Source organism: Acomys russatus, chromosome 28, assembly GCF_903995435.1.
Source record: "Acomys russatus chromosome 28, mAcoRus1.1, whole genome shotgun sequence".
Taxonomy (NCBI): domain Eukaryota; kingdom Metazoa; phylum Chordata; class Mammalia; order Rodentia; family Muridae; genus Acomys; species Acomys russatus.
In genome coordinates this window covers 16,352,263-16,413,210 of record NC_067164.1, presented here as the reverse complement: position 1 = coordinate 16,413,210, position 60,948 = coordinate 16,352,263, and the positions used below count along the sequence as shown (strand labels likewise).

Sequence of the window (60,948 nt, the reverse complement as noted above, 5' to 3'; positions counted from 1 at the left end):
CTCCGTCATACCCTCCATGAAGCCATCCACTGGGGCTGACACTCACAGGCTCCAGGGGCACAGCACATCAGGCTGCTGCCCGTGCCACAGCCTCAGGGGTCAGAGGAGCAGGGACAGGTCCTCCCTCCCCCTTGTTCCCTTACCTTCATCTCCCTCTTGCGCTGTCAACCCGAGTGACCTTGGGACGATCCAGAAAGATGAAACAGGCACCTGAGCCCCCCCACCCCCCCACCCCCATTTCTAGTACCTTTCCTGCCCTTCGCCCTTCTCAGCTGACTGTGATTTCCTTGGCAAGTCACCTTGACCCCATTTCACTATGATGACAAGAGACTCCAAGTCAAGGAGTCGGGAGGGATGGTGTAATATGCCAGCATAGTTACTATTACCATTCTTACTTACAGCTGCTTGCCACAGCCTTATCTAATGGGAACAGCAAAAGTCATAAAGGCAACGCAGCTGCTTTAGAAAAGCCCAGCGCAGCTGAGTCGAATGATGCAACCGCCATTGTGCCATCCTTCGTTTTCGGTCTTGCTCTTCACGTGTTGTTTGCTTGGTTGAGGGGGTGGGTGGGGGTGGGGGGGGCTTTTGATATTTGTACAACTTGGGAATATTGGATACATAGATGGGAAATTTCTTAGGAATCATTTATGCCTTCTCCAGGAGTGCTACTTTTAATCCTTCCCAGGAAAGTCCCTAGCATACTACCCCTCCCACTTTTAGGGAGATATCCTTATCCGGAATTCTTGAAGGTCTTTCTTACACCCTGGAGGTTGTGAGTCACAAAAAGATGCCAGAGACAACCTCCTCATGAGGCTCCCGCTCTAAGATACTCTTGCAACACCTGCCCCTGCCCTTATTCAGGAACAAGGTAATCAGACCGAAGTAAACTTAAAAAGGTAAATGCACGCCTTTAATCCTAGCACACAGGTGGCAGAGGCAGCTGGATCTCCCTGAGTTCGAGGCCAGCCCTGTCTACAAAGTAAGTCTAGGACAGCAAGGGCTACACAGAGAAACCCTGTCTGGAAAAACAAAACAAACAACAACAACAACAACAACAAAAATCCCCTTTTCTTAGAAAAGTTAGCTCATGCAGGACCACTGTGGTGTCATGTGACCAAGAAACAAAAGAATACTAAGATGAGGCATATAAATAAATTCTACAGATATATAAAATAGAAACGTTGAATGGTGCCAGCAACTGAGTAATAACTGCAGCAGCTCTGGCCTGAAGACTTTTCCTGGGCCTAATGACAACTTGCCCTCTGGCCATTAGAAGCTGATAATACACTGCTCAGGACATGGCGATCTGCCCAGACTGGCTTGGAGATTTTCTTCCTGTCTAGTGCCCTTGAAACCGCAAGATTAGAAGTTTGCTTGTGGGGTTGATGGGGGGGGAAAGACTATAAAAGATAACTCTGTGCTGTCACTGTTTATCAACGATGATTAACTTATGACCAGGAGGAAGTTGAAAACACGTGCTGGGAACAAAATGGTGTTTTGGAACATGTATCCCTGCCTCCTGAGTTCTGTAGAAAGAAGTACTCTGACTGGGTTGCAAAATTACCCCACCCGCAGTGCTTGACTCACTCCTCCCTTGCTGACTTGTAGCTCCACTGCGGGACCTGGCTATTGTCCGGGCTGCCGACCCCTTGCCTCCAACCCTTGCAAATGATGAATGTAACTTTGTTTAAGTTACACAGAAAAAAAAAAAAAAAACCAGCAAAGTTTGGAGCAAAGTTTGCTTGACAGTTTTTCTTAGGGCAGAAAGCTTCTAGAATTGACATCTAAAGTTTAGCTTGGTGGTAATTGCGCTCTTAAGCGCAGGACTCTTGGACATGCGCAGAAAAGGGAGGATCCCATAGGGAATTCTATCTTGCTAATCTTTCCAGAAACACCTATAGACTCTCAGGGGGAAAGCAATAAATAACCACCTCTGGATGGAAACAGGCTTCTGGCTCCCGCACTTCACCACACTTCTCCCCAGCTGCAGTGAACTTGGTGAGCAAACACAGATGCTCCTCAGCCGTGCTCCCCGGCATCTGCTTCACTAAGTTGACCATAAACCTGTGTTCAACGACACCCAACCAAATCGGTGAGTGATTCCCCTCTGTAGCTCCTCTTCTTCCAACTGGTTGCTACCGAAATACATGCCCTAGACTTCAAGTTCAGTGAGTGTAAAAAAAAAAAAAATGTTTAAACTTTCCATTTCTGCAAGGGTCTTATAAAACACGCACACACACACACACACACACACACACACACACACACACACACACACACACACACAATGTAATAGCATTTTAAAATATCCATATCATTCTCTCTCTCTCTCTCTCTCTCTCTCTCTCTCTCTCTCTCTCTCTCTCTCTCTCTCTCTCTCTCTCTCTCAAAAAAAAAAAAAAAAAAAAAAAGCCAGCTCATTTGCTCCTGCCCTCTGGCTAATGCTTGACCCATCTTTCAAAATCACAGCTTGGTCGATAGATTTCCAACAAGGGACCCGATCATCAAGTTGTTCACCTTTAAATAATAGAAATAAAGACACAATGTTGTTTGGGGACTAGAAGAGTAAACAATTTGTTGAACAAAACAAATTGTATCAGCCAAAGTACCTAGCCATCATGGTAAATTTTCTGAGACATAAGTGCCTTTGGGCTGTGGAAGGGAGGGGCGGGAGAGAGCTCCTACCTATGTTTCTTACGCTGAAGGTCCTCTTGGTGAGCCTGGCACCAGTCTGCACGCAAAGCAGACACAAGTGCAGAGACCGATGGGAGCACATAGGTCATGTCAGCTTTCAGATTCTCAAAGCAGTGTCTTCTGAAGGCAAAGTCTGTTTTGCAGCAGTGATCCACAGCAGGATTGATGGTTCGGTTTTCATTTATTCCACATAATTCTCCAAGAACTAAATCTGCCTATACCAATGAGAAGTAGAACACAGTTATGATTTCCAAGGACAATATATGTGTGTGTGTGCGTGTGTGTGTGTGTGTGTGTGTGTGTGTACATATATATGATTAGGTGAATAGCTAGTTCTAAGACCAACAACAAACTTGCTTAGGAAAGCACAGGTACCCATGAGACTGTACTGTGTAGCAAGAATCTAAAGGCTAAAAAGCAGTAGCCCCAAAATTCAACCTACAGAAATTAAATGCCTACAGACTAATTTCTTCGTGTTGCATATACAAAGTACAGAGACTTGTGAAGAGCCATTTTAACATGACGATCAAACATGGGTTTCTGTGTGTATCCAAGCCCCTGTATTCTCCACCTGATTCTTAAAAGACTGGGAGGAGTGTATCCTTTCTCTTCTCAGCTCTCCCTTTGGGAGCAAAAGGCAAATTTTGTAACACTACTAAAACTGGCAGGGTTGGCAATCTGGGATGTGGCGTAGAAGGAGCCCACCTGGCATGTGTAAGAACTACAAAATAAGTGAAAAAGGCTAACTGTGCCATTCGGGTGCAATACTGTGATTCTTCAATCATTTGCCCTGGCCAGTGATCTCTGATGATTTCAAAAGAAAGATAATTTGAAAAATCCTTGAAAATAACCTAGCACATTCTCTCCCAATTGCCAGGAACTCATATGATAAGCCAAAAGGAAAATAACATGTCTTGCTTGGACAATGTCAAAACAACAGATAAAAGCAGATAATTCCTATAAATCAACAATGGAAGGGATGGAATAAAAAAAAGTCAAGTACCAGGGCTATAATCACAGCACTAGAGAGATAGAGACAAGAGGATCACCATGATTTGGGACCAGTCTGATTTGACATAGTGAATTCTTTTTTTTTACCATAGATATTTATATGATTACATATATGTATATTATATATGCAACACACACACATATATATGCAATAAACTACCTATAGCAAGAAGAACCATGACACAATCAGGAATTATATAAATGTTGTATTCTTAGTGCTTTGGCTATTTGTATTTGGCAGCCTTGAAGTAAACATCTTTCTCATCTTGGTGTGTCTAAAATTCTGAATGTAAATCAATCTCCATCACATCTTGTCATTATCAACTTAAAACATCTATCTAGACCTGAAAACATTTCAACCCCTAAACAACTAAGCTTCATCGTAAAACTAAGCTACCTGGTCTTCAACTCCATCAGAGACTTGAGAAGGAATAAACTTGATTACCTGAGTATGCCAGGAATGCAGGTTATAGCTTTCCAATTCTAAGCCAGCTAGCACTGTATAAAGAAATTGTCTCAAAAAATAGGAACAAGAGGTAATAGACAGAGTACCAACAGACATGCAAATAGGGAAAGAGGAGATAATCTCCTTGACTCATCTCTAGAGCCACAGGCAATTAACAACTGCTGAGAATGGAAGTGCTGGTCTTCCCCAGGGATGAACCCCCCCCCCAATTAGTTACCCAGCACCAAATGGCCAGGCCTAAAAGCATTGTATATAAATAACACTGAATGGCCTCAGGAAGTTTTAGTTGAGTGTGTGTGTGTGTGTGTGTGTGTGTGTGTGTGTGTGTGTAAAACAATAAGTAGAGAAAAAGAGCGAAGGGGCAATGATGTAATTATATTTTAATTTTAAGAATTGCAAATTTAAAAAACAAAGCATTCAGGATGTAATCTGAATAAACCATAATAATGTTTCTAAATTTTTAAAAAGAAAAAATAAACAAAAGAATAGCCAGGTACACGGGCTGTACTCACCAAGTTATCGACACAAGCGAATTCTTCGGTAAGCGTGCAGCATGTTGCCAAAGCTGTTGTCATTTCCTTACTAAGGGAGATCAGTTCTTCCGCGGAGAGCTGGGGGGCTGCCTTGGTGAACTTGGCAATGTAACTGAAAGAACACACTTCTGTTTGGCTCTGGATGAAGGCAGATACCCATGAACAGCTACTACCAAGCCCACGAGAGACAGGAAAAGTCAGTGCCAGAACAGTGTGACCCTCATGCCACAATGGAATATCCGTGGCAGAGATGGCCTTGGCCAGGAAGTAAAGTTGTTGAAATATTTTGTGTTGAGACTAAATAGTCTTAAAGGACAGACATGCTAGGAATAAGACAAAGAGAACTAAGATTCTTACGTGGACTGAGGTCAGCATAACAGCGAATAGCAACATTGCAGGAATGATGAAGTCGCATTTCAAACTGTATTTTGTTTGAACTGAAGATGTTGAACTTTAACAAACCCAGCACTAGCATGACTATTATTTTTAAATCTAAATTAGTTGCATATTATTCTTGAATTCTCATAAAAGCACCAAAAGGATAAACGCTATTCTGTTAAGCAAATCCACTGTAATTATGACTTGCTGAACCCCTGAGGTAACCTCGCTTTCCCAGAAAACAGTAGACACCTGAAGTTTTCTCCCTTCCCCTCTCTCACAGGACAGAATCCAAGAACGCTGATTTGGAGGTGAGAAACCCAAGTTCAGAGACACGAAAGCATTACAGAATCGCTACCCAGAATCCCATATTTCTTTCCATTTGTGGCCTCGCTTCTGGTTAAAGATTCCTGTCAGTGTAAATTCTTGACTTTTATGTCTTTGTTCCTTCCCAGGGTCGATGAAACTGCCGTAGCTGAAAGACTGACTGATATTCTATATTTGAGAGATTATTTGGTCTCAGGCACAGGCGTTAGCCCAGCTATGCGGACAACCTACTGGAGGAGGAGAGCATCCTTCCCCATCTCCTGGAAGCGTTGGCATTCGTGTTGAACCATTGCAAGGCTTTTCTCAGTGGTCTCATTGAATTTATCCTCCTAAAAATTAAAGCAATCATAATTACAAGCATTTTATCTACAATTGGATGAAGCCTCGTGTCAGCTTGTTGTCTTTCTGTGTTTGCAGATTATGTCCAAACTCTAATTACTATATATTTTTCACCAAATTGAACATAGCTTTATGTGTACGTGCAAGAATTTGGATTATTCAATTATAGATAATCAATTCAAATAGCTCATTTTTTTTTTTTTAGAGCTTTAGGACTTACAAGGTATAATTTAAACTTTATCTTGACGATATGTGTGATCCTTATCCAGAAGTGCCCAGAGAAGTTATTCTCTTCATCACTAGTAAAGGAACTTTTGTTTGTTGTTCGTTTGTTTTTGTTTCTCTGTGTAACAGCCCTGGCTGTCCTGGACTCTCTTTGTAGACCAGGCTGGCCTTGAACTCACAGAGATCTGCCTGCCTCTGCCTCCTGAGGTGTGTGCCATTGCGTCTGGCAGCTTTGTGAACATAAGGAACTCTCTAGGGTGACTCAGCTAATAAACATTGCTGTAGAATGGTGTAGGTGCATTTATCTTTATTTGTATATTTTCCCTCCATTTAGGTTTGGAACTTAAAACATCTTATAGTTGTCTTCAATTATTTGATTGACTTTTTTCAGTCACCGCATAAATTGGATATTTTTCTAGGTGTTATGAGAGAGAACCATACTGCATCACATGAACATGATGGACAGATGTGGCCACATGAAAAAAGAGAATTTTCTAGTACCATGACTCATCCAAAGATGAGGAACACAGTAGCTTGATAAGGACAATAACAGAACATAAATGAAAAAAAAGTTTTCATATTGCATTGCCTAAATTTGAATGATTATAAACTGACTTTCATAATATGTGGAAGAAAAATATAAAATAAAGCAAAAGTAGTATATAACAAAGATATTGTAAAAATTTATCAAATACTTCTATAAAATATGAAGTTATATTTTATAAGTATATGAAAAGATAGGAAAAGCTATTCATTTCAATATGAAAACAAAAACTAAACATGAAAACATTTTATAGAAATTTAAAAATTTTAAATAATATATCAAAACTTGCATCATAGGAAATTTTTAATGTAAATTTAGAAATCAAGCCACTTAAAACATAGCCACTTTTTACCCATAAATCTATCAAGCCTAATTTGCATGTGAAATATTGGTAAAGGCAATATTGAAACAAGCATTGTCAAGCAGTGCTCTGGGACTCAACTCTGGCCAGGAAAAAAAAAAACTTTCAGAAGTTAACTTAACAGTTTTGTCAAATGTTTCTAAAAATCTGTGTAGTTTGACCCCATATCCCCCTTACCCAATGATCTATCCTGAGAAGAAGACTACAATTATTAAATAAAATGTGTAGAATGACATTCTCACCTATGAACATCTTACACAGTTCTAAACACATAACTAACATGCTGAATGTCCACACATAGTAGGACAGCAAGTAAGTAAATTACTTCATGTCATTATGTGAGAATCCCAAGCTCATGAAGGGAAAGGTTTTCTGTGCTAAAAGCTGCAAGCCACACACTCCCTGGAGCCTGTGGAGGGAATCACTTTGAGCTGAGCCCTGTAAGGCTCATTTCATACACTGATACCCTGAGGAGGCTAGATTTCTGTTCTTTAAAGTCACTTACTTTGTGACTGTAATAGGAAACAAACATAGCACCACTGAATGAATACAAAGCAAAATGTTTCCTGTTATACTAAATAATAGAAACTCCAGATATTTCTTAAGAAATGTACTTTTTTTATCTCAGTTTTTAAAACATGTCCAAATATGAGAAAAGAATATGAAAGAAAATATTCAATCTAATATTATAATTTTTGTGACAGGGTTTCTCTGTGTAGCCTTGGCTGTCCTGGACTGGCTTTCTAGACCAGGCTGGCCTTGAACTCACAGAGATCTGCCTGCCTCTGCCTCCTGAGTGCTGGGATTACAGGCATGTGCCACCACGCCTGGCCAAATAATTATATATCACATGTAATATTATATGCAATTGTATATTATTATAGCATAGCATTATAATCAGAAAGCTTTAATAAAAACTGATTGTTTTTTTTCAGTTTTCTGCATCCACGTTGATGGGACCTACCGCATGGCGGTAACAATCTGCTGGGCTCTCTCTCTTGCAGCAATCTTCTAAGAGATCCTTATACACTTTAGTAATTCTTAGAAGCTCTGGTGTCGACAGCTCAGCATGTCTCCTGGAGTATTCGTAGGTAAACCTGAGGTGTGCAAAACATTTATGATGCTAGAACTTATAGAAAGAACAGAATACCCAATTCCACTTTCATTAAAGCTGGTAAGATCTAATAATGTGTCTGTTGCCAGAGCTAAATCTGGAATTTAGTCTGTTTAGAGAACATTTTACAGCCATTTTTTTTTTCTGTGTTATATTTCAGACTTTCTTTCTTCATCAAAGAGGATAGAGTTGTTGGGATTACACAGAAACAACTACTAGAAAAAAATTAACACATGAAGCGTCACAGGCACTGCACAATGCCAACCGTGCTTGCAAAACTCCACCCAGCCTTCCCAGCCCTCTCTCCTGAGAGACGCACTTGGAGTCGCGAGCTCTGACTAGGAGGAGGTGGTGCAGGCCCCTGTTCCTAGCATATGCCTGGTGAGGCACAGCGTGGCTCTGTACACTGCTCCCTCCTGTCTCTTGCCAAATATGGGCATTATTCTTTCCTTAACTCAAAACCACAGGTCATGGTTTCCATGAGCTCAGAGAAAGAATCCAAAGGCATAAGAGCATATGACATGAGGAGCAGAGGGACAAGGGAGAGGAAGGAAGGTGGCATTGTGAAGCCACCGTTGGTGCTGTACGTTGGATCAGACTTCAGTCGTAAAGACCTGCTGGCCATACAGACACATTCTCACTCTATTTCACTTGGTTTTTTTTTAGGATAAACACTACCTTGTATCTGAAGACACTAAGCCCTGGGCTGGTTATGCACACTGCTATAGGTTACATTTCCTTATTCCTGGAATCAGAAGTCCAAAATGCCTCAGAATCCCAAACTGTTTGAGTGCCAATATGATATTATAAGTGATAATTTCTACATCTAAACTCATGTGACGTGCTATGGCCAAAATGTAGGTGTATTAAAAATCTGGTATACAGCTGGATGGTGGTGGTGCAAACCTTTAATCCCAGTACTTGGGAGGCAGAGGCAGATGGATCTCTGTGAGTTTGAGGCCAGCCTGGTCTACAAAGTAAGTCCAGGACAGCCAAGGCTGCACAGAGAAAACCTGTCTTGAAAACAAAACAAAATCTGGTATACGTTTCATTTAATTTAGTTTATGCACATAAGATATATATGGAACATAAGTAAATTTGTTGTTTAAGCTAGGGTCCCATCCCCAACATAGCTCATTATGTAAATGTAAATATCCCAGATTCTGTTTAAATCTGAAACAAACAAAAAACACTCTAGAGACTTTGGAGTAAGATGGTGGGCTAGAAACTGTCTTTACAAAGCTTCTAGAGGAGGCAAAATGATAAAGAATACACTGTGTTCCAAAGACAGAGATGAAGGAGAGCTTCAGAAACCTACAAAGACAATGAGAAGGAGCCTAGACCAGGGAAAATGATGGAGGGTACACTAATCAGAAGTAAGCAACAGGCCTGCGAAGAGGACTCAGTAGTTAAGAGCATGCTCTTCCCTTGCAGAGGCCTGAGTTAAAGTCCCAGCACCCATGCTGGAGGGCTGGCTACAGCCATCAAGGACGCTGGCCTCCATGGACACCTGAACTCACATGCGTGTGGCACATTCCTCCACACAGATACATACAGATACACATAATTAAAAAGCAAACCTATGTACAGCATCAGCCAAACAGCTGTCTGATGGGTGGTAGCCAGGAGAAGCAGAAGTCACTATCAAAAGCAGTTTACTTCTCTTTGCTGAGTGGTACTGGGGATTGAGACTATCAAAACCAACAGATGTTCAGATTGCAACCCAGAAACAGAAGAAGATAAAAAGTGGGGCAATGTGAACCCTCGAAAAAAAAATCATAACCTTTCAATTGGTGAACCCAAAGATATCTAACCGGATTAGATAAAATGCCAGTTACAGGTTTCAAAAGTTTTCTGGTAGGATCAATCAATGCCTCCGGGGGAGGAGGGGGGCAGGTAAGACAGGAACAAACAGATAAATTTTTCCCAGGACCTGGAGAGGAAAGTTAAAAGAAAAAGAAAAAAAGATATAGAAGAGTCAGCAAAATAGATAAGAAAATTAGCAACATGAATAGGAAGATAGCAAAGTGGAAGATACATTCAGCAGGGAAACAAAAGAGCAAAGAGTGTTGAAAATGAAAACAGTCCATCAGTCAAATTAAAAAAAAAAAAATTAACCACTGTGGAAAGCAACAGCAATAGAGTTAATAAAGCAGATGAAAGGATGATATTTGAGATGGAGACAAGGTTGACCAAATATAACACTCAAACATCTGTAAACACAAAAACAACAACAACAAACCCACAGTTTCCAAGATCTTGGGCAAACAATCAAGAAACCACGGGGCAGAAGAAGAAGCTGAGATAATCTTCCAATTCCCAAGTGTAGGGAAAGAAACAGACATTCCAGCACAGGAAGCATTGAGAACCCCAGATAGACATGATGGGGGCAGAACCTGTCAAGAAGTCCAAAATACAAAGCAAAAGACCTATGCGTGAAGACAAACTCATTGTAATGTCAGATCTCTCATCAGAAACCTTAAAAGGAGGAGAGTACGGCTGACATACTCCAAGTCCTGAAAGAAAAAAAAAAAAACTGGCAAACAAGATCGCTGTATTTGGGAAAGCCTTCTTTTAAAGCTGATGGGGGAGAACATTTCAGGGCTAGCACAAACTCAGTTCATATCTAAAGGAATATTACATACATGGGAAGAGGGAAGCACCCCAAGGCACTAAATCCAAGAAAGAAAGAAATTCATGAGACTAGTTGAACACAGGAGAGCTAGGGGAACTAAATCCATCATGGCCAACATGGTAGAGCAGCAAATCCCTAAAACTAATAGGAGCAAAAGGTAAGGAGAAACTATAACCCAACCAACTAGCAAAACAGCCTTGAAAATGACAAGAACTGGAAAATGTTCTCAGCTAGAATCCTGACTCTAAGTGGTCTCAGCTTACCTATGAAGAGATACAGACTGGCAGACCAGATTAAAAAATCTAGATCCAGCTGTCTTTTGGCCGCATGAAATACACTTCGCTGATAAAAAATGCTCACATTGAAGGTCAAAGGGTGGACAAAAGCCTAGCAAGCAAACAGAAGCCAAAACACAAGCTGTCAGGGCTATTCTGAAATCTGTCTAGACTTCAGATCAGAACTAGCCACAGTTTTAGGAAAGTCACTACATATCAATAGTGGTAATAATTTATCAAGAAGATACAATTACAAATGCATATATATATCTAACATTGAGGTTCCCAGTTTAATGAAAGAAACACTAATAGAAATTAAAGATTATAAGTCCTGGTAAATTAATAGTGAATAACTTTAGTACTCCATTTAAATCATCCAAGCTAAAAATAAACAAAAGCCCTCAATTAAAGTGGTCCATAGATCCAAATGGACTGGACAAACTAGTATAGAGCATTCTAGTCCACAGAAACAGAATACATGTTCTTCCCGGTGCCCATAGACTATTCTATAATATAGACCATAATCTAGGCAACAAGTCAAGTTTATCAAATACAAGGGATTGAGGTAATTTCTTGTATTTTTGAAATCATAATATATAGCTAGAAATCAATAGCATAGACTACAAAATATAGGAAGACAACAACACACTCTGGAATGACCAGACGTATCATTGAAGAAGTCAGAACAGAAATGAAAAAAAACTGTAGAAGTCAGTGTGCAGATTGCTCAAAATTCTAAAAGTACTACTGTGAAACAAAACCATGTCATGTCTGCTGGACTCTAAGTCAACATACCACAGAGAAGCATGCACATCTGGGTTTAGTTGCTGTGCTGCCCACAATAGCTAAGAAATGAGACCACCAGCAGATGAAGAAAGAAAATGTGATACGTGGCATCTTTTCATCCATAAAGAAAAATAAAATAACATGATGGCATTTGCAGGAAAATATATGGAACTGGAGATCATTATATTAAGAGAAATAAGCCTGCCTGACTCAGAAAGACAACAGATACTGCTTGCTTCTGTCAAACACAGAATCTAGATTTGATTTTTTTGTATGAGCATGCATACGTGTGTGTGTGTGTGTGTGTGTGTGTGTGTGTGTGCGTGTGCGTGTGCATGTTAAGACCTAAAGGAGGTCTTAAGAGAAGGAGAGACTGAAGAAGGGACAATGAGATACACATGACTTAAAAGCACATGGAGGAGAATTGTTGGGGAAGAAAGTGAGCAGAAAATAGAGGGCAGAGGGGATGGAAGAACGAAATGGAACAACGGGGTGGTGAATAAAACCAAATATAATGCAACTAAGATTCATATTTAGTCTTGTGGCTTCCAGTCCATTAATCTTCTCCTTGGGAACAGTGGAGTGACATATCTGGACAGTCAAGCCAGTGACTTCTTACGACCAGAACCCCTGTAATCACTTCCTTACTTTGCCATTTTCACTTGTCAATATTGCACAAGTCACTCAACTCCTTTATTTCTCGCTTTGCTCATTCAAAATATTGGGGGAGATGGCACTTATACTACATCCGGTCTTAGAATTAAAATGGATAATCTGAATAATATTTTAGCCTATTTCTTGGCATATATAAAGTATTCAGTAAATGATAGCCATCATTATAATAGCATCATTGTTTTTGCTTAAAAGTGTACGAAATAACGCATGCATGAGCCATGATCTCTATAAACTGTGTGATGCCCGTGAGCTGCGATGCCTTATCCTCCACCCAAATCAGCCCGCATAGAATGCCTTATATTTTGCTTGCCCTCTTAACTTTCAATAAAGAGTTATATAGTACTCAGCAAAGAACTTGTCCGGGTTAGAATCTCGTTCTTGACACACATTTTCACTGTCGGTAAATTTGGGTTCTCTGGGGGACAAGTCTTCCGGTCTGTCGTCTTTATTTGTGTTGATTATACAGTCTTCACGCTCTGGTGTTTTCTTTCCACAGCAATCTTTGATTTTACTTGAGATGGTATCTTGTTTTGAACAAATTTGGCTTATAACCTGGCTCTGTATCAAAGAGAACAAGAAAAGTTTGGACTTCTAGATTTCCGTCAGGGCTGCTTTTTCCTTCATAAAAGAATGGCTGCTCACAAAGCCAATCTTGAATTAGCACCCACCCATCAACTGACTACATAGATAATATTCATTCAAATTTCACACTAACTTAATACTCATGAAGTTTTGCATTAGTCCAGCTGTTTTCTCCCTTTAGGACTTTAGGTTGAATAACCAAGAAAAGCAATAGGCGCTATCATAAACTTACATTACATGTTATATACTGGTCTTTTAAGTACTTTGCCCCAACTTCTCTGATACATTGACAGCTTCACTATTTTTAAATTACTGTGTTGATTTAGTTCTGTGGGAGAGGACACACATGCTGCCATGGCATATATGTAGAGGTCAGAGGAAAGCTTGTGGGAGCTGTTTGTTTCCACCATAAGTGTCCAGGACTAATTTTAAAAGCAGATTGGTCCTCACTCCCCTCTCTAGATTCTCCTGCTCCATGCTCTCTGGGTACTTCCGGTCTCCCTAATATAGTCAATATATTCCCACTATCTGAAATCTTCTGGTACAATCTGAGGGTGAGGGACCAGATGAGTTCCAAGGCTAAGGTAAGGAGAAGTGGGATAGGAACTGGTACCCCATTTCCAGCATTCATGTCTCATCTGAAGCCAGCATTGTTCCTAGCCCAGCACTTTCTGATTTCCGGATAATTCAGTCCTATTTTCAGTTCATGACAATTGAATTTCTTGCATTTATCCATAAAGACATTAAAGAGGAAGAAATTTGAAATACAATATGATCTCTTAGTTTCAGCTTCAAGCCATAGAAAATTTAAATTATTATACTAATTTAGTAAATTCAATTTAATATTATTAAACCCACATTTCCATAAACAAGCAAATACTACAAAAATAAATTGTGAGTGGCATCCCTTTAACTGGGCTACCCTTGAGAATAAAATCATTTGGGAGGACATGTTCTGTCCACTGCTTAATTTAAAGCAGACATTCCCCAATACCCTAAAATTCAAGTCATTTAAGTAATATGCTGTCTTTGCTGTAAGTAAAACAAATTTAAAGCCATCACAGCAAAACTTAATTTTAACTAAGAAGAAATCCATGTATTTTTAATGAAATGGTATTGAGTTGAAAGTGCATGAACAATTTCAGCTCAACAATATGTTTACTGGCATATTCCTTTACAAAAACCACTTTAAGGATTATCACATACTGGGATAGGAGGAAGAATTGGGAAGATGTTGGTCAAAAACAAAATTTCAGGTCTATAGGAGCAATAATGTCAAGCATTCTACTGTTGATCGTGGTGACGATAGTTAGCAACAGACTGTCATATAATTTGAAAATTGTCAGGGAAGGAAATTGAAAGTAAGTACTCTTACCACAAAAACATAAGTATGTGAGAACAATATAGAAATCTATATTAAGTAATTTGATTTAGCCATACCACAATGGCCATATACATGAAAATATTATTATTCATGCCATAAATATATGTATGTGTGTATATATAGAATGTTTGTATACACACACAATATTTATTGGTCAACTAGAAAGAAAGAAGAAAGGAAGGGAGAGAGAGGGGAAGGATGGAAGGGAGGAAGGAAGAAAGATCATTTGAATTTATTTCAAAAATCTTAATAAATCAAAGAAAGCAACTTTCTAAAAACTTAATAATAAGGTCATTTCCTGAGGCTTACTGGGGGCTTCTGGCATATAAGAAATGAGTTATTAATGGATCGAAAAGGATAAGGATGATAGTGGAAGTTGTAGTCTAGTGAGATCCCTGGTCACAGTCACCTACTATGAGGAACTAGAAGAGAGGAGCCTTGAAATCTCTCAATGTAAAGAAATGACAGACTGATAACACCTAAGTAATCGGTGTATATTATACACAAATGTATCGCAGTAATGCACTGAATCTCATAAGTATGAGCAACTTTATGTGACAATTAGAAAAAAACAAATATTAAAAATCATTGGGTTTTGCTCTATTTTGAAGAAAATTTACCTGGCTCTGGGTGCAATACACAACATCCCCTTCACAGCATCCTTCATACATGGAAGAAACATCTTCTAAGAGGGAAGTAAGGTCCTTAAATCCGATCTTGGGGAATTTTTTACTGAATACAGCAATGTTTCTGGAGAGACCATTAATAGACTACTAAAATAATTTGAATAGACAATAGACAGAAGGTCTTTATTTATATAACACACAAATTGCATACGTATCAAAGACAGTTGATACCATGAGTTTTTCCAGATGTTCTCATCAAATAGCTGATAGTACTGTCACACGGTCTATATCAGAGGCTCTCGGCCTTCCTAATGCTGCAATCCTTTAGTACAATTCCTCATGTGGTTGTGATCCCACCCATAAAGTTATTTCCATCGCTACTTCGTAACTGTACTTTCTTTGCTTCTATGAATAATAATATAAATACAGATATTTACTATGGTCTTAGGCAGCCCTTTTGAAAAGGTAGCTTAACCCCCAGAGGGGTTGCAACCCACAGGCTGAGAACTGCTGAGCTATATGATCACTTGGCCGGTATTTTCCTACCCCCACCCCCACCTCATCCCCAAATTCTGAACTCCAACTAAGAATGGCCCAAGAAGGGCTCTGTCTCCCATAATTACTACAGCTAAACAAACAATATGAGCTGCCTGCAGTATATATAGAAAAGCCATCACACACACTTTCCAAAGGAATCTCAGATTAACCATTCCCTTGGCATCATCCTCTCAGCTTATGTCTTTTCTCGTCTTGACCTAATGACCTTGTTTTGAGCCATCCATGTAGACTGACTCACCTTCCCCCAAACCCTTAACCAGGAAGACTACAAGTAAAGTCAGCACCTATTTAACAGAAAGAGCAACAACCAAAAAAAAAAAAAGCAAGAAAACACAAGAGACACTACAGAACTCACATAGAGTTTACGATGCTGGGTCCAAATTTCATAAGGGCTCCACAAACAGTTTTTTGATAAGAAGATAATGCTTTTAAATATTGTGTGATGGGAGCTGCCTGAAAGATAAAGAAACTAATGTTGAAATGAGACCAAAATCTCACTTTTTTTCTTAGTTTTCGAGTATAGGTAAAGAAACTACTTCAGAAGATTTCCAGCTACAGAAAATACATGTAATTTCTATCTAAGTAAATTTTCATGTTGAGAGAAATGTGTATCTGTGGCACATGAAAAAGGAAGGGCCAGTATTCCTGATGACAGCATTGCACTTGGTAGAAGAAAGGCTTGTTGCAGTGTGTCCCCTGAACATGGCTGTCCCCACTGGCACCATCCCACCATATTATTAATGCCAAAAGACAGGACGTCATAGGCAAAAGCCATCACACCAGCATTTACCGTAGAGACTTGCACACTGGAGCTTTCTTCCAGTTTATAAGGGAGACAAAACCAAAAGTGAGACCCTGGCAAGCAGTGAATCGCTAGAGTTCAAGGGTTTCCGGTAAACAGTCCATTTCTCACGTCAGTGAGGGTGGTAAAATAATATTTCATATGGCAAACACGCTTTCTGAGGTGTTTAGTTTTAAGTGAAGATCTGGAGCCGTGCCACTGGGCGATTCTTCATTCTCTTGATGAACCAAGCGAAGGACCCACCTTGGCTTGAAAGCAGGTCGCTTTCTGCAGCTGTTCACAGCATGTGGTCGCTGCCTCCTCAAACCAAGCGGCCACTCTGAGAAGAACAGGCGCAAAGACAAAGGGATTCCTCCTGGCAACCTCGTACATGTAGCTGGAAAACAGTAAGGTTTTTAAGAGAGAAAAGATGGAGAAAAGGAGACAAGCAGGATGATTGACAAGACAAAGGAAGGGAGGGTCCGAAGGTGGCTAGAGAAGCAACTTGTAAAAAAAAGGGGGGGGGGGAGGGTGAGAAAGGATTTCCGCTTTGCAGAAAAGTTCATTGAAAAGCCCTTCACATCTTAGCTGGAGCCTCTGCTAACTGCAGATGAGGCTGGCAGTTCTCATGCTGAATGCTGTGCTGTGTGTGTTCCTCCCTCCCTTCCTGTGACAACGGTCACCTAAACATATCGTATCTGACATTCAAGAACCTCCACAAGTTTAAAAAAAACTTGTGATTGTTTTCAAAGCACAATAGCTCTCCAGGGGGAAAAAAGAAGTTCCTTCTGTGTTCTCTACACTATTGCAAAGAAATTTGAGGCTAAATGTTTAATAATTTCTGTTTTCCCAAGGGAAAGGCTGCAGCTTCCCTTGGGAAGATAACATTTCCATCCCTACGTTTCTTAGCTTTTCAATGCTGTGCATGCATCATGTGAGAAGATAGAAAACGCTAATGGGAGAGTCTTAAAATCAGGGTCCACAGCCACAGCCTCACAAAGCACAGCTCCTGACACAAGAAACAGTGAATGAATTTATGAAGCAGCCTACTCACCAATAAACCCAGACATGCAAAAATAAAGAAAAGCAGAAGTTGATTGGAAAATAAAATTATAAAGCTCAAAAAAAAAAAGTGGATTTTAGCCTAATAAGAACAATACCTCTAATCCTTTTTGATACTAAAATTAAACTTACAGGTTTAGAAAAGATCCGCTGTTATTTTTATAAGCTTGGCATTTCTCTTCTGGGTCCAGAGTAGGGAAGCGGGGCAGAAATCCCACATTAGCTTTCTTGTTGTGGAAGAAACAGAGTCGTCTTGGAATAGCGGCTTTGTTGCAGCAGTGAGAAAAATTAAGCTTCTGCGGCAGCCCCTCCAAAGTGCAGATTGCGTCCTGTATAGCCTCGTTCTGGATAACAGAGAGGAAAGCAATGTTTTGTCACGGTGAAGCTCTCAGTGAGTAAAAGGATCGCGTCCCTTTGGGACGCATCTATCTACAGGCTGTCTTTGCCTAAAGCCTTTTGAGACCACGCCACACTTTGTGAAAGTTCATCCAAGACAGGCCTCCCTCACCTGTCACTCTTTCTGTAACGTCGACATTACGGCTCTGCACTAGACATTGCATCGGTAACTTGTCACGCGCTCCTTAAGCTTGTTGAGAGGGGATTCTGGAAGTGAAAGATGCCCCCACCCCCTTGTCTCAGACTCAAGCAGGTTTAGGCCAAGTGTCCTATAAACCTCCCTGTCTGGGGGCAGGCTGGCCACCAAATCCCGTGACAGGGAGAAAGGAGACCAGCAGGGATCTAAGAGCACTAACAACATGGTGCTCCTTCTAATAGAAGTTATCATACGTCCGGTGGTAGGGAAACGTCCGCCGTGACATAAGAAGCCAGACGCTCAAACACTGAGAGAGCAGGCTGATGGCCTGAAGAACTCCAGTTTGGGAACTCCAGCAAGCCATTTTCAGAAAGATTTCCCTTAGTCATTTCTATTGTTGCGTATTTTAAGTGTCCAATTTGGTAATGTTCCTTTGGTTTTTTTGTTTTGTTTTGTTTTGTTTTTTGTTTTTTGTTTTTTCTCTTCAACTGAGCCGGTACAGTCGCTTCTATGGATGTTGTCAGAGCCTGGTTTGATGCTGTTTTGCTATTTAGATGCTGCTTTTACTCGCTGCCTGCTATTTGTTGTTTTTGTTTTGTGTTTTACTTTTGTTTGCCACATGCTCAGTAAATGCTCTTCTTTGAAATTGAAAATTGCTATTATAGATCATCCTCGGTACCAAACAAAGTCCTCTGTGGATTTTCTTTATCTCCCAGAGTCACAGCATCAGTGTGGTCATGGTGGTCAGCCATTTCCTGAGATTCCATTTGGAGTCAGCCCACAAGAGGGAATGTGACGGTAGAGCACACAGCAGGAGAGGCAGCCAAGAGAACCTCTGACCCCTGGCATGTATCTCAGACTGTTACCCCTTCCTTTGCCTGCGTAGGTGTTACAGAGTGTCAGCAGGTCTTAGGCCTAGAGATTGAAAGTGCACAGCTCAGCATTTCGCCTTAGGATTGTGCCTTATTCTAAACACTGAGGCTAGGCAAAGTAAAAAGTGTGTGTCAGGGATGGAGAGACTGTCCCCCCATTTGGGGTGCATTGTATCCTTGTATGGAACCCTCATGTGCTTCCTATACTGTGAGCTCACAACTGCCTGTAATTCAGCCTTCAGGGAATTTGACAGCCTTTTTTAGCATGTGCATAATTGTGCACACACAATTAAATATGAAATTCTATGTGTCTAGAGCACCATTCTTAGATCTTGTTTAGATAATAGTCGGGAGATTGAAAGATGGCTCAGTGGTTAAGAGCACTGACTGTTCTTCCAGAAGACCTGGGTTCAAATCCCAGCACCCACAAGGCAGCTCACAACTGTCTGTAACTCCAAGATCTGACACTGTCACATAGACATACATGCAGGCAAAACACCAATGCACATAATAATCAAAAGGTAAATAAAATGTTTAAAAACCACGAGCAGTTTACTCACAGCTGTTTTTGAACACTCGGGAAGTGTACTATCAGCCAAGCACCTCTCCTTGTAATCTATCATGACCTTCACCAGCGTCTCCACCTCCTCAAAGGATGCTTCCTGGACATACTGTGCAAATGCAATGACGGTCCTGCAATGGTTCATGGAGGGTACACAGTGATCTTCTGCAGAGTCCTAGTTATGTCTAAAAATAACTCATAGAAATGGCTAATGCAGTTACTCTTTATACAGCTGCTGTGTAACTAAGTTATATTTGAGCAACCTTTTGCCTTCCTAGAACATATCAGATAAGGATACAAAAAAACATCATCATCAAAGGGAATCCGGAAAAACTCACAGGTATGGAATGTTCTCGGCTGTGAATTTCTGGGTACCATTGAGGTGCTCTGAAAAGCAAGGGTGCTGAGGTCATTACATATCCTTACATTTTAGCATTGTTTTCAATAAATAACTTTACATGACATTCCAGTGTGAAACTATAAAAGGCTTATGGTGGAAATGTTTTAACACATTTAATAAGGAATGTAAAAGTCATACACACACACACACACACACACACACACACACACACACACACAAATTTAAGACCTATTCAGAGCTGAGTGTGTATTCAGGAATTATAAATTGAATTTATTTGAATTCATCTGAAACTGTCCAGATTTTAGATTTTGCAGTGATGGGTTGCCATTTGCATGTTACACGTCTATCATTTAGGACAAGAAAAGCTACGCAAATATTAACTGATAGGTAATGTCATCAATGCAAGGCCTGATGATAAGTATCCTGCAGGCAGTGAAGTCATGTGATCTCTAGGTTCCCCCAAAGTCACAGGTCCTTTCTCAGATCACAGAGGATTTATGTTTGTCCACACAGGCTAAATTTTTGCAGTGCTTATTGGTTATCAAGTATTGCTCTGGGCACCATGAAACAATCAACAATGAGCAATCAGGCCACCCTCCTTGAACCTCGGCTTCCTGAGCACTCACACAGTGGAACTGCCTCATGCACATGACTATAATCCAATTTAGAGTATAGCTAAATATTCATCGTGCATGCCTTGTAATCCCTAAGCAAAGAGCTGGAGAGGATTTAGGGGAAGTGTCCTATTAAGACTGAAAAAAAAATTCAAAATTAGTAGGAGAGTAAGGTGCACTGTCTTATATGTAGAGAAAACATGTAAATAAAAGCACAACAAGAAACCTTGAGACATATTTGGGAAAGTAAAATTTATTTCATCAGAGGAATGAGGACTCTTTTAGAGTTTGAGTTATGAGGATTTTGCATGTAAATCCAAGAAGTGTGGGCTTCAATTGGAAACCATTGAGATTTTCATATGGGATACACACACACACACACACACACACACACACACACACAATCAGGAACACCAGGCAATGAAGCATCTTGTGTGCTGGGCCCTCCCTCAGTGCCTAACAACTGGAAAGTGGCAGGAACCACTTGTCTTTCTATTTGTCAAGTAGAAAGAAGGAAGAATAATTGGATGTGATACAGTTGGAAAACCACGAGGGGACTGTAGCAATTGTTCTACTGAGAAAAAAAAAAAAAAAAACCAACAGGACCTGAATTTTTCTGGGAGTAATAAAAAGAAGAAAAAGCACAGTCACAAAACACAGTAAATAGACAAAAATGTCAGGGTCTAAAATGGGTTGTTATGTGGGGAAAGCAGAGAAAGACCTCAAGAACTGGCATCTCTTCAACCCTGTGATGCCCTTACTGAGGGGTACCTCGTGGACTGCCTGGTAGAATATGACACAGGCCAGGACCACTGCGATATGCTGGATGCTTTTGTGCAAATTATATTCATTTTTAATTTATTTTTAAAGATTATAATATTATATGTCATTACATCATCCCCACTCTGCATCCTCCCATTTATCCTCCTTACTTTCTTTCAAATTTGTGGCCTCTTTTTTCATTGATTGTTGTTATACACATTATACGTGTATATACATACACATATATTCTTAAATACATAGACACAACCTGCTCAGTCTGTATGATATCACCTGAATGTACATTTCCTAGGCTGATATAAAGCAAATTATATTCATGTATAGAAGATGTGATTTTCTGGCCAGAAGGATTTAAAAAGACCTTCCTCTGAATAGGAAAATGTTAAAGTTTCCTCATTTGGACATTAAAAAATGTAAATATTGTCCTTTCCTCCAGGCTAACACCTCCTTCATAGTCTATTGGTGTGTGTGTGTGTGTGTGTGTGTGTGTGTGAGAGAGAGAGAGAGAGAGAGAGAGAGAGAGAGAGCTGAAAGGAGAAACAGGGTATCATATAGCCTGAGGGTATTTACCATCTAATTAAAAGACATATTGGACAACCAAGAATACTTTTTAAAGATTATCTATACTCTTTTATACATATGTTTAGATGTATGTGTCTGTGTATGTATGTGGTAAGCATGTATATATTCTATATATTTTTCTTCTCTTAGAATAAATTTATCTACCACAAGAAATATTTATATATTGATATATAAATTATATCTCAAGACAACACTTTCTATCCTCTATCGATTGTTGGCCATATCTGAGCACATACACCTTGTAAAATAGATAATATGACAACAAAAATGAAAGTCCATAGTGGGTTGGTTGAAATTACTGACCAGAATATATAAGCTAAGAAAAGAGAGAAAATAAATAAATAAAACCACTGGAGTAATTAGAGTGTTTAAGAGGCTAAGGAAAAGTAATTCCCCTAATTTAGTCATCCCTCGTCATAAACAAGTAAATTCCTTACCTACATCTTGAGACTTTGTGGGTAGGGCTAAGGGTTCAGTCAAAGAAAACAGGAAAAAAATAAAGCCTGGACCATTTAAGTATTTCATGTTTAAATAAAACAAAGGCCACATTCAGGAGAGTAATGTGACAGGGTCAAAACCAACTTTTTATAGTATTCTTTGACCTTACATTTGTTAAAAAGTAACCTCGTTAATCTCTTTCTGAAATGCACAGGCTTTTTTTTTTTTTTTTTTTTTTTTTTTTTTTTTTTTGTCATGGTGCAAATTTTTTGCTAATTATTAACTAGGGAAAATTGAATTCACTGGGAGAAAAAAATCTCTTGATTTGAAAAAAAAGCCTGTAGATTGAGTGTACACTACACAATTAAATAACCCTGCCTCCAAAAGCCGTGAGTGACTTCAAACATTAAAGGGAAAAGACTAGCTAACACATTTATAAGGAAATGCACTATAAAAACCATTAAATTTCTGGAGCCCAGGAGGTAACTCAGTTCATAAAATGCTTGCCTGGAAGGTATGAAAAACTGAGTTTAGTCTCCAGAACTTGTGTAAAACCCAGGTTTGCCAGTGCACACTTCTTGAACAAGTTCTGGGGAGTATAGCTGGGCAGGTCCCTGTAACTCTCCACACACACACACACACACGTGCATGCACACAAACAGGTGCTCCTGCACAAACTCAGAAACACAAATCACATCAAGTTTGACCTGTCATCAAGGAAAATTAAAATAGTAAGTTCTCTAAATCTATAGGAACAGAAAAAAAAAAAAAAAAAAAAAAAAAAAAAAGACAACACTGAAAACATCAAAATCTGGAAATACTAGAGAAACAAGTGATCATGTAATGAAATCTTTTAGAAGACAAGGTTCTAGTAAGAATTGATCACCTTAAAATGTTCATCCCGTTTGAGCCAATCACTTGAATCCTGGGACTATATTGAGATTGTGATTCTGCGCATACAAATCTTTTTTCAGTATGTAGTGTTATCTGCCGTCTTGTCATATATGCTTTCAGTGTGTTGCAGTGCATCCTTTTCACAGATAATCTGAGAATTTGGGTCCTGAATAGATGTTTAAACTTACCAAGCCATTTCCTGTATTTCTTGAGATGGTCACATGGGTTTTTTTTCCCTATTTTGTAATGCAGCACGCCATCATTGTTAATTGTGCGTGCGTTCAAGCATTCTTTGTCTCAGAAGCAAGCCCCACTCCATCGCAATGACTGATCCTTTTGAGATGCTGTTGCAATCCACTTCCTCAGGAAAATGCTGAGATTTTTTTTTCTCACAAGAATATCAGACTGTAATTTTCATTTCTTTCCACATCCTTCAGTGGCTTTGGTACCAGGTTAATGTGGGACTTATAAAAAAAAATAAATAGCCACACATGGTGCCACACACTTTTTACAGCACTCAGGAGGCAGAGCTAGGCAGATCTCTGTGAGTTCAAGGCCAGCCTGACCTACAAAGTGACTTCTAGGCCAGCCAGGGCCTATGTAAGATCTCACTATGTATAGTGAGATCCTATCTCAGGAAAACAAAATAAAATGAGTTTTCAAGTATTCATACACACTCACACTAAATGAATGAATGAATAAATAAACAAATAAGTAAATAGGAAGATAGATAGATAGATAGATAGATAGATAGATAGATAGATAGATAGATAGATAATAAAATATCTCACATCTCAAAGGAAATCAGACATAGTTGATTCCGGAACCTAAATATGAGTGAGAATGGCCTGGGGACATAGATTTGTGTTACCTCAAACACCGCATTCCAATGTGGCCATGGCTTTGTGTAATTTTCATAGTAACAGAACAAAAAAAGCCATAATCAAAGCACTTTTGAAATGTATGATGGGCACATCAAGCAGTCATGTTGCAGTAAGATAGGGAAGTCTCCGTGATGGGCCTCAGACGCCGTCTGGTGAGATTCCTCACTTTTGAGCTGGTAGAGGTGAGGGGTCTGTTTGCCAATCCCACAGGCATTTTTACCTGACAATCCCAGTGATGTTAGGTGGAAAAAAGAGGTGAATAATAACTGCCTAGTAGGACAACTGAAGACAGCCCAGGGGGTTTTGCTGTGAAGATCTAACTACCCTCCCCCGCCCCCAGCTCTCCACACTCTCGACTCTGATCAGCCAATCACAAGCTCAGTTCTGACCAGCCAATCACAAGCTCAGTTCTGATCAGCCAATCAGCCTTGTAGCATCCTTAACTCTGGTAATCCCCCCCCCCCAACCCGGGACCATCCCTTTACAAATGTTTTCATTTTGTTTTGATTTTTGTAGAAGTTTGAGGATGATTTGCACTAGTTTGTGGTAGACTCCAGCTGTGTAAACACCCAACAGATTGTGTGTCCTGTTGCTGTTAATTAGAATGTTCTGTGTATGTCTCTTAAGTTTGCTTAGTCTAAAGTATAATTCAAATCTACCATTTCCATGATTCTTTTCTGTCTAGAAGATCTGTGTGTTGGCCCTCCACGTCAAAATGAGTTTCTAATTAAAACAGACAAGAATGGAAACTGCTGTCCACAGAAGTCACAACCAAAGCTCGCTTCCATGCCCTGAGGTGGCCTCTGAACCTGGGCCTGAGTTGGTATTTGTGTTTCTAGATCGGGCACGAAACTACTCCATGCTTTGTAGAAACTCATACAGAGGGCACTGAGTGTGTTCTGGGCCTGGAGCAGATGTGGCCAGGCTGAGAGTCTCTCTTCTAGTAATGTAATGTTCAGTCTATGAGAGATAGCAAAATTCAACTTAAACTCTTCAGCACTGTGAGTAAACTTAGTGAATCAGTGTCGTTGAAGCATAGTCCATGTGTAGTTAAACTGCACACATTTAAAGTGATAAGAATTTATTTGTAAGCATCATCACAATCAAGACAGTGAACATATATCCATCACCTCCAAAAAGGGCCCTTTGTACTCCCTCCCTCCTGTCTCTTACCATTCCTTCTTCCCCCCAAAAAAGCCGTGATCTGATTCCTATCATTATACAATGGTTTGCGCTCTCCATATTTTTGCACGAATGGAGAAATACAATGTGCACTCCATTATCTTTATAATAATAGTACTAGAAAGTTGTAGCCATGCTGCTTGATATGTCAGTTTTCCCTTTTTTCCCAAGCAGTACTTCATTGTACTGATATTGATATTCCACGGTTGGCTCACTAGACCCTCTACTGTACAATTTTGTTGTTTTCCATTTGAAGTCACTTCAGATAAAGCTGGACCATTTATGTGAATTTCTCTGTTTAACACAAACATCTTCTTTGGGATACAGATCTAGGATCGGTGTTGTATATAGTGTGTGGGTAAGTTCATAAGAGAGGACCAAGTTGTTTTACAAGTAGCTGAACCATTTTACACTCCCATAGGCGATGTGTGAGTTCTAAGCCTTCTAAAACTTTTTGACAATTGATATAGTCAGTATTTTTGTTACAACCATTCTATTAAGTGTGGGAATCACGTTTCCTTTTACGTAGAATTAGTGATTATGTGTGGCATGTTCTTACATCTTGTTTGTTTGGGGCTTTTCCTTTGCTGGTTGGTTGACTGCTTTACCGTTATTCTAACTTGGTACACCTTGGGTGAGCGGGGGGGAGTGTCAGTTACTTTTTGTTTTTGTTATTTTTTCATTGTTTGGTCTTGCGGGTTGGCTAATGCCCTCTAGATACAAGAAAGCTCTTGGCCACACATGTGTTGATTGTCCTCATCTTGCAAAAGCATTGTCCCCAATCTTGGATTCATCTTTTTCATTCTGTTAATGACGTCTGTTAGAGTTGGACAGTGTTTGGCTGTTTATTTATAGATTATACTTTGGGTGTGATATTTAAGGAGGATGTGCCTACCAAAACATTATCTCTCTAATTTTGGGTTTCACATTATGATTCACTTTAGCTCATTGCATGTGGTATAAAGCATGGCTCTCAGTTCTCTGAATATGTAGTGACGATTTTCAGTTCTTTCAGAATTTTTTTGAAAAGCTTTTCCCTGCCCATGGCTTCCCTTGTCATATTTCTCAAAGATCAGTTGTCGAGATTTGAGTAAGTTCATTTCTGACCACTTAATTCTGTTACACTGACCTATTTATCTGTATTTACACAAACGTTCTATTTTTGTTACTGTAGGTTTATAAAAATCCTTAAAATAAAGTAATATTGGCCTTGAGGCTTTCTCCTTTTGTCAAGGCAATTTTAGTTATGGTGTATCACTTCCATTTCTGTCTGAATTACGCAATCAGTTTGTCAATTTCTAAAATAGATAAAGAAATAAATAGCAAAATAAATTCTTGGATTTTGACTAGGATTTCAGTAAATCAAAGTTCAAAGGATTGATATTTCATCTTCCTGCCTCCAAACAATGTACACTTATTTCATCACCTCTAAACACCTTCTTTAGTCACTTTCAAAACCATTTTATAGGGGCCTGGAGAGATGGCTCAGCAGTTAAGAGCACTGCCTGCTCTTCCAGAGGTCCGGAGTTCAATTCCCAGCAACCACAGGGTGGTTCGCAGCCATCTATAATGTGATCTGATGCCCAATAATAAATAAATAAATAAAAACATTTTGTAGCTTCCCATATATACCCTATTCATACTTTTTATAATATCTGCTTCTAAGTTAACAGATGCACTCCCAGATGCCTTTCATGCTGCACTGGCATGCCCAGTTCATTTGCAATGTTGTCCTCTTTCATGGAAAGCCCTCTTCCTGGACTGGAACTGAGGAACGCTCCCTCATCTTCCCCAATGAGTACAACTTCCTCAATGGTGGTGGCAATTTCCTCTATCAAACAGATCTCACCCACCCTTCAGTTCTCTCACAATTCGTTATCACCTCTTTAAAAAAGCCATTGCTTTTTTACTCTCCCTCTTACTCTCTGCCAAAGCAAGTAGGAATCAGTGACCATCTAGTGGCTATTCCCAGAACAGGGCCTGCCAGCTGGAGATCGCACACTTAAAAAAAGAAAAAGGCAAATAAGTACATTTGATCAGAGAAACTACAGTGCTGTGGACATGTTTTTAAATGTTTATGAATAGGCAAGCAAACATGATTAAAAATAATACATGTTAAATTTTCATGTGTCCTGTGGAAACATAATGACTTCATTTCTCATTTTCTGGTAAATTTTTCACTAGTACACGTGAGTAGGCATGAGGAGCCAGGGGACCAGGCAGAGACTAACAGTGTTTATCTTAAGAGTGTTTTCAGGTCACAGAAGCATCCAACCTCTAGTGTGGTAGACCCATTGTGGGTGGCTTCCTTCTTCTACAGCGACTACTGCTCATGATTTTAGGCAGTGGCATGTAAAACTGTTCTGTTTACATAAATAAGCAGACTAGGAGAAGAGAAATAGTCAAAAAGTCTTTATTTCTTAGGTAAAGAAATCTCACATAGAAGTCTTCACCATGTCATAAAGTATTGTCAGTTACAATCAATCCCAAACCATCAACTCGTTTGGTCCTCTCTTCCTTCTGCAATATAAAAAAAAATAGTTTATATTATTAATTAAGTAGAAATAGAAGGTATTTTATTTTGTTAATAGGAACATAGGAAGGTCTTCTGAGGGCATTTTCTGAAGCCTGTGAAACCGACCCCTCAAACTTTTGTTTCAATTTTTTTTTAAATGATTTATTAAATTTTATTCATTTTTTTTTTAATTTAATGGTATTTCTTAGAATCCTTATCACTACAGATTGAAGTAAAGAGAAAATCAATGCCATTATTTAGCCAGGGCTGAAATTTTTGTTACCTGGAGGAGCTTAAACTCCCAAAGCAGAACGAGTTCTTGAAATCAACTTTGGACCCTGAAAGTGAAGACGCATGAAAACGCTCAGATAAAGAGAAAGAGGATGATTGTGCCAGTCAAACGTCAACTCAGGCAGGTCCTTATCTCTACGGTGGGCGTGCAAAGATGTGCTCCTAAGTGAGTTCAAGAGAACTCCCTAAAAATATTATCTTGGTTATACCATTAATACACTAACTGGTGAATCCTTTTGATCCATGAAAATTGATTAACTTTATCTCACAGTCTACATTATCATCAATATCATCAAAAAAATATATATATATATGTATATATATATATATATATACATAATCATTTTCTCTATTAGGAAATAAATAAAAATTACTGGTTCTCTTAATGTAGTTTACATTTTTAATTCTCCCTAATAGTTAGAAAAGAGTTCTTATTGTTAAATCTCCTAAGATTTTTTTTCAAAGAAAATTTAAATTTGTCATTATTTTAAGTTACGGGTTTGTCGGATGTCATTTCCATTCTTTGCTGCAGATACTGCACGTAAAGACTTGGGGAAGAGTAAGATGTTTCACACATACCTCTTCTGCAAAACAGGCTTCCTGCTCCTGGCCTTGGCAGCACTTCTCCAAAAGGCCAGAGAAATCGGCGGTGACAGCGGCATGCTGTTCCTCGGTCATTCCAGGCTTTTGCTTTACAAGGTTAATGAGAAGCCTGTGGTTCAAAACAAAAGAAAATACAGAAGAGTCTGCCATGCAATGGCACTTTCCCAAAATGTTTTTTTTTTTTTTTTAGTAGAACATTTTCGGAGCCCTGGCAACCCTCACCCTCAGCCACCACTCCTTCTACTCACTGGCAGGCTTAGCTCTCACGCTTTTCATCAGAAAGGCTGAGGCTGGAGACATGCCAAACTGATGCCCTGGCCTAGTGCAGACTACAGGCGAAACACAGCATCAGAACTGCCTGTGCTTTTATGGACTGAACTGTGGTCTCTGTGTCGCTTGTCTGCATTATTCTTTCCTCTTCCCTCTTCTACAATATGGTCTGTCCATGCACACGAGCCCAGATGGCTAGCTGCTGACACAGCCATTGTCAGAGCTTAACCTGAGGGGCATTGACTGCCTATAATACTCACTTAGCAGTAATTACACATTGGAGTTAAAGTTGACAAGGAAGTCTTGGGAAAGAAAGCACCGTTCTTTTTATCTCTTGAAACACTCCTCTGACTGGGATGGAGAATAATGGAAAAACAGGTTTCCCAATGAAGGAAGCCATGTACAAAGCCAGTGAGTATTAAATTTAAATTAAAATACATGGGTATTTGAAGAACATAGGTTCCACTGGCTTCCACCCCCATCATCCTTACAGAATGCCTCTTGTCATGAATAAAATGTGTGTTCATTTCCTTTTTAAAAAACTACATGGCAGAGTCACATATAATTATCCTGCTTGTAGATGCAAGCATGTATTTCCTATAGTTGGACAAGAAGTGCCCAAACTCACTACAAAGATCTCTCCCAGTTTTTCAAAATATATCACCTGTTTCCCTTCTCACAAATATATCACAATTGTTAGGACAGAGATAATTTCTCATAGATAAAAGAACATCTGCCTTCGTGGATTTTTTTTCAAACCAACTTCCTCCACAAGGCTGTATGAAAATTGAAGCGTAAGGAATTTTAAAGAGACTCGGTGTTTCAAGGGCAGTAGTGTCCCTGTAAGTGTCCAACATGTAAGGCAGGAGCCTCAACTCCTCCTTCCAGTGATGGTCTTCTCCATGGTAGAAAATAACAATGTCTTACTCTTGTTTCATGGTCTGCAGGGCTTTGCCCTGAGCTTGGCACAGACCCTTATGGAAGATAAACTTGTCGTGGGAGAATGGTGGAGGGACGTAGGTTTCATCCATCACCAAGCTGGTGATGCAGGGCCTCCTGTTGGAGTATGAAGAGTTGCAGCAGTGGCCAATAGCAGAATTCAGAGGGTTTGCTTCGTGCCTTATACACAGGTGTCCAATGAAAAGGTCAGCCTGGTCAGGAGAATAAACGAGAAGAAAGCAAGGAGGTGAAATTCGCTACCAAGTTGTCTCACGGTTCCAGAAACCTCACGCAGTGACACCCAATGTCCAGGAGCTTATCGCTAATATTACAGGGAACTTTTCGTGTGGTATTACTGACATAGCAATGATGTTACGGACTTTGACATTTACCTGTTTGCCTGGGATAGAACTTAGTGTGTGGTGACAGCTGTTAACACATGTGATGTTGAGGAAAGCCCTTTAGCTATTTAAAATATGCCCCTCCAGCTTGATATGCACGAATCATTTGGGAGTTTTCTGTGTGTATCTGGTTGAGTTTCACTTTTATTTGAATATTTATTTTATTTTAAATTATGTGTATGTAGGGGGTGGTTGGTATGTGCGGGTGGGTGTGGATGCCCGTGGAAGCCAGAGGCATCAACTCTCCAAGGAGCTGGAAGAAAAGGTGTTTGAGAGCCGTTTTCAGTGGGTGCTAAGAATCAAGTGTGGGTCCTCTGTAAGAGGACACTTTTCACTGTCTAAGCTATCTCTTCCACAAACACACCCCTCCATTTGCATTTTGGTATGGAGAATCACTTTCTGAAGGCTAGAATAAGGCAAACCTAACCTTTGCCATTTCCACACACACAACTAATAGAAAATAAATGGGTGAGTGTGTGTTTAAGACTTCCATATAGATCCTCCTAATCTCCCTGCTTCAAAGACATCTCTTAAACACCAGGTTATACATTTTTAATTAAGGTTCGCACGTTTGCGTGCTTACTACTCTCAGGCTGAGCCTGCGTGAGTCAGTCAGATTACCTAATCTAAGGCAGTCCCCCTACAAAAATGGTACAATCTTTATCCTCAAATGTCACATGCAAACAGCTCAAGCTTAGTGGCAGACGTTCCCTCTCAGTGTGACAAGAAGACTAAGGGGCTGGCTATCCGGAACATGGATCTCACACCTGTACTTTGCCTGGGAACAACCCCCCCAAATAGCACTATAATGGTAAAGACTGGCCTGAGAAAGTCAGAACCCTAAGGGTGCCTAAAGGAAGATGACTGACTGTGATCTATTAGACCAGAAGTTTTTGCAAGCTTGTGTGTGCCTGAGTGAAGTGGCTGCGTTTCCACCAGGCATTCTAGAAAGACTGGGAGGCTGGCCGGAGGCAGATCACTGAAAGAATGCGCACCCACACCTCCTCCACCTGAATTCAATGAACAAACCAAGCCGTGCCATCTCCACCCAGGTTCCCACTACGTCTCCTAGACGGAAAATGTGAAACAGCCTTAAGTCAAACAGAGCTGAAATGAGATAGGATACCCACCGCTCCCTCGCCACAGGTGGACCATTTATCCTCGCTAAGCTGGCAGCACGTGGATGCGATGCCCACCATCTTCCCGGTGAGGTCTATCAGCTCCGCTGAGGTCAACTGAGGGATTTTCCTTGTGTAAGCAATGAGAAACCTGAAAGAAGCATTTTCCCCGTGTCATCATGAGTTTTTACCCCTTTCTCCTTCTCTAGGACCCGCTTTTAGTGTCCGAAAACAAAAGGCATGTGGCCCAGCGATTAAGAAGGGTTTTTTTTCTGCCATTCGTCCCAGGTAACCACATCGTCACCACTATGGGATGCAGATTTCTCTGCGGACTGGTTTCTTCTCAACCTGAGCACTTCCTTGACTTCAACTGTGAATTTTGGGTGCTTGCAACCTTGACAGACCGTGAGTAGAATGGATACCGCCCCTGCGTTCATCTACAGTGTAGAGCCCGAAGCCAGTTCAACAGATCAGACTTTACGGGTTCTTAAGGGGATGACCTGGGAGAAATCACGTATTCAAATTTATAGTGGCTTCTATCCAATTGGTGAATGAAACTGAGAGTAGCAGTGTCTTAAGAATTTAAATCTATGTCTCCCTCACATATTAACAATTTTAAATCATTGAAAATGCTTCAGGGAAAAAAACATACTGGTTTTGTAAGTAATATGGTCCTTTCTTCTGGAAGTCAGCGCAGCTTTGTTTGGCCAGCGCTTCGCTCTCCTGGATATGTTTCTGCAATTCTTTTTCCTAAAAACACAGACATTATTACATGCATTTTCTTCCCTCCCAGACAAATATTTTCTATATGCCAGTATCTTATTATATTATAAAATCAATCTTTATAAAAATATTAAAATTGATAAAGTGTGACTTTTAAGAATTAAAACAAATGAACTCTTGAGAATACAACCATTGGACAGATGGTCTCAGTTTCTGTACAAGATTTTGCCTTCCTGAAGCTGTCAAAAAATGAATATTATCTCTATTGAATTCCCCATAGATCTTTTATTTCTTACATAAGCCTTTGGTTGCTAGTTAGAATTATTACTTAATTGCTAATTTACTAGTTCAACTAGTTTAGCTAGTTACTAGATAATAAATAGTTACTTTTGAACAAAGAGTATTTTTAAAATTTTCTTTTTATTATCCAATGAGGAGCATGTGCCAAAGGACTGGGGTTCATTTTGTTGTTGTTGTTGTTTTTGTTTCTGCCTTTATATTAGTACCCAAGGATCGAACTTAGGTCCCCAGGCTTACTCAACAGGTGCCTTTATCTGCTGAGCCACTTTGCTGGCCAACAAACAGTATTTATTTATTTATTTATTTTGTATACAGTATTCTTCCAGAGTGTATGCCTACATGCCAGAAGACAGCACCAGATCTCATTATAGATGGTTGTGAGCCACCATGTGGTTGCTGGGGATTGAACTCAGGACCTTTGGAAGAACAGCCAGTGCTCTTAACTTCTGAGCCACCTCTCCAGGCCCTACTAACAGCATTTTAAATGGTTCCTATCAATGCAGTTTTACAGGTTATCCCCCAAATTCTAGTGCAGGCTACCTGGTCTTCCTGGCATGCAAGTGGATTTTCAGACTGGGAACACTTCTCCAATGCCTCCTGGTATGTTTTGGCAACTCTTAGAATGACTGGGGCAGAAAGGTTAGGGTTCCTTCTTGAATATTCATAAAGAAAGCTGAAATACACAGAAAAATATTATGTTGTTGGAACAAATTGCACTATTAATTCCTTAGCCATTCCTATATAACAGTCAGAGCATATAGGCATTAAAAATCAAATAACACATGAAACAGAAAAACAGACATTAGTTAAATTCTATAAACAGCAAAAATATTAATTCAGGCTATCTATAGTCCCCCAAATTACCACGCAAAAGGTTCTTTGTGAAATCATGACATTTGCCAGAAAATAATGGAACTGGAAATCATTAAATAAGTAAACCAGATTCAGACAAACACTGCATGTTTCTTCTCAAATGTGGAACCTAGGTCTAAAATTATGTATGCATATGTGTGAAATTATTTCTAATTAAGCAGATATGCCACTTTATTTTATTTTATATCACACTTTTGCTTTTCAGTTGTAAGGCTTACATTCATTTATCCGACAAGTATGTTTTCCACAGTGGATGGCATGACAAAACTGCTTTGAGCTGTGAAGAGCTGGTGCTGTGTAAGAGAAAACATCTCCCCTCCCCAAAGCATTTCTTCTAAGGAGACAGAAGCAAGCTTAAATGGCTCATCTATCTTTGATAGTGATAAATCAATGGGAAAAAAGTAAGAAAGATGGAGGGCAGGAAGAGAGGTGACACCCGAAGAAGAGGGAGGGGTCCCTAGCTCAGCTTCTGGTCAAGCAGAGCAGAGGTATGAGTGAAGGAAGCACACGGCCTTGAAGGTGACCATTCTCTACTGAGAAAATTCCTACTGCAAACATTCTTTCCACTGAAGGCCTGTTTCTCTAAAGCAAACATTAGCTTTCTTTTTTTTTTTTTGGTTTTTCGAGACAGGGTTTCTCTGTGTAGCCTTGGCCATCCTGGACTCACTTTGTAGACCAGGCTGGCCTCGAACTCATGGCGATCCGCCTGCCTCTGCCTCCCGAGTGCTGGGATTAAAGGCGTGCGCCACCACACCCGGCTAAACATTAGCTTTCTTAGACGTGTGTGCTTATATACGTGCAGAGACAGTACTTGACTCTTAGTTGTATTCTGGGGTTATATATATCGGTAGTGTTTACTTTTACCACCAATAACATGTCTAGATATGTCTCCTAAATCTAGTCTTAGTTTTAGTTTGCATGGTTTTCTTTAGCACTGCAAATGATGTGTGAACACCTGATTTTAATACAACAAAAAAACCACATCTTCTGGGAATACTGAGGAGAAAATTGAGCCATTATTTTCACTACTGCATTAGAATCCAACTCTTAAATTAGGAAAGGCCCTCAGAAATCATTAAGAGCTGCACAAATCCCTCCTCTAATGGCATCCATAGGCACATACAATAAAGGAAAGGTATTAGTTTCCCATAGAGGCAAATAGAATTAATACATGCCTATTGACTATACTACAAAACAAAAACAAAAACAAAAACAAAAACAAAAAAACTCCATTGTGAAAATGTCTCTAAATGTGTTTTAACTTCCTTAAAAACTCAATGATTATCAAGCAATCTATTTCAGTGAAAGACCCGCTATCTGGCTCTATCTATCAACTTATATTAGGTGCATGGTTTTTTTTTTTTAATGCATTGCAGGCAGCCATCTTGCTTTTGCCTAGTGATGGTGTCAAAGGACCCTCCCCACTGCAGATTTACCAACACCATGAATCAAGGCAAGTTAGCCAAACTTCAAGCTCAGGTCCAGATAGGGGACAAGGGTACAGCTCGCAGGAAGAAGAAGGTGGCGCATAGGACAGCTGCTGCTGATGACAAAAAGCCTCAGAGTTCTCTAAAGAAACTGGCTGTGAACAATATAGCGGGCATCGAAGAGGCGAACATGATTAAAGACGATGGGACAGTTATTCATTTCAACAGTCCCAAAGTCCAAGCTTCCCTCTCCGCTAACACTTTTGCAATTACTGGTCATGCAGAAGCCAAACCAATCACAGAAATGCTTCCTGGAATGTTAAGCAAGCTTGCTGCTGACAGCTTAACGAGCCTTAGGAAGTTAGCTGACCAGTTCCCACGACAAGTATTGGCTAGTAAAGCACCCAAATCAGAAGACACTGATGAAGAGGATGATGATGTTCCAGAGCTTGTAGAAAGTTTGGATGAAGCATCTTCCGGGTTTTGGAAGCGGGCATGGACTAGATTTAACAATCAGCTCTGTTGTTCCAAAGTTTTACAGGCACAGAGAACCTCACCTGTTTTATATATTAATAATGCTGTTTGTTTAGCATTTCTTAGTCATTTGATTTTGCACTTCGCTCTTCTTACCAGGATCTATTCATTTGGTCAAAATATGAAGTACTGGTGCAGTCTGAAGGTATTTGTTTGTTTGTTTGTTGGGGGGGTAACTTTTGGTGTGTGCGTATATGGGTGTATGTGGGTGTGTGTGTGCACAGTAGACAGCAAATTGGATACCAGTTATATCTACCCTATTCTTTTCCCCAGCAGAAATTAAACAAATCTCTTTTTAAAAATGCATTGCAAGACATTATATTCATGATCTCCAGCTCTTGTTTTTTAGTTTAACTTTATTCCATTATGACTTCTGGACGGGGGCATTACACCATAGCACACATGGGATGTCAAGGGACCACTTTTGGCAATTGTTTGAAATCAGTTCCCTTGGGTTGGAATCAGGAATCCAGGCTTTTGTGGTAAGGTGCTCTATCCACTGAGCCAATTTGGCAGCCCAAGCCCTCCTTATTAAAAAAAATATCTAAATTATCTTTGAGAATTAATGGTGGTTTTCATATGAGATATTTAAACAGAATGCTATTCCTCCTCTCACTTCAGAGAAAATATAAAATAAGATACAGATTCATATACAACCCAGTCAATAGTGGTCATTGGCTGGATGCTCGTCAGTCTATATGACAGCTCTTATTCCCTAGTTACTGGCTCTGTGCCTACGGTTCCCTGGATTCAAAAGAGCCTCACATGAGTTCAAAAACTATAGACAACACTCCCCACTGCAACACAGCAAAGCTGCCGATCACCTGATGGTCTTTGTTATCACGGATGTACATTTAAGCATACGTTACCTCGCCATGAACATGACTTTTTCCTCTGGAGAAAAGTGAGCAAAATTTCTATCTCCCAAAAACCCACTTAGATTTGGAGATAAACCGTCAGGTTTATCTTCATTTTCTGCACGAATTATGCAATAACCGCGTTCGATTGTGGGTAGTTTGCAGCATTCTGTGATTTTGCTTGACAGACTATCTTGTCGAGAACATATATATGTCATGACTTTTTCCTGTAATGGGCAAAACAAAACATAAATCTCAGAGATTTATCCTTTAAGATAGGAACTTAGAGCCAGAAGGAGAAGTGGAAGAAGAAATAAATGGAGAAATGAAGAGAAATATCAAAGGTGAATAAAGGCATTTTGCCTTATCTCTCCCTTTCTGCTTTTACCTCCTGTCTTCCATTTTATTTTCCTCACCTTTGCTTTTCTTCACTTCTTCCCGGTTTGTTCACATCCTCTTTCCAAAGCTTTCATCTAAGTCCTACTGTCTATTTTAGTAAAATTCTTCAAGAAAAGAAAGAACTGTGCTGCTTAAACAAAATAGGAACTTTTTATTGGTATTGAAATTTTCCAATGATCAATATTTGTCTCTACCATTCTAACCTTGCTGGCTTTCCCTCCATTTTGATCAGAAGGATCTTTAGTGACCCGCTCCTCCCTGCAGAGGGCAGGCTCTAGATTAAAACAACAACAACAACTGACAGTGCAAAATGCTAGAGAGAGCTCTTCTGGGGTGGTGCCTTCCCAGCAGGGACCATTGAAACCTATTATTCAATTGTTAAAGCCTTCCTTTAAGACACTAAACCGATTTCGTCTGCTCTTAATGAAAAAGTAGCTATGAGCACCAAAAATTAAAAGCTAATTTTTTAATTATGGAAAAATAGGTAAGATTGTCACTTACAAACCAAGAAAGCTGACCAAAAAAAAAAAAAAAAATGCTTTTTGCTGGTATTCCTAAGGGGCCTGTGGCAGAGATGCCAGCTGCCCAAGTGTTGGCCCTACTCTGTCCCCTAGGAGGCCCTGCCACCTGCTAACTTCCCTGGCTACCTTCACAAAGAAAGCAGGCCCACAGGAGGTTGCTGAGTGAGTCTTTTCTGCCCTTGTTTCCAAATCGCTTGAGCCTCTAACAACAGGGATTTTTTTTAAGTCTTCTTGGTGTCACAGGGATGAGAGGAGGAGTAATTTGGTATATGTAGACCTCTCGTTCAATATCTAGGAAGCTCAGGATTGGCCCAAAATAGCCACGCCATGTACATTATGACCTTTTCTTTTTTTTTTTTTTTTAAGTTTTGAGTGTTTCAGGTTTTATTTTATTTTTGGTTTTTCGAGACAGGATTTCTCTTGTAGTCCTGGCTGTCCTGGACTCACTATGTAGACCAGGCTGGCCTCGAACTCACAGTGATCCGCCTGCCACGTGCTGCCTCCCACGTGCTGGGATTATAGATGTGGGCCACCACACCCGGCTCACTTCTTATTAATCTATTGCTAAAAGTTTGGGTGTTTAATTATTTTAGATCCCTTCATTCACACCTCCGCTTGCCATAAATGGACATTTTCCCTTGTGAAACAGTTTCTTGGGTTGTTTTTACTTATAAATCTGTCATTAAACTCTGACAGCATCCTTCAATGTGCCAGGCATTGTCCTATAAGGATAATGGCAAACAAAAGACAGTCTGTAACTTCAAGATGGTCATCATCTTATCTCTCTCTGATGTCAATTTATAAGTTTTCCTGAGAAGTGTCTCTGTTGTAACCCAGCAGCTAGCTAGCTAGTGGGAGATACTGTATTTCATTCAATTGCAAAAAAATCAATGAGGAATAGGGGGAAAGTGGGAGGGAGGGAGGAATGGGAGGATACAAGGGATGGGATAATGATTGAGATGTAATATGAATAAATTAATAAAATATTTTTAAATGAATGTACCGTAATATCACAAAAGGAGCAGGCATTGCTAGTGCTAATGCCTAAAGTGAAAACCAAGCCACACAGCCAACCCCGGCACAGCAAAACATTTAGAGTGAGACAAAACATAAAGGTAACAGAAACCATCTGGTAGGAAGAAAGAGACTCTACCCCATCCTGCAGGCACTCCAGTGTATTTCCTTGGCAGCACTCCTCGTGGATGTGGGCTACGTCTAGGGCCAGCTTCTGTATCTCAGTAAGATTCGCCTTAAACCTTTGACTTAGTTTAATCATGGTTCTGGGAAAGGAAGGTTTACAAAAATCATTTTCATCAGAACGAAATCACATTGTCTACCGAGTTACCTCCAAAGGGAAAGAACTGAGTAAGGTGTCTTATTTTAAAGGAAACGAGTTTTAGGTCTCATCAGCGTCTGCGCCACTTTTTCCAGGCAGATCTGTAGATCGCAGGCTGGGTCCCCAAATGATTTGGAAGTGGTTTGTCGCTTCCTGTAGACAGACTATCTAGGGACCGCTAGATAAATGATGTCCATGTTTCTTCCTCCCTGACCCTGAGCATGTGGGACCTCTGTTGTCGACACAGTGGCACGGCACCCGTCTATAATTCCAGCAGACCAGAAATGGAGGTAAGAGAATCAGGAGTTCAAATCCAGGCTGAACTACCAGATTTTGTCTCAAAAAGAGTGTATATAAATATATATAATTAAAGGATAAATAACTAAGAAGTGGGAAAATTCTTTTAGAATAATACTTGTTTTTCATCTCATAGGAATAAATGAGAATCCAGGGAAGAGTGCAGATGCATGAAAGGATGAGAGGAAAGAAGTAGGGCAGACTCAACATTGGAGACAAGTCATCAGAACAAAGCAGAAGGAACAGCAACGTATCAATAAAGCTGCTCACTCTGGGGTTCTGATAAAGAGGGAGTTTGGGAGTAACTGCAGAGCGCATGGCTTTGCTTGCTGACAGATACATTACGTAGTTGCTGCAATTGTATCTTCAGTTCTAATTTACTACTAAGACAGAATCTTAAAGTGCTTTATGAATTGATCATTAAGTTTCTAGCAGGAGGAAGGCCCAGCCAGTCTTTGGGAGGAACGGCATGATTGAAAACATCCACTGAGTCTTGGCTGTGCACAAGATGTGGGACTCACGTCCTTTAGTACTGTGTTTTTCACCTGTCACTGTAGTGGAAGTTTTGCTTTCTTTACAATCTCAGTTATGTTACTTAGACGGGTTTTTGTTTTAATCCCAAGTGTGGGATATGGAGCTACTTTTAGTTTGTCCACAGCTGATAATTGCCTCAGAGAGGGGTGTTGTTTTTGCCATCTGCCGTTAGTGAAATTTCGAGGACTCTGAGGGGGGTATTAAGTACCGGAGCCCAGCGAGAGGAGGGGGCTCCGAGGAGATTGTCAGGGTAGGGAGAAGCTGTTTTCTGTTTGCTGGACTGCTGGATAGCCTATCCTGATGAGTGAGATCGGTATTGCCCCAAAGAACCCAATGACCCTAATCGGCCCAGCGGGAAGCAGCTAAAGAGAACCCTGCCCCCTCCCCCCACGAACTTTCTTTCTCTCCATCTAGATTTGGGGGATTGGTGGAGGGAGGTAGAGGCATAAGAAACCCCACCAAAATCGACGATAAAAAAGTAGCACCTACATTGCCATTGCATTCTAAAGTCGTTGCCTCGAGGGAATATTTTTTGAGATCTTTTATTATTGGCTTATTCACCGATAATAAGTTTTTATTAATGTATTCAGATGACAACTCACTTGTTATCCCCTCACTTGTATCCTCCCATTCCTCCCCCCCCCCCCCCCCGCCGCCGCCCCCGCTCCCGCTTTCACCCTATTTCCCTCCCCTAGGTCTGTGACTGAAGGGGACCTCCTCCCCCACTATGTGGTCATAGGCTATCAAGTCTCATCTTGGTAGCCTCCTTATCCTTTCTCGGGGACTAACTCAAGGGACTATTTTAATGAGGAGCAACAAATGACACAATGGAGCAGATCAGGAAGTGCAGTGAACATGAGGCTGAGATACCTACTTATAGAAGAGCTAGGGAAATGTGGCCTAATGACGTGGTACACCACGACTGCAAACACTCTAAACCTTGAAATTCTCCCTCACCGAAGACGAGTTCTTCGCTCTCTAAGGGTGACATCGGGGAAACGGAAACAGCAGTCCTACTTACAGGGCCTGGAGGTTTCGGGATTTAAAGTTTCTTATTACTGCACACATGTGCTCATTGAGCAAGCTTCCTTCTCTCAGTTCCTTTGTGAGTGATGCTCTCTAGATGCAGAAAAAGCGAAGTGTTAAGAAAACTCATGTATTCTTTGTAATAGCTAAGAATTAGAAAAGCGACAGTACAGATAACACAGAAAAGTGCATAAAATAGTTTTCAGTAAACTTAGAGTCACCAGACATTTAAGCACATTCTTATTCTTATTATTTTTTTCATGACTTTTCGATTAATTCTTTTTTTCTTTCGTTCTTTCTTTCTTTTTCTTTTTTTTAAGATCAGTTCTTATGTATATATGCCGGGGATTTCTTTAAAATCCTTCAAAATATAGCATCATAATTTTGATACTGGAACCATTTTGACAACTGTGGCTGTCCAGCCTCCACACAAACTAAAGCCTCCTAACTCCTGCTCCGTTAAAAAAAAAAAAAAAGACAAGGTTGCCTCACAGTTGCAATTCTTAGGAGTGTGGACCCCTTTGGGGCTCTTTACAAGACTCCGTGTCAAGAAGCAAAACACCAGACAAGAGGAAGACGCTGGTATGTGCTCTATTTCACTGACATATGAACAACCCCAGCAATTTCCATCTGATTTAGCGTTGGTTGAACTTATGGTGTGCTCACCACCTGTCAGTTATCTCTCAGGTTGTTTATTGTGTATGAATATTGTTTTTGAAGCTGTAAGGAAGCATTTCATTGTCCTGTTCTACAGAGAAAACACACTCTCATCACTCCATCGGTTTATAATTACTAAGTCACCTCTCCCATGCACATTGCTGTTACCTCTACTCTCTTTAACGATTCGGCAAATGCTGATTCATGAAGCTATAAAATACACACACATCTTTACTTTGGCCTAAAGTTGTACCTTATCATTATGGGCATTGTTTCTAACTATAAATACAAACTGAAATTTCACTGCTAGTTGGGAAAGAAGATCCAGCAAAAAGGACATTTGTTTATGATGATAAGGAATCACATGCTCTTCTGAAGATTGTATTTTCCACATCGGGCCCATTTCCCAAACCATAGCTAGACCCCATTTAGGTTCAGTTAGCTTCACAGAGATACCACCTTGGCCTGAAAGCATTCGTCCATGTTTTCAGCTTTGCAGCAGGCGGGAACTACTTTGTCGTATTGGGTAGCCAAGAAAAGAACGGCAGGTGCGTACATGAAGGCGTTCCTTCTTGACACTTCATAGATGAACCTGCGAAATGGACAACACTTGGAGATTCACAAGCATGTTTTTAAAAAAAAAAAAAATGGACTGCAACTGCTCTGAACTGGACTCCAGAATTTATTTAAAGATTCGAATAGCATCAAAAGCAACAAAGTGCACTGGGCTTTCTCTTTACTGTGCTGTTATGGGAAAATGTGCATGCTCTTTCCAGATGCTGCCAAAAAGTTTCCTCCATGTCAACCCCAGGAGAAAATAAAAGATCCAATACATTGTCCCAGGGTGTATTAGAAAACAAACATGCTATGATCCTCATTGAAATGTCTTTTACAGTAACTCTGTTCAGACAAATCTGGGAGACCAGACTTCTAGGGCAGAGAGACTCTATCCAGAAGAACAAAGTGACCACTGTAGGGAGTTTCTGTCTGTTCTCTCTCTCTCTCTCTCTCTCTCTCTCTCTCTCTCTCTCTCTCTCTCTCGTGTGTGTGTGTGTGTGTGTGTGTGTGTGTGTGTGTGTGTGTGTGTGTACAGACAGACAGAGAGACAGACAGATACAAAGATAGATAGATATAAATGATAGATACAGACAGACATATAACGTATGAATATGAATGTATGTATGCATGTATGTATGTATGTACGTATGTATGTATGTGCCTGTCACCCTAGCATATGCAAGATGGAGACAGAAAGATAAGAAGGTCAGACCCATCTTTAGCTACATACTTAGTTCCAGGCCAACCTGGCCTTCCTGAGACCCTGTCTCAAAAATAAAATGAAATATTTTTAAAGGGAAAAGGAAAAGGAGAGGATGACATCAAAGCTTGGGAGCACTCCCCCAACCATTTGTGCTGAGCACATTTGTTCCAGCAGCATCTGACTACACAATCCTAATTGTCAGTTTGGGGAGTGTGGTACATAAACACTCGGCTCTCAGAAGTCATTCTTTGCAACACTGATGTATTTTTCATGTAAAGCAAGATCAAGGCTTTAAAAGTGGGAAAGGCGCAGAGGTTGAACCTATATGTGGTCTGCTCTGCATCTCACAGTCTATGCTTAACAGGAGCCCTTGAGCTGTTCTTTGTGTTGCCCTCAGCAGACACGCCCTGCTCGTATCTCCTACTTCTACACCCTTTGGAGTCCCCGCATAGCCTGCAGAAACATGGGCTGCCTGGTGGATGGTCCTTACCTACTCATGAACATAGTCCTGTTTTCTTCATAAGCTTTGCAAGTCTCCGCAGGTTCTGGGAAATGAAAGGGTGGGACAGTGGCCGGAGCGGTCTTCTTGCGTGCCAGCAGACACTGGTGTCTTTTGTCCCCACTTTGGCTGCAGCAGTTTGTGAGTCCATACTTGTCCGTGAGCTCCTTCTCGTGGCAAATTTCATCCAGAAACACAGATAGCTTGGAAAAGAAAACCTTCCGTTGTTAATGAGAGACGACTAACTCCACTGCAATAAGCATGTCAAGTTTTCTAATACCCAAAATGAAACCAATGAAATCAATATATTTCCTCTCAGTCTGGTGTGATGCCTTTCTTTGGCAGCTTCTGGAGTGAAGGGCTGTAAACTTATGTCCTTGGGTGGCACACATAGCTGTAAGGCACTGATTTTAAAAGAAAAAGGGGTGGTCACACAATGGTTTATCTTTCCTATCTTGGTTTTAAATTAAGTGACTTTACCCTTTTATTTCATGAAAGATTTGCCCCCAAAATAATAGAAACTTCCCTCTTTTTACATAATCATTGTTTTATAGATACTTGTTCCATTTGCCCTTCTAACAAGACAATAATCTAAAATTGGGTATTATTTTTAGCTAAAAATAAAAGTGACTTCAAAGTGGACTAAAAATGGAACCACCCTTCATTAGTCATAATTACAGACTTAGCTACAACATCTTAAAATGCTTTCCTCCTTATTGCCAAATTCCCTGAGATTGGGCAAGACCAGTATTTTGAAGAAAACCTCTGGGGGGCGGGAAGCAAAATGCATGTTTCATCCACCTTAGGAAAACCTTTACTTACCTATTAGGACTGCTAATATTTTTAAACTCTTGATGGTCTTACTTACAACTCTAATTCTCTATATTCACTTTTGGTTATTGATGTCCTCTGGGTGGTTGAGACAGTGCCTCTTGGGGGTGTGCTTGAGGCTGGCCTCGAACTCACTATGGAACTAAACTGGCCTCAAACTCAGATCCACTTGCCTCAGCCTCAAAAGCCCTGAGATCATAGGACTGTGCAGCGTGCCACCATGTTTGTTTCAACCCACCTCCTTAAAGAAATCTTTTACATTTGCAATGCCAAATCATATTTCCCTGAACTCTAACTGAATAAAAAAAAATCACAATAAGTGTTTGGGCATAATTTATATATCCATCTTTAACTGACTAACAGAGAAAGACAAAAACAAAAATAAAAGGCAGGAGGATTCTTATTAACTCATAAATTTTAGAGTTGGAAGGATCTGAGGTTGCCTTCTTGCTGGCTAGACTTTGTAATGCCAGAAGGAGCTGTCCTTGCTCAGCTGCAAACTCTGGGAGCTACAGTAACCATTAGTCTGGCTAAGGTGTATCCATTGGTACAATAGCAGCATAAATTCACAGGGGGACCAGCACTGCTCTGGCTGGATTTCAGGCTTCCTCTTACAGGGCAGAACTCATGCCTGGCACTGTAAACTGGCCCAAGACCCCATAGGCCCTAACAGAGAACCTATTTCTATTTATTTCACTGAATGGACATAGTATCAGACTGCCTTCTAAACACTTACAGCCAGGGCTTAGTGCAGCCCTGTCTTCTTCCCCAGAAACCCCTGCTTGCACTGGATGGTGATGAATGCAGCGTCACAACTGGCCCAAGTAGAGAGGAAAAGTAACTGTGAAGTGCTCAGGCCCAGATGAGGCATCTATAAAGAGGGGACAGCCTCTCCTCTCAAGGGTCAGTGTCCGTTGGAGAAGAAAAGGGAGAAGATTTTAAGAGCCAGAGTTTGCAGGAAGACTGCTGCAAAACTGTTCTCAGATACCACGAGCAATAGCACACATGACGTTCCAATGGCTCTGCTTGTGTGCATATGACCTGCATAAAATCAAGCCTGTCAAAACTCCAGCATGGATGGGGAGGGCCTCAGAGAGCGCCAGCCCCTTGCCACGGAGCCATTGACAGACATCGGCTGCTGGAAGATAAAGAATAGGTTTTCCTTAGGATGTGGCCCTTGGCGCATGTGCCAGTGGATGGGCCTATGCCCAGGCATGTACTGGAAGTGCTAATTAAACACTATGGGTTTAAAGAAAAGTAAACGAAACTGATAGAGATGCAGCAGTGGGGGCAGTGGGAGGAGTTGGAAGAGGGGTGGGGAAGCAGATGTGCTTACAAGATTTTTGTACCGAACGCTCAAAGAATATGTTTTATCATTTTTAAAAAGGAGATCTGCTACATAGTGCCCATGCACATAATGTTTTGTCTGCTGCAGCTCCACTGTGGCAAAGGTCTCTATCCTTGAATAACTCCAAATATAAAAGTCTTTTCCACGCAGAAGTAAACTAAAGAGTAGCAGCTACCGGGGCTGGGCTTGGTGGTGCACGCCTTTAATCCCAGCACTTTGGAGGCAGAGGCAAGCAGATCGTTGTGAGTTCAAGGGCAGCCTGGTCTACAAAGTGAGTCCAGGATAGCCAAAACTACACAGAGAGACCCTGTCTCTGGAAAAAAAAAAACAGTAGCAACTACTTTGTGACAAGCTTCTATACCAGGACAACTGGGAATTTAAACTTGATTGTTTTTCTGAAGGTCTGACCTACCTGGCTATCAGGTACTGACACTCCTGTGTGTTTGCTGGATCCGACAGCCCGGGCCTCACACTCACTGTGCTACGCTGAGCCTTTGAGCACCCTGCAGAAGACCTTATTTCTGGAGCCAGATGGCTTCACCTAAACCTCGGTTCTACCAAACTGTAGTTCCCTAAAGGAGTGATTTCCCTGTGCCTCAGTTTCCTCCATGGAAAAACTGTCCTCAACCTTGCAGGATTGCAGAGATTTAATTAGTTTAATTAATTAATTAAATTATCATGTATTATAGTGATACTATAGTAAAGATCATTTATATATAATATATCAAGTAAATATATAATATAATTTAATAAATTAACTTTAATAGATAATACAAAAATTCTGGTGATAAGCTGCAGCCAAGTTCTCTTAGTTCACTGGACAGGCATTCTGACTCGTAGATCTCGTCTTCCATGCAGTGTTTTGAGTAGTAATCTGTTCCCTAGAATGGTGTCAGCCGCACTGTGGCATAAGAGAAAATAAACTGCCATTCATCATTAACATAAATCTCCATGACAACTCTGAATAGACTTAATGTCACCAGTATACTGTGGGTATGGTCGCTCAGATAATCTTACTCTGGGGCCTTAGCCATGTGTTTCAGTGTTAATCTTGGCTCTTTTTAGCAGCCACTCACTTTGCAACAGTGCTGTTCAGGAGGATTCCAGGACCTAATAGAATCCATCTCTCCCACAACAGGTTCTCAAATAACCAAACACCCCTCTTCCTGGCATCTTCTCTTCTGCAGTCTAAATTGTGGTTAAGTCTCAAAGTGGCCTTTCGTTCTGTTCACTCACCTGGTTTTCTAAACACTCTTCCAGCTGCTCATCGCTAGTGGCTTTCTTAATTGCAGTCAATACGTCGCTCGTCATTTTGTTTACTTCCTCAAAATTGGCTTCCTGAACAAACTGGGCAAAGGTGATGATAGCACTGAAAAAAAAAAAAAAAACACATGCAGAGGCTTCAGGACTAGCCTTAGGTGACACTTGTCTTTCAAGTACTTCTTTTTCTATTGGTGGCATATGCTCTGATCTACTTACAGGGCACCCTTTGCTAAAGATCTGCAGGAAATGTCAGCCTTAGTTCTGCCATCCTCACTCATAAATACAGATGCAACTCTTAAAAGTGAAAAGAAATGGATCTCCCAAAAATGTGCTTCCTCCTTTTTGGACTGCTGCTCAGTGTTATGCATCCGTAAAAGGGAAGATCTATGGTCTTTACAGTTTGTTTTCTTACTTAAGCAAAGATTCAGTCATTAGCCTTCCCGTGATATTTGCTCCGAGCATGACAGAACTCCAAACCTAGATTGTAGTAGTCCCAGATGGACTCAAAGTTGTGTGTGTCCAGCCTGCATGCTAACACCACCAGTAACACATGTATTTAGATTCCTTACTATAAATTTCAAGTGGTTAAAACTGAGGCAGTATTTGAAGGAATAAATTATTCTCCACAAATAACAAAAATAAAAATATTTTATTTCCCATGGCTTGCAAAATTTTTGAGCTTATAGCAGTATCTTCCTATTGGTAGTGATAAGATAAATTCCTGCACCCGTACAAAGCTGTCACTGACTGCTGAGAAATGAATCCTCAGTTTTGAAAATCTAATTTGGCTTGCTTCATGGAATTCCAGGTAATGTAAAGGCTAATATGTAAGGTGTTGCCCAAAGTTAAACACTTTGCACATCAGTTTGATATTCAGTATAAGCAAAGCCTTAAAATTGTTCACTTCACTCTTATAATTAAAAAACTTATATTCAAAGCCGGGCATGGTGGAACACGCCTTTAATCCCAGCACTCAGGAGGCAGAGGCAAGCTGATCACTGTGAGTTCAAGGCCAGCCTGGTCTACAAAGCAAGTCTAGGACAGCCAAGGCTACTCAGAGAGACCCTGTCTCAAAAAAAAAAAAAAAACCTTATATTCAGTTATCTAAACTCATCTTTGCATGGTATTTCTGCGCCATATTTATGCAAGCAAAACTTACACGTTATGTATGTTCTTCCTTGTCAAGCACTGGGAAGAATCCAATGTGGATGCTGGAAAACAAAAGAGATTTTGACAAGCGATGATTTCAACTGGGAAGTGATCGTTGGTGAACATAAACCCAAACAATAGATTTTATAACTGAAGAGCTATTAGGAGCCAGGCATGGTGGTGCACCCCTTTATTCCCAGCACTTGGGAGGCAGAGGCAGGTGGATCGCTGTAAGTTTGAGGTCAACCTGGTCTACAAAGAGAGTCCAGGACAGCCAAGGCTACACAGAGAAACCCTGTCTCGAAAAACCGAAGAGAGAGAGAGAGAGAGAGAGAGAGAGAGAGAGAGAGAGAGAGAGAGGAGAAAAGCTAATAGGAATCCCCTATCTAAATGTCCTAATTTTACACTTGGGAAGACTAAACAAATTAAGGGACGAAGCTAACCAGAATGATCAATTGCAGACTTGACACTAACACCAACATTTCAGGTTGCCTAACTATTTGGCTGCCTAGTAGCACAATATTTATAATTGACCTATTTTTGTAGCCTTTGGACATAATTATGCTAGTTGGCCCAGTCACGGTAAGGCTTTCAGACAGTTAAACAATTAGATCTTTTTTTAAAAAATTGAGAATAAAAATGTTGTTTATTTTTGTCAATCTGAAGTATTTAGGAATGTGGACTGGTTTCCATTTATATTTTTTTCAAATATATATATATCAATTAAACAAATAAGATCGAAAAATTGAGCAAACATAGAATGCACAAAAAATGACTGTGTTATATGACATTGCTATTCTTTTATAAGCTTCTTACATAAAATTACATTCATTTATCATTCATCAAAATCTAGCCACCAGTTAAACATTTTCCTTGTCTACAGCATTAAATATGATGCTTAAATCAAGGTATCTGGAGATGCAAATGTGAGAATTAAGAATTTTCTTACAGAAAAATAGTTCCCAAATCATAAAGCATCTTACCGATTCCAAACTCATTCTTATGCACGTCTTTGGATTCAGCAAAACTTAGGAGAAAAACGAAAAAAATGGATCCACTCCACTTCATGGCTGCTGTTTCTGTGGCTGCTGCTGACACTGGTGGAAGCAGACTGCTGGGAGTAGCTCGCTGCAATTCTTTTATACCCTTCTTAAGTGGTGCCTGTTAACTAGTAACCTTCTGTAGGCAAACATGTTACTTTATTTCCTTAAGTTGAGATGGGGCAATTTGCCAATAATTAACACAGGGGTCACTTGTATCTTATGTTCAAGGACAGAGACCACTTCGGAGCCGACAAAAACATCTTGCAAACACTGCAAATGTTCTTTTCCAACTAAACTGTTCAAATAAATAATTTCCCCTAAACTGGAAATTTCAATTAAACTTTAATTCAAGTTAAAACATTGATGTAACCATAAAGAAAGATACCAGGCTTACTATGTAATTAAAATACGTTAATTTTTTAAAAAAATAATACAATGCATATTTTATGCTAGGCTCTGAACATATTGTCTGACTAATTCAGACTCTATTATTTCTTGATTATTGTCTTATTAATTAGCTCAAAAAAACATCAGTGAATCTGATATATTTTATTTAGTGTATAGTGTATAGTTTAACACAGAAAACATACAGTACAAAAACCTGATAAACCAGAGTCTCCTTCTAATTTTATCTGCCAAAGAGTAATTCTGTATGTATGCCACTGGTAAGTAGGTCAGCTGTGTCATCCACTCGGCAGCTCAGGATAATTACACTAAAACTGAATAACAGGCACTGGCACACTCTGATCCTAAGAGCGCTTCATCTCATACCGTCACCCTTGATGTCATAGAGTCTATGATAGTTTTTAATTTCTCTACACATTAAAATTACTGGAGAACTTTTGAAAATTCCAAGTGCATATCTAAACTACATGTAAACTATATATATAAAACGTATATGTATGTATATATTCATATATAAATGATAACTCAGAACAGCAAGTCAGAATCTGTGTACTAGAGATCCAGACATCACGGTTTCCTAAGGCTTCATACACGGTCGATTTTATTTTTTAAGCATTTACTTTATGTGCTTGAGTGTTTTGATTGAATGTACATCTGTGCACTGTGTGTGTGACTGCTGCCTGAGAAGATCAGAAGAGGGTGGTAGACACCCTGGAACTGCAGTTACAGATGGTAGTGAGCTGCCTTGTGGGCACTGACAAGTGAACCCAGGTCCTCTGGAAGAGCAGAACATCCCTTAACTGCTGCGCCATCTGAGAGTCTGTGAGCAGGTATTTTAAAGGTGTGATTCTAAAAACAAATGACTCAAGCTAGAAAATGATATAGTGCATTCATAAAATGCAGTGAAATGCTGCTATCAACCCACTTTTGTGGAGCACTATTTAATGCAATGGAAAGATTCTCATCTATAATTAATAGAAAACAGGAAAAACAAACACACAGTAGGGCCTTATTTTTAAACCATACCCATCCTCTTTACTCTCCTCAAAATAAACTGTACATTAAAGACAGCAATGATAAGCCACAGAGTCTAAACATTCGTTTTCTAGATTGCAAGTAAACCAGACACTCTCTCTCTCTCTCTCTCTCTCTCTCTCTCTCTCTCTCTCTCTCTCTCTCTCTCTCTCTCTGTCTCTCTTTGTCTCTCTTTCTCTCTGTCTCTGTCTCTGTCTCTCTGTCTCTCTGTCTCTCTCTCTGTCTCTGTCTCTCTCTCACACACACACACACACACACACACACACTCACAAACACACACACACGCCCTTCCTCCTTCCCTCTCTCTTTCTTTCCCTCCCTCCTCAAATAAAAAAGCAACACAGTATTTAAGTAAACTGACTATATTTTAGACTATGCATAACATACAAGTCATCTAATATTTAAACAAAAGCTTAAATCACCAATAGCAGTTCAGATACGTTTGTCATAACACAGACAGCACTGTACTTGAACTTATGTGCTGTTGCATTTTATTTGTGTGTTTTCCTTTTCTTTAGTCAGAGAACCTTATGTTTTGTCTCTTGAGGAATCCAACCACAGGCACAGATCCTCTCTAAGAAGGAGTCTGGCTTCCCTTGTCCAGCCATTTGGCCAGTGCGTATGACATGGCACTCCCTTACTGTTGGATTCTACCCAAGTATATGACAATAACAATAGTGCTATGAAAAAACAGCTGAAAAGCTCTGACCATGGCGCTTTAGACATAAAGAACTGAAATAGCGTTCCATGGTTCAAACTGTGCACAGCTTGTCCTAACTCAGACCCATAATTCCAAAGTCGGCACCAGAGGGTGGTATCATGGCAGGACTCAACACTTGCCGAATGAATAATGAATGCATGTATCCAACGACAAGGGTTTAAAGTGGAGTAAGCATTTCCACGTATTGAATTCCGGGTTCTATATGCTTTGAGCTGTTTGCTTCAGTTTGGCTGTTTGGTTGATCAATAGTTTGTACAGTTGGTTTTTGAACAGCTGGCTTTGATTTTGTGCTTTTCCAACCTCGGCCTCCCAGCCCCACTGTGCTCCTCTCCCGAACACTCTGAGATCTTCCTAACTTTGCAAATCCTCTTTCCAGCTTTACACTATATGTATATAATCTGCTAGGCCAAGTATCCACTCTCATTATCTTCTCCAAAAGCCTAGATGAATCATGTGTAATAAGGTCTGGTAAATATGCTGCTTGGAGCTATGAATATGTATATAAATATACAAATTACAGATAGCATGTGTGCATCAAACTAGAGGCATGTAATAGCAGCCACTAATCTATTGGCATGCCTCTACACCTAAAGAACGAGGAGCAGGCCAGATCAGGCCAGGGTCTCCTGGATTTGTGTCATCCTTAATCCCTCCCTGCACTCTGCCTCGTGAAGTAAGTCTCTGCAATTCCAAAGCATGTGATCAGAATGGTAGCACAGGGTCACAGCTAACCTGTGCATACAGAGACTGAGTTTGGATTTTGCCCTCTCACTTATCTTCTACATGACTTTGTGTGAGGTCTCTAATACTAACTGCAAACAACCCTAAGCCCCTGTGTGTAATTACTCAAAGCTTTAGTTGCAAATGCTGAGCTCACACCAAATACCATTCCATTGCGCTACTTCTGGTTCTATTTGTTTCTTCCTGGGGCCATAAAACTAGTCCGAAGCAATATGGCCTGACACACTGGACTTTGGTATATGAAAGGTTGTACCCTTGACTACACAAACTGTCAGCCAGGTGATATTAGGAAAATAACTTAATCCAGGCTTTATTCCCAACATATACATCTATAGAACTATGATAAAAGAAAAATTAGTACCTTCTGAATAAATGAGGGTTAAATAAGTTAGAGAGAATGGCTCAGGACAGGGCTCACTACAGAGTAGCGCTCAGGAGATGGAGGTTTTGTTTATTTGTTTAACAAAACGTTGAGTCTGTATACAAGATGCTGTTCGCTGTTTACAAGATAGGAAGAGTTGGCAGTAAGAGTTGGGCAGCATTACTGGCTAAGACCACATCTCATAGGGCGCACGGATGACTGCATCCACACCACAACTGTGATGGATGCTGCCATGCTGTGTGGAGGGCAAGAGCTCTTAGCATCTTTGTCAGGTCAGGTGAGGTATTTTTGGACGACGTAGCATCTCAAAGGCACTTGAAGAAAAGGAGGTAAGTAAGCTAGCTAAAGATGCTTACTCCCAAGGATGTGAAAAGCAATGAAAGGCCCATTGGCGATGGAAAGAAGAGCCTGTTGAAAGAATGGGGAGAAAGGTGGTACCTGTGAATGACAGGATTCCGCAGGGTGGTAGCTCGATGGTAGAGTGGTCACTTAGCTTGTGTGAGGGCCTGGTTCAACTCCCCATAACACAAAAGAAAGAAATGATGAAACTTACTCCACCACAGAGGGAATTTTAAACTTTTTAACTTTGTGTGTGTGTGTGTGTGTGTATACGTGCTGCTCACGCACATGCACAGGCATATGTATGACATTGGCACACACATGCGACAGTCAGAAGACAGCTTTGTTGACTCCGCTCTCTCCTTCCACTCTTATGTGGGTTCCAGGGATCGAACTCAGGATGTTGAGCTTATGAAGCAAAATGCGTTTACCCTCTGAGCTTACTCACCCACCTCCTGGGGGAAATGGCTGTGATGAGGCTGGCACAGGCTCTTCTTAAGAACCTCATCCTGCTTGCACTCAATAGTAAGACAAGAGGAGGACTGCAAAGGAGAGCTGATAAAAAAAAAATCACCTTTGTATTTTGAAAACGTCTCTACTGTTGTCAGAGGAGACAAGACCAATTAAGAAATGCTGCAATATGTAGTCTAATAAGCCCCAAGCGCGAAAGTATTGCTGATAGGAAATGAGAAATTCAGTAACATGAATGAGGTAAAAAAAAAAAATTTTAAGGTAAATTCAAAACCTCACACATACTGAGTCTGAGAGACAGAGACAGAGAGAGAAAGAGGGAGGGAGGGAGGGAGGGAGGGAAAGAAGGAGGGAGAGAAAAGAAGGAGGGAGAGACACACAGACAGACAGACAGACAGACAGACAGACAGACAGACAGACAGAGAACCTGGTTTACCCTAACAGTCCTGGTTAATGCTTGGTGACTTAGTGTAACCCAAACTTGCTTCTCACTCCCTGGAATATAGTGAGCACAACACCCGGGTTTGCAGGTTGAAGAGGTTGACAGGCATTGCCACATTGCTTCTTATCTCCACAACTGTGAGGAGGGGATGGATCTTCAAGCATCTCTGTCTGGCGGACGAGAAACTGTCGGAAAAAGAAGAGGCAAAGACAGCAAATTCTGCAAGAAGAGATAAAGAGGAGCTTTGGACACAGTTTGTATGCTGACCGCAAACAGTGCTAAAGCCTCATGTGTCAGTGCTCAAAGCGTAGTCCTAAGTACAGGGTTCATGGCAAATTCTTTCCTGTTGCTCTAATTCTTGTTCAGTTTACTTTTTACATAAACCCTTATATCTTCCCAGGTGCAATGTGACCTGGTAAACTGAACTTTGCCATGAAAAAGATGTTAATCTTTCTTGCGTCAGTTATTAGCCACACGACATTCAGCAAATAATTTGATATGACTGATTCTGGATTTTATCATTTATGTCACAAAAATAATTCTTCCCCTCAAGTTTATTTTCATGTGAAGATGGAATGATGTTTTCTAAATGCTCGACAGCTTACAAGAAAAAATATTTCTAAAAAAAAAAGATGAGGGTAAATGTTATCATTTTTAGGACTGGCATGTTTAGAGTGTACAGTTAGACTGCATTGTGAGTTGGTAGAAAATTATTTTGACTCTTTCAGGATCCTTTTTGCTCTGTGTGTGTGTGTGTGTGTGTGTGTGTGCGCGCGCGCGCGCGCATGCGTGCACGCACGCATATCTGTGTCTGCATGTGTGTATGTGTGAGTGAGTGTGTGTGCATGTGTGTATGTATGTGTGGAGAGTGTGTGTGCATGTGTGTATGTGTGAGTGTGTGAGTGTGTGTATGTGAGTGTGTGTGTCCCTGAAAGCATAGTTCTTACATTTCTCGTACTTTGCTCACCAGTGCTTATCATAACTCAGGACCACTCTTCAAGGCATAGATCATATAATTTTTTGTGAGTGTTCCCAAGTTCTCACTTACTGGAGAAGGTCCCTCACTGACACCTTGTAACATTCTTTAGATTGTTTTCTCATGGAACTTCATATGTGACCATAAGTCATAATCCTTTGTGAGCCATCCAACTCTTCCCAGATGATTAGCTTCTTGAATTCACCATGCTACTTAGCACAACCCTGACAACACAACATAATCATTACAAACAGAAACCAAATGTCACCGAATCACATTTATATAGTTCCTGATTGTGTCATAGTTCTTCTTGCTATAGGTAGTCTATTGTATATATGTGTAACAACATAAATGTATATGTAAAAATTTTTTAAATGTTTAATTAATTAAAAAAGAATTTTAAATTTTTTTAAAATGTCACCAAATCAAAATGTGGTTAGGGAGGCAGACAGATCTCTGTGAGTTCAAGGCCAGCCTGGTCTACAAAGTGTGTCTAGGATAGCCAAAGTTACACAAAGAAATCCTGTCTCAGAAAACCAAAAAAAAATATTTTTTAAACCCAAACTGTAGTTAGAATATATACCTGCAAATGATTAACACACCTCTCTTATAGCAGAGCATTACTGAAATGTTCACATGTCGTTTGATCTAATGCTGGGACTCCACAGGCCCAAAAATGTATGTGAGAAAAGGATGGAGTCTAGCTTCTTGCAAGGAAGTCTATTTTCGTCATCTTCATATTTTAAAATGAACCTCACAAAGCAGAACATACTTCTTCTGTAAAGGAGTTTTTCAGACCACTATGTCCCTCTTCACCCTGAAGATTTAGTTACACTTACCCCGTTCTCTTGATAGCTGTGGGTAGAAAACACACTTGTGGCCATTATAGTCCCACATTACTGAGAACTCAAGGCCTGAGGGATGGCTCACACTTTGCTTTGACATTTTCTTCCCTGTCCCCTGAAGCTACTAACATCTCTTTACTTATTCCATACGTGTTTTTTGAACCCATATATGAGGACCCTCCCCCACACTATTTCAACAACTTCTAACATATGATTATATCAAGGACCTCAGAAGTCAAAGATGGAGAGATGGTTCTACTGTGTGCTGACGTGTAAACACCACCAGATTGCTCATGACAAGCCTAACCAGTGTTGTCTCTGCTTGTTTCTTCCTTGATCTCTTCACATCCGTCCCCAGCTGTCACATAGCTGCCCCCTTAGTTTGTTGATTTTGAGCTGAGCTGGGGGAGAATGCTTCACCTTTCACATTGGTCGTCAACGTGTTTTGCTCAAAAGAAAAATCAAAATAGAAAAGAAGACACTGTTTTCCTTCATCAAAGGGATTTTTATCTTTGGATCTTTGGTGTTTAGGGGAGAAAATATTTTTTTTCTTCCTCCACACAGGAACAAACTAAAAGAGTTCAGAGACAGATTGGGCAACTGAGCTACCTGTCGAACTTAAAAGGACAGAAATATGTCAAGGTCAATAAAGGTGAACTCAGACATCGATATAGGTCAAGCGGAGGTACAGCAATATCCATGGAGCGTCAGCTGAAAATCAGTTTCGCAACAGCATACAGTCTACAAACAGTATTTGCCCTTCTCTGGGTTAGCTGCTTTGGGGAGGTCGAGTATGGGTTGTTAAAACAGAAAACTGGTCCACAGTCAAACTATAAACCGCTTGAGGGAAACACCACATCTATAACAGTGACTTGTACAGAAAAATTCCTCCCTAAATCCTTGTCTGGTGGGGATATTTTCACACGGACCCACCTCTTCCTAGGTGCTATAGTAATGACAGGATATAGGAAAAAATCCAAAGAATGCCCTCATATCAGAGTCATTGCTGAGTACTCCTCCTCCCGGGTGGTATTCTTTGCTCTGTTATCACAAAACGCCTGGGATGGTGGAATTTATAAATCATAGAAATGTATTTTTCTATTCTGGAGACTTGGAGGCTCGAGGTCAAGAGGTCCCTGTAGACTCAATGTCTAATGAAGGTCCAGTGCTCAAATGTGGTGCCATAAATGGCAGAAGAGATGGGAACAAACCAAGACTAGGAAAGTCCCTTAGCCTCTTTCATGAGAATACAATCAGCTGGCTGTGGCAGCAGATGCTTGTGATCCCAGAACTCAGTAAGCTGAGGCAGGAGGATTGCCACAAGTCTGAGGCCAACCTGAGCTATAAAGTGAAACCAGTTAGCAGAACAAACAAAAGCACTAATCTACCCATAAGAGCAGAGTTCCTTCGGCTTAATATCTTGCCAAATGCCTTAGCAATCTACCACCTTGGAAATTAGGTCTGCATGTAAGAGTTTAGAAAGGGCATGTACACTCAAACTGTAGCGCGTAGCAAATTTGGGTGATGGCTTATTATTACAGGTGATTCAGAAAAAAAAATTGCCCAAAACTGTGCCTTTATAACAGGAGACATCCAAGCAGTTGCTTGGTCTCTGTGGTAGGTAAGGATGAAGTAAGAAGAGATCATATTTCCCACAGGACAGAAGCATCTTCATTTGGGGAAATATTCTTGACAACTGTTGCTGCCAAAATCTGAGCCTTGTTTCTTACAGCTTTCCATAGACACGGACTGACTTTACCCCACAGCTTTGTCTTGTGTTGCTTCGATCACTAGACGGTCCGCATCCCTCATAAATCACAAACCCAATGGCTCTGGTTGGGATGGGTGAGAACGTCTCCCTCCTCTAATGAATGGCCTCTTCTCTATTACTTATGACACTCAGGCCATGCAACCCTTGCTTACCAGTGACTCTGCTCCTTAATTCATCTCCTCTCTTGAAGTTTCTTCTTCTTTTTCTTTCTTCTTCTTCTTCTTCTTCTACTACTACTATTACTGCTACTTCCTCCTCCTCCTCCTCCTCCTTTTCTCCTTCTCTTATATATTACATCCTGACTTCAGGTTTCCCTTCCTCCCTCTCCCCAGTCTCTCCCTCCCACCTCCCTTCTTTCTCAGATTCACTCCTCCTTTCCTCTACCTCCCCTTAGAAAAAAAGCAGGTCTCCAGGGGCATCAACAAAATGTGGCATAACAAGCTACAATAAGAGCAGGCGCATACCATCACGTTAAGGCTGGACAAAGCAACCTAGTAGGAGGAAAAGAGTCCCATGAGCAGGCAAAAGAGTCATAATAAGGCCCCACTCCCACTGTGAGGAATCCCACAAGAACACCAAGCTACACAACCAGAAGACCTAGGTCAGACCCCTACAGGCTCCCTGATCTCTCCGAGCCCTCACGAATCCCAGTCAGTTGGTTCTGTGGACCATGGTCTCATGGTGAACCTGATCCCTCTGGTTCCTTCAATCCTTCTTCCCCCTCTCGGCAAGTCTCCCTGAGCTCTGCCTAATGTATGGCTGTGGGACTCTGCATCTGTCTGCTCCCATCAGTTGGAGGATGACGTCTCTCTGGTCTCTCTGATGATGATTCAGCTAGACTTCTATCCCAGAACACTGTGCCAGCAGGACCAACTGTAGGTAGAAGGCTTCACAGCTGGGTTGGTGTCCCAATCCCTCCACTTGAAGCCTTGCCTGGTTACAGAAAATGGCCAGCTCAGGACCCATGTCCTCCATTACTAGAAGTCTCTGCTATAGATATTTTCAAAATATTTTATTAATTTGTTTTTTTATTCACTTTACATCCTGGTCATAACCCCATTCCTCATCTCCTCCCAGCCCCTCCCTCTTCCCCCTCTCCCCTCCCCTACTCCTCAGAAAAGGGGAGCCCCCCCTTCCCAGCTACCCCAGCTCATCAAGTAACATCAGGACTGAGTATGTCCTCTTTCCCTGTAGCCTAGCAAAGCTGTCCCACAAGGGGAAGGGAGTGATCAAAGAGCTGGCATCAGAGTCCGTATCAGAGACAGCCCCCTGCTCCCCTTACTAGAGGACTCACATGAAGCCTGAGCTGCCCATTGGCTACAACTGTGTGGGGGGCCTAGATCCAGTCCAATCTTGGTCCTTGGTTGGTGTCTCAGTCTCCTCAGGCCCCTCTGGGCCCTAGCTAGTTGTCAAAATGGCTAAGATCAAAAACTCAAGTGACAAAACATGCTGGCAAGAATGTGGAGAAAGATGGACACTCCTCTATTGCTGGTGGGAGTGCAAACTTGTACAACCACTTTGGAAATCACTCTAGTGCTTTCTCAGAAAACTGGGAATAATTCTACCTCAAGACCCAGCTATACCACTCCTGGGCACCCTAAAGATGCTCCACCATACAACAAAGACACTTGCTCAACTATGTTCATATGAGCTTTATTCATAATAGCCAGAAACTGGAAATAACCTAGATGACCCTCAACCAAAGATTGGATAAAGAAAATTGTGGTACATTTACACAATGGAACACCACTTGGCTTTTAAAAAACAAAGAAACCATGCAATTTACAGGCAAATGGATGGAGCTAGAAAAGATTATCCTGAGTGAGGTAACCCAGACCCAGAAAGGAACACATGGTATATACTCATTTATAAGTGGACTTTAGCCATATAGTACAGGATAACAATGCTACAATGCACAGACCAAAGAAGCTGAGTAACAAGGCAAATCCAAGGAAGGATGTTCAAATGTCAATCTGAAGGGGGAAACAGAAGAGATAGAGGAAGTGGGTAGAAGAGAGAGACCAGGTAGGAGAGGGAGTGCAGAGAGATATGAGAGTGGAGATCTGACCTGAGGAGAGCAGGTGGAGGGTGGCGGGAGGACAGAAAGCCTGCAGAGAAAAGAGAAACTGTGGGCTGGGGCATCTCTGTGACAAGCTGGAGACCTAAGTCATGGTAGGCTCCTAGGAGAATATGAGGTGAACTCTGTCAGAGACTCCTAGTAGCAGGGGCCATAAAGACTGAAGAAGATGCCCTCTAACTAGACAAGACTCCTAGACAAGACCCACCCAAAAAAATCTTTGACCCAAAATTTACCCTGTCTACAAGATATGCAGGGATAAAGATAGAGAAGATAGAGCAGAAATTGAGGGAATGTCTAGCCAATGCCTGGCCCACCCCATGGAAGAAAGCCAACTCCTGACACTATTAATGATACTCTGCTATGCTTGCAGACAGGAGTCTAGCACAGCTGTCCTCTGAGAGGCTCCACCCAGCAGCAGTTTGAAACAGATGCTGAGACTCATAGCCAAACATTGGGTGATGCATTGTGAGTCTTATGAAAAAGTGGGGGTGGGGTGGGAGAGAAAATGACCTGGAGGTAACAGGAAATCCACAATAAGGCCATCTACTAGAGATTCCTAAGACCACTTTTTTTTTTTTTTTTTTTTTGGTTTGTTGAGACAGGGTCTCTCTGTGTAGCCTTGGTTGTCCTGGCCTCACTTTGTAGACCAGACTGACCTCAAACTCACAAAGTTCCGCCTGCCTCTTCTTTCTGGAATGCTGGGATTACAGGTGTGAGCCACCATGCTCAGCAAGGCCACATTTTTAAGGAATCAGTCCACCGTATTTAGGGAAACAGAAGTAACCTGAGCAAATATATAGAACCTATATGAAAAATGATAATCACTTGCATATAATATTTTATACTATTGGCTAGTGTAAAGTTTACAGTCTAGAGTTGAAGAAATTAAACAAGATTTCTGTACGGTGAACACATTATTTATCACCCCACTTACTCATCAACCCATCAAATGTGATATTATTTTAGATCTTCCATGAGTCCAAAGGCAATTCTTTCTTTCTCCAGACAACTCAGAATACTAATGAGCTTCTTTCCTGTGTCATGCAAATATTTTCTCATCAGTTGCTCATATGACAAATGCAAGCTGGATAATCCTGGATCAGATAAACTGACGCAAAAGTGCCACAGTCCTATGAAAGATTAACTAGGTTTGTCATTATTGAATATGAAGTTTTTGATTCACCTAATTTGGGGATAATTTTGTCATTCCACATTTTAAAACAAAATGAATTCTATTATCACAAGGAGTAAGTTTTCGTGACTGACATTCATGTACGTTCACAGTTTACTATGTTTGCTGTTTTGGAAGTCCATGGGTTAGTTAGGATTCTGTGATATTTAACTTGTGTGGTGATGTCATGACTGTGTGACAGTGACATCGTTCAGTGAAAGGAATTTTTCAGTGCCATTTTAATCTTGTGAGACTATCATACACACACTCTATCCTTAACTCCAGAGTCAGTAAATAGCACATGACTGGTCTGTCTTTTTTTGGTGTCAAATGCATCAGATTCTTGGTTAATTTCTGTATCTTCAACCTCGTGAAAAGTATAGTACTGTAAATTGTGATTCAGTGGCTCTGAGGAGCCCACATTGATACAAATAAATCTTTTTGCCACTATATTCTCTTTTTATTATGTTTTTAATGTAGTGTCCATAACATCATTATTTATACTATACCCCTGATTATGTCACTGTGAATTCTGGCTTCTGTTTACTCTCTCGGAAGTTATTGTTATGTGTCTCTGATGAAAACCGTAGTTCAAGTTTCTGGTCATGTGCATTTTCCTACTCAGTTTCCTTTAACATAAACATCTAGCACTAAACTTTCTATCCATATTTACTTCTAAAGGCCTAGTCCTGTCCATAATCATTGCATTTCTATATTGTGTTCAGTGTCACGGGTCACTACACCTCTGTTTTACAGTCACGAAAAGGAAGAATAATTACAAGGCCTCCTGTAAGATGAGGAAAGTGATTATATTCCTGGAAGGATAATACCAACTTGAGGAAACAATATAAGCACACTAATGGAAGCAAGGCAGGGGCCACTAAAAAGGCCCAAGAGAGTGAGCGAGCAGCAGCCTCCGAGCACTGGGAAGAGGTAGCATGCCACCCCACGTGACTGTGAGGCAACTGAGGTGGGACCTGTGGAGAGATTAGAACGAATGCCCTAGCAGAGAGGCCAGTGGGAAAGGGATATTTGCTACCATCTCTGCCACTGGTTTATACTATCATCAGGCTTCTCTACTGAAATATAGGAAAGAGATACAACGGGCCTATCTGTGCAGTACAAGCTAAAGAATACATCAAAAGACAGAGCCTACACTCGTCCTGTATCCACTGTATATGTGATCCAAACAAAACCAACCCATAACCTCACTGAAGAACATAGAAGAAAAAATAGTATTGACTTAAATAACTTTGGAAAACAATGTTTTCACTAAAAACTATTTTTTAAAAATGTGGCCGGATTCTGGGGGAAGAGCTGCGAGTTGTATGAAAGAGATGGGGGGGGGGTGTGGAAGGACCAGGGTGTCGTTGAGTGGGAGGGCTGTCAGGAGCGCCACAAGGAGACTATCAAGGCTGACAGATCTGGACCCGGGGTGGGGGGCTTGCATGGACTGATATACCAACTAAGGACAGTGCACACAGAAGACCTTGACCC

General features: G+C 40.6%; 2 protein-coding genes and 1 pseudogene across 2 annotated transcripts; 1 reads left to right on the top strand and 2 right to left on the bottom strand.

The window, feature by feature from the left end:
• Positions 1 to 1,745: 1,745 nt before the first annotated feature.
• Positions 1,746 to 22,219, bottom strand: Afm (afamin). Its single transcript, XM_051170595.1, has 13 exons — positions 22,097 to 22,219; positions 19,661 to 19,709; positions 19,321 to 19,453; positions 17,489 to 17,700; positions 16,559 to 16,691; positions 15,869 to 15,966; positions 14,950 to 15,079; positions 12,707 to 12,921; positions 7,843 to 7,975; positions 5,641 to 5,738; positions 4,684 to 4,816; positions 2,686 to 2,909; positions 1,746 to 2,064 (listed from the first exon to the last, which is right to left on the bottom strand). The coding sequence occupies exons 1-13, from the start codon at positions 22,206 to 22,208 to the stop codon at positions 1,896 to 1,898; spliced, it is 1,839 nt and encodes a 612-aa protein (XP_051026552.1). The 5' UTR covers positions 22,209 to 22,219; the 3' UTR covers positions 1,746 to 1,895.
• A 5,619-nt stretch (positions 22,220 to 27,838) lies between these two features.
• Positions 27,839 to 48,128, bottom strand: Afp (alpha fetoprotein). Its single transcript, XM_051170332.1, has 14 exons — positions 48,013 to 48,128; positions 47,040 to 47,091; positions 45,854 to 45,986; positions 42,430 to 42,641; positions 41,138 to 41,270; positions 40,017 to 40,114; positions 37,982 to 38,108; positions 35,921 to 36,135; positions 32,758 to 32,890; positions 31,847 to 31,944; positions 31,207 to 31,345; positions 29,664 to 29,887; positions 28,443 to 28,575; positions 27,839 to 27,910 (listed from the first exon to the last, which is right to left on the bottom strand). Exons 1-14 carry the CDS (start codon positions 48,095 to 48,097, stop codon positions 27,866 to 27,868), a joined length of 1,827 nt encoding a protein of 608 aa, XP_051026289.1. The 5' UTR covers positions 48,098 to 48,128; the 3' UTR covers positions 27,839 to 27,865.
• Positions 34,534 to 34,972, top strand: LOC127210630 (transcription factor BTF3 homolog 4-like; annotated as a pseudogene).
• Positions 48,129 to 60,948: the final 12,820 nt, after the last annotated feature.

Coding starts and splice junctions, on each gene's coding strand:
- Afm (XM_051170595.1), bottom strand. CDS start 22,208: ATGTGGCCTTTGTTTTATTTAAACATGAAATACTTAAATGGTCCAGGC. Junction 19,710..22,096: donor CACAAAGTCTCAAGATGTAG/GTAAGGAATTTA, acceptor CTTGCTTTTCAG/AGCACCTCAATGGTACCCAG. Junction 12,922..14,949: donor TGTATTGCACCCAGAGCCAG/GTAAATTTTCTT, acceptor TCTTTGATACAG/AGCCAGGTTATAAGCCAAAT.
- Afp (XM_051170332.1), bottom strand. CDS start 48,097: ATGAAGTGGAGTGGATCCATTTTTTTCGTTTTTCTCCTAAGTTTTGCT. Junction 41,271..42,429: donor AGGACTATGTTCATGAGTAG/GTAAGGACCATC, acceptor TCCATTTCGCAG/GTTCATCTATGAAGTGTCAA. Junction 32,891..35,920: donor AAAGTCATGTTCATGGCGAG/GTAACGTATGCT, acceptor TGTGTATTTCAG/CTTTCTTTATGAATATTCAA.